General features: G+C 44.0%; 1 protein-coding gene and 2 pseudogenes across 1 annotated transcript; 1 reads left to right on the plus strand and 2 right to left on the minus strand.

The window, feature by feature from the left end:
• Positions 1–35,880: 35,880 nt before the first annotated feature.
• Positions 35,881–38,125, plus strand: LOC134761341 (putative uncharacterized protein FLJ46235; annotated as a pseudogene).
• Positions 38,126–38,434: 309 nt separating this feature from the next.
• LOC129059161 (uncharacterized) lies at positions 38,435–40,005 on the minus strand. The gene is made up of 2 exons (XM_054554765.2): positions 39,723–40,005; positions 38,435–39,308 (listed from the first exon to the last, which is right to left on the minus strand). Exons 1-2 carry the CDS (start codon positions 40,003–40,005, stop codon positions 38,485–38,487), a joined length of 1,107 nt encoding a protein of 368 aa, XP_054410740.2. The 3' UTR covers positions 38,435–38,484.
• An 834-nt stretch (positions 40,006–40,839) lies between these two features.
• LOC129059162 (putative uncharacterized protein FLJ44672) lies at positions 40,840–42,136 on the minus strand (annotated as a pseudogene).
• Between the last annotated feature and the right edge of the window lie 18,812 nt (positions 42,137–60,948).

A 60,948-nucleotide genomic window follows, 5' to 3' on the forward strand; every position in this document is an offset into this window, starting at 1 on the left:
TTTCTTTCCTGAATAGTTATCATATATGCTTTATTAATATACCTAAGATCGTTTTACTTTATTTTTTTAACCAAATAGCCAGGCTTAAAGGAGACTAAGAAATTTTAAAAGTTAAAAAATATGAATTAAGCAGGTAGAGCTATGATCAAGATGTAAAATTCATTAAACTCACTGGTATTTATTATCTTTTTGATAGCTCTAGGATAATATGTTTTTATCTGCACTCAGAAACACATACTGCATTCATTTTTATTAGTTTTAATATATGGATAGACTGCAGTAAATATTGATTATTACTAGAAATCTGTGGCTTGCTTGCTTTCTCCAAAGGATCTGGAAACTAATAGATTTCTCACATGCATTTAAAAAAAATTGCTGAACAAGAATTAACTTTAACTTTTGTGTCTGCTTGTGGGCTAAACAACAATTATTGCACATTTTTATTTCTGGAATTCATAATTTCTCATCTTTTATTTGTTCTTATGCTTAAAACCTGACCCCTGTTTTATTACAGAAACTATCTCTTGGGCGTCATCAATGATTTCATATAATCTACCTTTACCCCATGTTCATGCTGTGGGATCTTTCTACTTGGCCAGAATTTCCATTAGAAATCTGATAATTAACAGGCATTGGCATTCTAAGGAATAAAGAAAGATGACTCTCCTTCTTGAAGAGTACATCTGTTATTAGTGGTAGTGGTAATGTTCCTTAATTTTACTTCTGTTGGGTTACTAACAATGTCTACATAGATTAGAGATCTCAAAGTCAAGATGTCCAAAATCAAAGACCTCTTCTCCAATTATTTTTCTTCCTTCTTTCCTCATTGTATTGATTAATAGCACCGTTCCTTGCATTCGTGGGCAAAAGTACAATGAAAATAGAGACATCCTGTTCTGCAGATGGAGAATGGTGTCAGAACAAGATGAAGTTCCTAAGATACAGACACCATAATATAATATTGTAAAGGTCACAAAATCCTAAGTAGAAAAACAGAAGAGAAAAGGGTAGACAGAAAGAGAAAGAAAGTTCTGATTGAAGGGCATGGTGATACATATACACTTATGAAGAATAACTTTTAAATTCCAAATATGGTAAAAATCAAACACATCCATACAACAATCATGCGGGAAGAATACTTGTAGAATGTTGCTATTCTATCCTTTTTGCAGATCTCATTGCAGATGAAGGAATTATTGTCCAAAGTGTTTTGTTTTCCTGTCATTTATGAGGAGACTTTTAGCTATAATGCTGAGTTTTATACACTATGCTGCAGAGCATTTCTTTAGCAAGAACTAGAATTAGAGTGAGAGGAGGAAAGAAGTAAAATGAAAACATTAAATAAAAGTAATATGCAGAGGCAGAGAAGCTTTGGGATTCTTGGAAAATAATATAAAGAAATTCATGAAATAACATTTACAAATGATGAGATAGAAGGAGAGGAAAAGTTAGGGTATTGTTTTTGTATGTCTTAATGTGAAAGACAGTCTTAACCTGAAGGAAACACTTCAGTGCTGAAAAGCACAACCAATTATCATTTTTTGAAAGCAATTTCCACCTGAAAGGGATGGAAATTAGAAAGTGAAGAGATGAAGAAGAGTCTGCCTTGGGAATATTGTCTCGGAATGCATGTATTTAACCTCTAGTTTAGTAAATCTGACAGTGAACCACCATCTGGTGACCACAGTGATGAAAAATATTCCTATTGATTAAGAACAATGTGTGAACTTTAGAAAAGAGCATTCATATTTTATAGAGATCTATGTATACATAGATTATATAATCTATGCATTATATAATCATTTTCTAGTCAAAAAGACAATGGCCTTGCTTTAAGAGGACCCAGCTAATATTTCAAATATATGTGATATTTTGTGATAATATGCAAGAACATTCATTGTAAAACATTTTAATAATTTGAAGAGAAAATCCTAAAGGCTGTAATGTTATTATATAACTCATAATACACATTCATAACATAAATTAAATATTGGTCAAAGCTATATAAGCAGATACAGATACGTCGTTTTTGAAATAAACATATTTATATGTTTATTTATAAATATACATATAAACATATTTATATTCTTGAACTTCCTCAATCTGTTTTGAAGATATATCTGGATTTAAAAAAATGAAATAAAATTATTCCCATAAATTATCCAAGTCAGAATCAGAGCACACAAGGGCACTCCAGCTATGAAAGTTTGATAGATTTTATACTGAAGAAGTATAAAATGTAATTGAGTACACTTTCTTTTTTCTTTCAGCAGAAAGCATATTTATAGCACTTAAACTACTCTTATCTAACCTTAAGGATCTTATAAATAAGAAATTATTCAGAGGGAAAATTTATATTTACCCTTAGAATATGCAAGAACTATGGGTTACTCAATGTAAAATTAATGAGAAGCTCACAATGTATCACAGACATGAAATATGTCTACAGTGCATATATGGCAGTGATTATGAATCCTGGCTGCAAGGTACAACAGATTCTGCAAGGTTTTAATTTTTTTATTTTATTTTTTGCTACATTATATTTGTCCATATTTGTGGGGTATATGTGAAATGTTATTACATGCATAGAATGTGTGATGATCAAGTCAGTGTAGTTAGGGTATCCTTTACCCCGGTATTATCCTGTCTAAGTGTTGGGTACATTTCAAGTTCTAGTTTAAAAAAATCAAGAACTATTCCAGACTTACTACCTTGTCATCTCCAGGAAAGTGACCTGGAAGTCTTTATTTTGAAAGTATTTTATTATTGATTGTCATGTTTGGTCAGTATTGAGAAACCATGGATATATGCAGTTTTTCTTAATAATCATAGAAATTTGGAGCTGATAGGGATCTAAGATTCATCTAGTCCAATCTGCACATCAGGATCTAAATCGGATACATTTTGCTGTGGTTTTGATTAGTGTATATAATAAAATCAATACATATGTATTTATATGAATAAGAGCTAACTTTTACATAGGTATCTATTCCTGTGTATGTATTTGTGCTCTCACATACACAGGCACACATACACACTACTCCTTCACTGGAAAACTTCACTATGGTAGGTGACAGAGAGGGAACAAATGTGAACGTGAGATTTATTGTGCTTAAATAATTTGCAGTCTGAAAAACATTTACAACCCTAATCACAGTTCAAGGCAATACTACAGATAAAGTGCTGTTGTAGTGCAAAAGAAAAAAATATTAATTCCCACTAATATAGAAAGGATTATATTTATCTGATGTTATCTTTCAAGAAGGAAAAGGCATTTGAATCTGGAAAAGATGAGACAGGAAACAAAAAATATTGAGGGAGCAGAATGTGCCAAGTCACAGGAAGAAAATATTAGTGCTTTATTCAGCAAACATATGCAATGAACGTCATTTGTAGAAATGAAAATTTATCAACTTATTACTTATGATTATCTCTGATTAGCTTATTAATCAACTTATTTCCCATTCATTTTTTTCCTTCATTCAACAACTGTGGAATGCTAAAGATGGATTTGTCCTTGTCATAAAGGATATCTATGTATAAAAAAGAAAGAAGGCTTTGGGAGCTGAGGTGGGAGGATCATTTGAAGCCAGGCATTCCAGGCCAGCCTGAGCAACAGAGTGAAATCTCATAATCTTCAAAAACATAAAAATTAGCTGGGAGTGGGGTGTGCCACTGCACATCAACCTGAGTGACAGAGCGAGATTCTGTCCCTAAAACAATAAAATTAAAATTAAAAAATTAAAAATAAATAAAATTTTAAAAAAGCAACAAAGAGCTGGCCATGTGCAAATGGAATTTGATTTACTGTTAAATATTTTGTTACCTAATTTAAAAAAAACTACATTGTATTCCTAAGATAATTCCCATTATTTGGGATATTTTACATTCAAAATTATGGAAATATTTTTAAAGCCATTTTCCAGACAGTCAATGGTAATAACATGAATTTGAGTTAACAGCATGAGTTTTAAAAAGATTATAGTATCTTTGACTTCATTCATAGAAATTTGTAGCACTTTCTGTAAGTTTGATAATTGTCCTCTCCAGTGTTTATTTTTAAACTTAGTGCTTGTTGATATGAAAAAAATAATTCTGCTAATATCACTGGATATTAAACTACTCAAATAGAATCATGGAGCTGGAAATGGGTCATTAGTTCATTTTTTTGGGGGGGAGCGGATGAGAATATATCTTATTCTGAAATTTTGTCTCAGATATACTAGGTGGCTTATATTTGTTGTGTTTTTGTTCTATTATGAAATGTCTATTCATTCTTCAGTTCATACTGCATTAATCTCAAGGAGTAAGTCCTTTCTGTGTCAATTGCTTCCTCAAAAACCTGAAATAGTATCTGATGCCCAGAGATTCAAGCCACAATAGCACATAGGGAATGCTTTCAGTCGTTGGTCTTGTAATAAACTACACTGTTCTTGCTCGTACGCATGATCCAGCTCCCCATATTTGTGCCTCTTTCTGCTGTACTTTTCCCATTTTATAGCGCTCTATCATTGATAGGTATTCAGCTGCTGTTTCTTTTTTTTCTTTTTCTTTTTCTTTTTTTTTGAGATGGAGTCTGGCTCTGCCGCCCAGGCTGGAGTGCGGTGGCGCGATCTCGGCTCACTGCATGCTCCGCCTCCCTGATTCATGCCATTCTCCTGCCTCAGCCTCCCGAATAAGTGGGACTACAGGCGCCCGCCACCACGTTCAGCTAATTTTTTGTATTTTCAGTAGAGACAGGGTTTCACCGTGTTAGCCAGGAAGGTCTCGATCTCCTGACCTCGTGATCCACCCGCCTCGGCCTCCCAAAGTGCTGGGATTACAGGCGTGAGCCACAGCGCCCGGCCTCAACTGCTGTTTCTTTCAAAGGTGAGCATGAATGTGCTTTCTCTAAAATTTTGCCTGTCTCAACTCACCAGAATCTCTTCCTGTTCTAATACAAATGGTTCTTTTTCCATTTCTCCTATGAATCTTTGCTATTTATCTTCATCCACACACATAAAAATATACACATATATATTTTCCTCATTGGAGTAGAGTGTATATTCTCCTTACTGAGGGTAGAATTCTCATTTCAGTTATTCTGTTTTACACATCACCTAAAAGAGAGAGTTGCACACATAATTGTACCTTACTGTGTACTTATCAAAGTATTTTTCCCTAATTAAGAATCCCTCAATTTAAACTGTATGCTGGTTATCTTTGCTGGGAAGAGTAAGGAAAAGGGATAGAGTTCTATGCTCTCAATCTGTTTCCTCCATGTGAAATTTCAAACTGAGGACAGTAATAATGTATAGATTACATAGTATATTCTAGGACACTTTTTGTTATCAATTTTAGTGATTCTTCAGTAAATATTGTCATTAATCGCATGTTACCTGAATTCCTTGAATGCAGTTATGGTTTCTAAATCTCGTATCCTGTTTCTTTTTTAAGTAGAAGAAGTGGACCTACCTTCTATGTGTGTGGCATGAACTTTGAGGTTTGTAGCAACGCAAACCCCAACTCCATGAAAGCTGGAATTTCTTAGAAAAATTACAGCTAGTGATGCATGAAGTTCTAATATCTCAACACAGATCCCACATGTTCTTTTCTTTCATTAATCATTATCTTGTGTGAACTTGGGAAACATGGGATAACATAATTTATCCCCCCTCTGACATCCATCCTTATTTTCTTACCATGAAAATGAAGAGATTGGGTAGGTGATTTCTTAGGCATCTTTCATCTCTGAAATTCTAAAAGTCTAATTTTGTTTTTAAGTAACTGCATTGGCGTTAACATTATTATCTACAGAAACTCAGTGACTTCAATTTCAGAGCATCGTTTGCAATTTTTCTCTTCACATTTGGCAATAATTATTTTTCTTTTTTTATTTCAGATGCATAAAATTGATTTAATTCAAATCTTGTTTTTAACATGTATTCACCTTTGGACAATGCATGCTTTCTTAAATTTAATTCAGCTGGAACCTGACAGATGACTTCGGCCTGCTGGCGTGCTCTTTCTGTTTTACCGTTCCATGCGTGCTCCATCCCCCATAGCCATCATCTTGATTTTGTGTTTATCGATCCATTGCTTTTTTATAATTTTCCTGGATATACACATGTATCTAAAAAAATAACGTTTACATTTGCTTATTTTGAAATTTATTAGAAAATATTATTCTGCATGTAAACTTTAGAGTCATTTTTTTGCCCAATATTTTGTTCCTCATATTTAATCATATTATTACAGATAGCTGTAATTGTTATTGTTTAACACTTCACTGTGGGAAAATGAAACAGTCTATCTATTCTCCTGTCCATGGCTTATGGTTCCTTCTTGATATTATGATCAGTGCTGGTTTGAATATTTTTGTGTCTTCTAGTGTGTATGTAATCAACTATATAATCCTGGAAAATAATAAAATGTTTTAAACTGATCATTTTTCTCATACATCAACTTCATTTTGGCTTTGCTCAGAATGAATTTCTTAGAAAAAATAGTTACAGTTATTAAGAAAACATTCAAAAATATGCTGATATTTTTTCTAAATTAGAATTTTTTTTTGTATATGAAGATATTTCCCTTGAGTTTTTGTTATCATCTGTTTTATTCCTTTGCTTTATTAATGTTTCAAACGAGTCTTTTTTTTGGTTTTGGTTTTGTATTAGGAAATCTTACTAAGTTCATTAGAGTTTAATCACTTTTTAGATATTTTCAGAATCATTAACAAGATATCATTGCATTTTTCATGGATTATTTGACAATCATCTAAGTTAACAAGGTCATTTGATGATTGTTGAGACATTTATATGTAGGAGGTATTCCTCTTTACATCTTTGTAGAATTAAAAACCTTATTGTCTTTCTTTCTTTTTTTTTTTTTAACATAGCACTTAACTAAAGTTAAGTAGTATAATGCCTAAGAACTAGCAATCTGATATCAACTATCTAATGGAATGAGGCAGGAAATAATTTAAAATTAAACATGAGGAGCAAAAAAGAAAAGGAGCAATTTAAAATAAAGAATTAAGACAAGCAGATTCATCAATTATCACTTGGGTACAGTGGAGGAACTGACCTGAGGGCTATTCAATTTAAAACGTTCCATAGGTACTATTGGATCCCTGAAGCAAAATATAATAAGGAGTTGGTGTCCCAATTAAAGTATTGGAAATGTCAGCAAGCTGAAGGGGATGGCTTCATATGGTTTGAGAGACAAGTATGCTGGTAAGGCAGTTCTGGCATGAATTACTTGGAAATATTTCAGGAATAATCAGACTGTTTCTCTTAATTTCTAACTTTTGCTGTCTCTTTATTTCCCTAAAGGGATTTACTTGTCCAGTGCCAAAAAGCACTTATTATGAATTGACAGTGGACCAGATCATGGTGAAATTGTACAGAAACTTAAATATCTGAAATTCCAAAGGTAAATCTGGCTAGTGAGCCCTTGGGCAATTTAAACAATGATTGTAGTTTAAAGAGAGAGGAAATCAGCATTATTTCATGTCTTGAAAATGTCTTCTTTCTGAAAAAAATGTATCTTAATGAATTTGAACATTTTCTATATTTGAACTTGGATATAGTACTTCTATAATCAAATGAATAAGTCACCAGTTTCCTAATTGTACCTTTATGAAAAAATTAAAGCAACTCAAATTAAAATAATCATTCTAAATTAAGTCATTTATAATAAATTTAACTCATACGTCACAAAATTTCATTTATATATATAAATGTTTAGAAAGCATGACCCCTAATTAATCACGAGGACATGTCCCAGCTGATTACTTGGGGACTGTATCACCTTGGAGAATTTACTTGCCTGTGCCTCAGTTGTCTTTCCTTATGCATGGGTAATACCTGTACTCACTTCAAGGAAGTTTTATGAGATTTAATATGTCAAAATATTTCAAGACTTTAGAATACTATCTGGCACATAAAGACACAGGAGTTATATCTCATCATAAGCATAAATTTGTGATTTTGATAACAGTCATGTATTAGAGCTTTTATCATTTAAAATCTTTTATGATTCATTTTTAATTTAAAGCTGCAAATATTGAACAGAAATAATTAACCAGGAGGAAAAAATCAACTAACAAAAAATACTCTGTCATATTTCACAGTAAATTGACAGTACAGACATTCTCTTCAAGTAAGATAAAGGGAAACTTTCATGCACGTCCGTGTGAAGAGACGACCAAACAGACTTTGTGTGAGCAACATGGCTGTTTATTCCACCTGGGTGCAGGCGGGCTGAGTCTGGAAAGAGAGTCAGTGAAGGGAGATAAAGGTGGGGCCGTTTTATAAGATTTGGGTAGGTAAAGGAAAATTACAGTCAAAGGGGGTTTGTTCTCTTGTGGGCAGGAGTGGGGGCTGCAAGGTGCTCAGTGGGGGGTGCTTTTTGAGCCAGGATGAGCCAGGAAACGGACTTTCACAAGGTAATGTCATCACTTAAGGCAAGGACCGGCCATTTACACTTCTTTTGTGGTGGAATGTCATCAGTTAAAGTGGGGCAGGGCATATTCACTTCTTTTGTGATTCTTCAGTTACCTCAGGCCATCTGGGCGTATATGTGCACGTCACAGGGGATGCGATGGCTTCTCTTGGGCTCAGAGGCTTGACAGAAACAACCTTTGCTCTCACAACTTTTATTGTATTTCTTTCTGAAAGGAGCAAATAAAGTAGAGCAAGAAAACTGCACTAAAATTTGAAGCAATTAGAAAGGAGATTAAATCATCATTTTGGCAGCTAATACCATTAGTGACTTAGAAACTCAAAATCAAAAAATTAAGGAAGTTAATAATACATATTATTAGTGCTGATACAAAATATTTATAAAATTAGATATTTTATGTATGTTCTTTTCTTAAATGACATAATATTTAAAAAGCTTAAAGCTAAATAATTTACATTAGTCACTTTGAAGTAACTCAAGAAACAAATTTCTCTATACATCCATTCATCCATCTATGTGATTTTGATGTTCTCCATGTAAAAAATAAATAAATATAAGATAATCTGAATAAGTTAAAAGCATGACAACATTTCAGATGAGAAAATTATGTATTTTAAAAGATGTCAACACTAAAGGGTGTTTGCATATGTATGTGTATGTTTGTATATGTAAATAAAGAATCTAAGATATTTCCTGGGATTTTGGGGAACCACAGATAGTGATCTTGCAATTAGCAATTGCAAAAATAAATGTGTGTGACCTATACTGAAAAGGTTGCAAAGAAGTGTAATCAGTTGAAATTTCCATACAACATAATCAAGGATTATGTTCTATTGCAACATAATGAAGCATATAAGAAACTAAAATATGCTATTAGATGCTTACAATGTTATATAAATGGGAAAAATATGAATACCTTTTGAATCAACATTTCTTAAATATGAAAAAGAGTTAATTCTGGGTCTGTTTTTAAAGATCATACTACTTTTGGTCATACCTTGAGCAACTTCCCCTATCCAAATTCCAAAACCATGGCATTGATAGATAAGTTATAAAAAGTGATAAGCAAGATATGTCACAGAAGACAAACAGAAAAAGTAAGATGAGCCTTGCCAAAGCCCTCGGCCTACTGGGTCCTGGGGTTTTGAAGCAGTCAACATTATGTGACTGGGAATTTGGCTCACATAAAGTTCTAAATTGTTCTTCGTTAGTTGGAGGAATGAAGTAAGGTTTATGATTTGAACCGAGGGATTGGTATAGCGATCTTTCACATGTGACTGGAGACATAAATAAGAAAGCTATTAATTGGGGATGCAGCTAATAGAAGATGGGAAAATACTGGCCCAAGCTTGTAGTTAAGTGCTATGGTAAATGGATGGGTATTTGGATTTTTCAATATTTCCCTAATATTACCCAATATTTCCCAGTGTTAGCTAATGCAGGGACACCAAACTGCTAATATGAGACCTGGTTTTGCATTCTGAACTTGGGTAGCTAGGTAGAATTCATTGTGTAACTACTACACTAAGGGACCATGGAGACAAGTGGTCATAAATTAGAAAAAGAGTGACAAAGGGGGGGATTATTTAAAATGTTTCTATAAAGTATCATTTCATAACAAGAAGACAGCTAATATGATGAAAGCCAAATGCATACATAATCAGAAAATTAAATAAAATATCTTAACAACCTGAAAAGTATTTTAAAATGTTTATAGTCCCAAAGTGATAAATGAAGAATAAACATCTTTTATGAAAGGAATTTATAGAATATAAGCAAATGACAGAAAACAAGAATAGGTAGATAGAAGAAATTCAATTAGAAAAAGTATATATTGAAATATTCCATAGTAAGTAAAATAATAAAATTATCTGAATACAAAAATAAAACCAATAGTAGAGAAAGAATATTTGAAGGAATAGTAGCTGAGAGTTTTGTTTTGTTTTGTTTTCTAACATTTGAGGAAATAACTAAGTCCTCACATTCAATGTTAAATGAAATTTAGTGTCCACTTGGGCACAGTGGTGTGAAATGCAGATAATCAAAAATTAAGAGCTTTTCAAGGCTCTGAGGAAAGAAAGATTACCCATAAACAGATGAAAATAGATTGCAACGGATTTCTCAGCAGTAAAATGATCTCAGAGTATATAGTATATACATAGAACTGAAGGAAAATACTCACATATAATGTCTTCTCTACTAACATATTTCAGAATTATACCAAAAATAAAGATATTTTCACAGCAGCTTTAGGGGACTAAACCAATAAAGACCTTTCCTGAAAGACCTGTTCAATATTTTGACTTAACGAAGAGGATATTGAAGCCATGAATGGCATGGTAACCAAGAAACAGAGGTATCTATAAAAATTGATGAAAAAAGGTCAGGCACGGTGGCGGCTCACACCTGTCATCCCAGCACTTTGGGAGGCCGAGGCAGGCGGATCACGAGGTCAGGCAATCGAGACCAACCTGGCCAACACAGTGAAATCCCGTCTCTACTAAAAATACAAAAATTAGCCGGGTGTGGTGGCGGGCGCCTGTAGTCCCAGCTACTCGGGAGGAAGAGGCAGGAGAATCGCTGGAACCTAGGAGGCGGAGGTTGCGGTGAGCCGAGATCTCACCACTGCACTCCAGCCTGGGTGACAGAGTGAGACTCCGTCTCAAAAAAAATAATAATAATAATAATTAATAAAAAGATATTGGTAAATATAGTTATGCTTTGACAAAGTATTAACTATTTTTTGTGATAAAAAGATGAAACTAAAACTCAAGATAAAATTGTAATCTGGGTCTTCAATTTAGTAGCAGGGTAAACTTTGCTAAGTCTTTGTCAAGAGGTGAGCCTAAACACTGCATAGTGATGTAGGAACCAAGAAACAGGAGGAGAGAATAAACAAAGAGGGGGAGGAAAAGTGTAAAAAGAAAACCTAAAATCAGTTTATAAAAGTATTTGCAATTCCCAAGAAATATAATCAGTTAAACTCAACTATTAAGAATCCGACTAGCAGATTGATTTGTCTGCAAGCAATGACTGAAGAAGTCAGATCACACACTCCCAGACGCTCGAAGCAGCACATTTGTCATTACTCAGAACTCCTGGGAAGCGCTGAAGGCACTGATGAAGTGCCACTCCCTAGACCCTGACATGTAATTTTACGGGTTTATTTTTATAGGTGAGTATAACTCCAGATTTCCTCTACACTCCTTTCTGGAACTTGTTTGGGATCCACAGAGGAGGAAACCCTATTTGCATAGAAGTAGGCTAATTATAGCATACATTTGAAAGGCAGTTAAATATACAGTTTTAAACTAGGCAAATTACATCTGGGGCTATAAACAGTATCAACACCACCAACAACAACAGTAAAATGCTCTAGTTGTGCTCCAGCATAGGATTACTACTAATCATGAACATTTTTAGTAACTTAAAATTATGAATTTTCATATATTAGAACACAGGTGATTCTAACAGTAAGAACTTAAACAGTCTTTTAATTTAAAAAATCATTTGTACATGTTAAATACATATATTGTAAAAAGTTAAGGATCTATTCAAGTTATTTCATTCTGGTTCAAATATAACACATATAAGTGCATATAATGATTATTTGAGTTCACTCTCCCCTAATTAGATGAATAGAGAAAGCCACATGCCTATGTTAGTTCTGAACGTCTCAGAGATGGCTCAATTTGTGATTTTTAAGCTAATCTATCTTCATTGGCCTCCAAATAAAATCAAGGGGATAAATAGAATTTCTAAAAATGTATTGGTATTAGTGGAGGCCTAATAATATGGAGTCAAGTGAAGAGTAAAGGGATGGACATTTGCAAAGACACCCTGAGAGCATCTGTTGCCCCAGATTTCTAAATCATGTAAGCCTAAAGCAGTATAATTTAGTTTATCTTAATTTGGTTGTGGTGGTGGGGTAATGCAGTTAACTGAGTTACAGTGCAGTTAAATTATAAGATTGCTAGTTCAACATACATTACTTTATTCAAGTGGTAAGAAATCTAAAAATAAAATAATCCATATAGCATAATTTATTTTTAATATAGGCATTTCAATATCATATGAACATAATTTATAAGTACCATTATGAGAAAAACAAATATGAAGTTCACAACCCTAATATCAAAAGCTGAAAACATATATTCTATTTGAACACTAGGATTCCAGGTCAGTTTATATATGAAACGAGTGTTTTTAAAGCCACTTTGTGAGAATGATAATATACTTTTTTGTTACTTCATCCCTTCCATATTCTGGCAGCTTTCCAGATTTTAGCAAAGGACTCTTTGAGATGTTTTGCTTTGTCAAAAACTAAATATATTGACAAAGTCTGGAAGAAAGATAAAACATAATAAAGCCATCCAAGAGAGGTGAGCGTGCATTCAAGAAAAGGTTTATGTTACGCAGAGCAAACTATGTTAAAACGAAATCTATAGAGCTAAAAATCCAATGTTTTTGGATTTCTATTCTAATTTCAATCTAATCTACTAGGAAGATGAAAGATTCAATATTACTCCCCACTTTGTATTATCGCTTCAACTTTAATATGAAAGACTTCACGGAAGTCAGCACTGGAGCTTTATTTTAGTAACCATAGAGGAACCATTCTAGGAAATTGTGGAGCCAAAATCCCAATTAGACATGTTCTATATGCCCAAAGTTTATACGAGGATTAAAGTTACCTAGAAGAGCAGAAAACATATGTGTGATGGGGATATATACATGATAGAGCCATAGTAAAAACTTACAATGATTATAACTTCTGAAGAAATAATCAGTTTGAACGTGATACAGTATTAAGAGAAATAACTATAAAAAATGACTAGACAAGACTAAAATGCTTCTGTCCCCGATGCATTCTTTTCTGTAAAATTTCAATCATTTTGGGGGGTATAGTTGGTTTTTGGTTACATGGCTACCTAATGCATTCTATAATGTGGGAATATTTCTTCTTCTGCACAAAATCATCTTTTTCATAGTACACAACACTCTTTATTAAACCTTCACTGTGGATAACTCCAAAATTGTCAAAATGCAGCTGTGTACAAGGCCAATAGACGTTCAAAATATTAGAAAAGTTTTCAGCTGTTTGGTTATCAGTGCATTTGACATTTGATTTAACTATTGTAATAGATGATTATGTAATAGATGATTATACTTAACACTTGTATAGAATAGACTTAAAGTGAAAAAAAGGTAAGTTCAAGCTTACTTTCAGGAACATTGAGAAGCTTCAGTTACACTTTGGTAATGTATAATAACCTTATACTTGTAATTTTAATTTTTTGTAGATATATTTTTATAAAATTAAGAATTTTTAATAATTTATAAAACTATCCAATTTTATAGAAAAAATAATAGTGTTTGTGACATTATATCTCCCATAGCAGCATTTTTTTTTTCAAAAGGAACATATTGTTCATTGTAAAGTTTATCTTTGTTTAAGGTTTAAGGTTTTAGATATTTTAGACTTGTTTTGTTTTGTTTTTGAGATGGAGTTTCACTTTTCTCACCCAGGCTACAGTTCAGTAGTGTGGTCTCGGCTTACTGCTACCTCCACTCCCCAGGTTCAAGCAATTCTCCTTCCTCAGCCTCCCAAGTAGCTGGTATGACAGGTGCCCGCCACCATGCCTGGCTCATTTTTGTATTTTTAGTAGAGATGGGGTTTCGCTACTTTGGCAAGGCTGTAGACTGTTTTGTTTTTTTGTTCATTTTCTTTTTTTTTTAACAGATGACTTCAGTCAAAAGTTGAGATAGCTGATTTTTTTTTTTTCCAATCTTCAGTTTTCCTACACAAAGAATCCATCCTACTTCTGGGTCCTTCTGATAAGTTCAAATACCTTCTGGGCTTTCTCCTAAGAGCAGATAATCATCTCTCAACTGCTTTGTCAGATTGCAATCTAATTGATAAATTAACATTCACTTTTACTCAGCATGATATATTATCTTCCCAGAAAAAATTATATTTCCATTGTGCCAATTCTCCTTAATTATGTACTTCCTGCTATTAAACATTTGTAAATGCTATTGGATGGACTCTAGATATAAGTGAAGCAACAGGAATCTTACATCTGACAAATAGGAAATCTTCCCACATTATATGCTTTGGTAATGGGAAATCCTGTCTATATTTTCTTGCCTCCTATACATGTGCAAGTCAGTAGACTTAAAAATAGTTTTTCACTCTTAAAGATCTATAAAAATAGTCTTTCATTATTCATTCAGATTCTATAATCTTTAAGAAATCATAGGACAAAAATGTCATATACAAGGTGTCATTTAAAGAAAGACTTTAACAGACTGGTCATTTAATAGGATACTACAACTACACAGATTGTTACTAAAATTGTTCAAGAAAGTTATTCACATGTCTTAAAATATGTCACCTTGAGAATATTTTAATACATTCAAGTGTACTACACAGCTTTTCTGGTTTATGAGAATATAAACACATGCTTGATGAAAATACTAACTCTATATGGCATAGAGATGGAAGAGAAGAATGAATTTAAGATGATATATTTTCCAAGTATATATGGGATTTTATACTATTGGTTTTATTTATTTAAAAATGGTGAAGAGAATCTAGATTTTAGAACAGAAGTAATAATTTTATTCCTAATCATGCAAGGCATATTAAAAAAATTAACAAATGTGTAAGCACTAATTAACAGAGCATTTGATCCTTTCTTAACATTTCCAGAGCCAGGTAGCTTTTGTCCTATGTGTGGTATAATAAAATCCATTATGAGACAATCTTTAGCATAATGCATTCGGTATGTCACTGCTATACTCACCTTTCCTAAGAACATCTCAGTTACCTCCAGTAGCCCTAAATAAAGCAACCTAAAGTCCTACTTGCACACTGTGACATTAAGGCCCACCAAGCCCCGACTCTAGAGTACTTTTCTCACCTTAACTCTCAATATTTCTCAGAAACACATAGTGATTTCCTTGTGTACAATTATATCTCACATGGGAATTCACCTTTGCTTATATTTGCATGGCATTTTCTTGTCTCTTGTCAGTTTTACATCAGATCTTTCTGTCTAAAAACATTTTGTACACATGGGTCTCAATCCACATCCTATTCAGCTTTTCAGACCCAGATACAAATGCCTGTATGTAGCTCCCTTAATGCATTTAGACAGGACTTTTTTCTTCTCTGCTTTACATTTACTATAGCTTAATAGATGTTTACTAGAATATGCCTTAAGATCTAGGTATTTTTATGGATATCTTTCTCCTAATATAATTAAGAACTGTGGCAGTATTGTCTTGGAAATTATACCATATATCAAGTAAATATTTCAGAAAGGAAGGCAGAGGAAAACCTAAAGTCAGGCAATTACATGACCACTTAAACCTGCTTTATAAATGTTGAGAAGTATCCGTGGCACATAGTATTAGGAAGCATCCAGCACAGGAGGATGATGTAGGCTGGGAGGCTAGACCCATCTCATCTTTTCATGTCTTTCTGATTGCTTTTTATTCACTGGAAGCTGATTAGATTGTGCCCATCAGATTAAGGGTGGATCTGCCTTCCCCAGGCCACTGACTCAAATGTTAATCTCTTTTGGTCAACACCCACACAGCCACACCCAGGATTAATACTTTGTATCCCTCAATCTATTCAAGTTGACACTCAGTATTAACCACCACAGTGAGCATTTGATAAATTTTAGCTATTTTCTTATATTGTAATTAAAACCAATTTAGACACATCTTCAGAAACAAACAGCCCTGTGATTCTGTTTCCTTTTAAGTACATTCAAAGCTCTGTCTGTAAGATGAAACAATACATTTCAGATGTTTATGCACTTTTGCTTTAGCTAAATCATTGTCTAGCGTAGAAGTAAAAATTCTCAAATGACAAGGTCTCATAGTTTTCATTTTTCAAGTTTTTTCCCCAGTTTGTGGATAGAAGAAATTTTTTTTAACCAAGATGTTGACATCCCACGTTTTTGGTAAAGACTTGACCCCTGTTTCCAGGTGGTCCTTAAAACAGTGCCACACTTCTTACATATTCCTGCACATCATCTATAAGAGGGATATGTAGCCTAGAAATAGACGAAACAACAGGTTTCCACAAGGGTACAGACTTTGAGTCAAAGGACACCATGAAAAAGGGTGTCCTGAATTTATTCTTAGAGACTAATTTCCTTGCCACTCTTGAATTTTGCTTATAGCACCAGAATTTTATTACCACCATTTTCTTTTTCTGAAATATGTCAAATATTTGAAAACATAGAAGTAGATGATAGGTGTGATATATTTCAGTGATTTAAAAATAGTAAATTTTCTAAGCCCTTGAGAAAATTCCTTTTTGTTTTCTTTGGAAAATGTTGAATATGAATCTCACTGAAGTAAAAAACAATTGATTTATGTGCATTGTATTAGTCTGTTCTCACACTACTAATAAAGACATCCCCAAGACTGGGTAATTTATAAAGGAAAGAGGTTTAATTGACTTACAGTTCTGCATGTCTGGGAAAGCCTTAGGAAACTTACAATCATGGCAGACCTGGGGATGAACATGTTCTTCTTCACAGTGTGCCAGGAAGGTGAAAATTGAGAGCCAAGTGAAGGGGGACGCCCATTATAAAACCATCAGATCTCCTGAGTACTTACTCACTATCACAAGAATAGCATGGGGGAAACCACCCCCATGACTGAATTACCTCCTATTTTGTCCCTCCCACCATACATGGGGATTATGGGAACTACAATTCAAGATGATATTTGGGTGGGAGCACAGCCAAACTATATCATGGGTCAAAACAAAGATGAACTGGATATTATTTATAAGTGCTCCCTCAACCCAATTTGTATTTTTCTTAGGACATTTATTCAACTTCATGAATGTAATACTATGCCAAGTGGTTGTTATGCACTGTGATTATTGGACACAAATATTCTTAGGGCTATTACAGACAACTATTGTGATTAAGTTATTGATAAATTTCACATGAGACCATAACAATGTTGCATCAAAAATATTAGAAGACTATTCATGATATCCAGGAATATGGAATTTAATTCTTTGACCATCTTTAATTGGCTTAGAATAGTTTCCTTGGAGAATATTTAATAGAGATTACTCATGAGAGAAAACAGAAGAAAATAGGAATGGAATCTGTTGGGCACAGCTGAAAGTGCAGTGTAAGGGATCTCCTTGTGTACTAGTCACAGGGTTTTTTGGGTAGGGAATCTACACAGCGGCTGACAGCCATTGCCTGAGATGTTCTCAGATGAAACATCTTTACAGGCATGACTGTGCATAGAAAGTTGCACCAGCTGTAGAAATTTCACACCATCTGACTGAACATAGCCTTATCCCTCAGAGTGTAAATAAACTAACTCAAGATTACTAGCAAATCTGGACCATCCAGATGGCTCCAGCAGACATTTAATTGATAAGACAAAGAAACAACTATTATTTAGGGTATTTTAATTTTATTTTGTGCCATGTTTTCATATATGTGTTTATTGAATGAGTGGAGTTGCTACAAGTAAAATCATGAAACTTAGTTTTTCCTCATGCCACTGTCTTTGAAACATAAAATAGTAGATCTCCCTTTTCTGCTTGGACAATATTTGTGGCAGACCTTGTGGCAAGTGTGCTTATTTTAGATATTGAGGTCTAATTTGGGGGCATTAAAATATTCACTGTTATTTAAAGGAAAATGTGAGTTTTTCATTCAGTTCAATGCTTCTCTCCCTACCCTAACTTTATCATGATCCAGTTTCAGAAACCTACATAAAGAAGGGGCACATGGTCACTTTCTTTTGTCTTTTCTTTCCAACTCTTTAATAATAATTGTCCTTTAATATTTCTCCTGTACTCAAATTCAGAGAGGAGTTTCCCTAAAAGTAAAAGCCAAGTCAAAAGTGACTAGTGTATCTGACATCTGGCATTGGTGTCTTAGCTGGGATAGATGCCCAAATATGTCTGTCTCCCAATGGACTATTCTGTGGGTTGTTCTGAAACTCCCCCACGTGGGAAGCTCTCACTGCAATATTTTGTGAAAAGGTCAATGTACCTTCTGTATTCTCTTCTCACTTCCTGCTTCTGGTGTTACACCACAAAAAGACTCCTGATGGAGTCTATACACTCATCCCGTCAGTGTAACCTTCAAGATAATTCATGTCTCTTTGTTTACCAGGGTCCTCTTGGACCCTGAAAAGAGCTAACACACTTGTTCCTTACCCTTCTTATTAGTGCTTCTTGCTTCCTGTCTCTAATTCTCTGCCATTTTCATCTTTCTCCTCAGCTTTACTTTTAAAAGTGTCGATGTCACAGTCACATACCAAATTCGCTACATGCAGATCTCTAGGTGGTTGATCGAATTGATTTGAAGAAGTTTGAGGTGTAAGGGAGAAATATTTAACATTCTGATGATTACTTCCAATAAATACTCTCTATACATGTTTCTGTATTTGTAGATAAGCTTTAGGTAGATGATGGGATAAAATCTGAAGAACCAACTTTGGGTCAATCCCTCAGCAAGTCCTGAATAAATTATCAAGATATTTATCACCAATTGTTCCCATTTCTGTGCCTCAGTTCAAATTGAAATGACAGGGGACATATCTTTTAATATCCTATCACATATATTTCATGTATACGCTGTCTACATGGCAAATGAATCTTCTGTTTGCTTTCTTGTTTTTTGTTTGTTTGTTTAATATCATCTAATCCTTTATGCAGGCATTTAAGCATTGAACTGAATTCCCTTCCTGTGCCTCAGGAAAAAATTTAGGCACCTATTGGAGCTGAATTATCTTATACTATAAATCTCTCAGTCCTTTTTGAGCAGAACGATAATCAGGTGAAGTACTTACTGAACCATTCAGATACAAAAATATTTATCTTGGTTGATAAGAAATTTAAAAACAAAATGTACTGTAGCAGAATATATTACAAAGAGGAAAAAGAGAGAGATTTTATATAAGGCTTCTCTAAGATGTAGTAGAAGAACTCCCTCTTTTTTTGTTTATATAATTGAGATTTGAAAAATGTCCACAGTGCAAGCTGATAGCTTTCAACTAGTTCTCAATTATGAAGGATGTTTTTAAATTCTGAATTTCTGTAGGACTCTAAACAGAGAGAAACTGGAGAGCCAAGGGACCTGAAGTCAAAGTTCAAAAGTGTGGCCAAAATTAAGAAATATTACAAGTATATTAAAATTAAGCAGATTATCAAATTCTAAGTGTAGAAATAAGGTTAGGTCTGTTTGAGTAAACACATGTTTACTTAAATTATTTTATATATACCAAATATTTATAGATGGAGGCTAAATTCCAAGAAAGCCACTCTTCAAATTTGAAGATGTTGCCATCATACAAAAGATTTTACATAATCTTTAAACAAAAGCATATAGTCATACATAAAAAAGCTTTCTTTCTTTTTTTTTTTTAAGGTGGAGTTTCACTCTTGTTACCCAGGCTGGAGTGCAATGGCACAATCTCGGCTCACCACAACCTCCACCTCCCGGGTTCAAGGGATTCTCCTGCCTCAGCCTCCCAAGTAGCTGGGATTACAGGCATGCACCACTACACCTGGCTTATTTTGTATTTTTAGTAGAGATGGGGTTTCTCCATGTTGGTCAGGCTGGTCTTGAACTCCCGATCTCAGGTGATTCACCCACCTTGGCCTCCCAAAGTGCTGGGATTACAGGCATGAGCCAATGCACCCAGCCAAAAACACACTCTTTAAGGCTAAAATCATTTTACTCCATATTGTGTTGCATATATTAAACTTAGTAGCTTTAACAAAACACGTAAGAATTTTAAATATTAACCAAAAAAATTCTTAAAAAATCAATTTATGTCATCCCCACATCACTGTGACTTATCTGTATAATCAATTCATTTAATTCTATTACATTTATTTTTTATTAGAATGTTGCTATTGTATTCTGAAGGGTCAAACGATACAGTTATATAGTATAGCACCACCAGAAAAATATTTTATAGCAAGAAGAAACATTGAGAAAATATAGAAAATAGTTCAGTTGATTGGACATGAACAAATATCTTTTAAATACGGATATACTGGTGACCAGAGTCTCTAAGAAAATTTTAAATTTCTAAGAAATTTTTAAGAAATTTTAAATTTCTAAGAAAATTTTAAATCTATTAATGAATTATATATATATATATACACACACATATATATGCTAATGAAAAAATATGAGAAATAAATCATGGTCAACATTTCAAAATTTATAATTTTTAGGATACCACAATTTTCTGGATTTTTAATGTAGCATTTTATTTAGTCAGGAAAATTTACTGAATGTTTTTGTGCAAGGCCCTGGGGGATGCAAAATAGGGTAATTTGAAGTCATTGGCCTTCAAAGAGATAAATTGTTAAACAAAGAAGATAAGGTACATGGTGCCTGATTGACAAGGATGGCGATTCAGAGTTAGGAGGCAGAAAATGCCACAAGAAACATGATGCTTTCCCAATACTTTGCATTTACCTAATAAGTTTTATCATATGAAATGAGTGGCGGGGATCATAATTTTATGACTGTGCACTCTGACTTTGTGCCCTTGGACAAATTATATATCTTGAGTCCTCATTTATTTTTTCTTCACAATAAGATAGTAGTTCCTAATGCATGAAATTGCTGTCAGAATTAAGCTATATCTTTTTTTAAAATTTTTTAAATTAATTTTTTAGATGGATTTTCACTCTTGTTACCCAGGCTGGAGTGCATTGGCATGATCATGGGTCACTGTAACCTTCACCTCCCAGGTTCAAGTGATTCTCCTTCCTCAGCCTTCTGAGTAGCTGGGATTACAGGTGCCCACCACCATGCCCGGCTAATTTTGTATTTTTAGCAGAGATGGGATTTCACCTTGTTGGCCAGTCTGGTCTCGAACTCCAGACCTCAAGAGATCCGCCCACCTCAGCCTCTCAAAGTGCCGATTACAGGCGTGAACCACTACACCCGGCCCTATATCTTTAACTTGGACAGTGCTAGACATACAATCAACTGTCAATTAATAATAGTAACTTAATATAAATTATTAGAAAATTTTATTGTTACTCCCACTTGACATGTGAAATGCTGCCTACCCTTAAGCAGCTTGTATCTGGCAGAGTTACCTAAGAAAAGCATGTCTATATGGCTCACTCCATGGCTTTCTTAGGAAGATTCCTTTAAATGTCATGCAGTTTTCCATTTTCTCCTTCATCCCTTAACATTAAACCTTCCAGATGTTTCTTTTCCATTCTAAAAGCATGTACAGAAGAACAGAGAATAAATTGCATAATCTGGTTAGCACCTAAGTGGCAGAATCCTAATTCTGGTCCCTGTTGACAAAGCCAGTGTATCTTTTCCTACACGAAAAGAAGGAAACTTAAGAGGGAGCAATGACTTTGGGCTGGAGGGAAATGATCAGAATTTAAGCTGGATACTAAAGGGTACTATGCTCGTTAGAGATCGCATTGATCTGCATGTGACACATTTCAGCTAAACATGGGGGATTCGCTGAAATTTTTCCTCTTATAAAAAGTGCTCACAGCCAGATAGTGCCTGGCTTTGGTTCACCAGCTTGAGGATGCTGGGGCTAAATTTCCTTTCTCTATTCTTCATACTGTCAGATGGATGTTGAAGCTCCAGCCATTACATTATTTAGACAGCAGGGGAGAAAAAGGAAATGGGAAGTTTGACACATGTATTAGTAGAGCAAATTTGCCCTCCTATGCCCAGCACATTTCCAGTTTTCTGTCATTTTTCAGAAATGTGTCATATGATCATCCCTTCCTATAAGAGACTCCGGAAAGAAGTTTTACCTTTTAAGGTTCATGACAGTGAATCTGATGAGACTGGTAAAATGATGGGAATGTATACCGAGTGAACCACAAATTATGTGCCCCAAAGATGGGCTTACTTGCATGGCCAGAGATGGGAGAAAGAAATTACAAGCAACCAAAGGTTCAGAGATTTTGGAGACTGATGAATAATCTAGTCAGAATCAGAAAGCAGTGGTTCTTAGGGGTCAATCAGGCCGGGCAAGGTGGCTCATGCCTGTAATCCCAGCATGCTGGGAGACCGAGGTGGCCAGATCACGAGGTCAGGAGATCAAGTCCATCCTGGCCAACATGGTGAAACTCCGTCTCTACTAAAACTACAAAAATTAGCTGGGTGTGGTGTCAGGTGCCTGTAATCCCAGCTACTCAGGAGGCTGAGGCAGGAGGATTGCTTGAACCCAGGAGGCAGAGGCTGCAGTGAACCGAGATTGTGCCACTGCACTCTAACCTGGTGACAGAACAAGAATCTATCTCAAAATAAATAAATAGATAAATAAATAAATACAGTCAACCAAAGGAGTGGGGAAACATTTATTTAAAAACAGGAAAAAGTCTCATGAGAGATACAAATGAAGACAGTGTTTTAGAAATTACAGAGATTATGGTTACAACTCTGAGAAAGATAGAGTGTAGGAGGAAAAGAGAGAAAATGTGAAGATAATCCTTGAGAATAGCTTCACTGAGAAAGCAGTAATAAGACCAAGGAAAGGTGCGGCCAGAGAAGCAAGACAAGGTGGAGAGTGAGTAGCGTCATAGAAGCCCATGCAGCGAAGGAAAGCAGGGTCACTATTTGGAGACTTCAACTATCCTACACTTGCATTAAGAAAAATGAAATGAAAAACCCACTGCTTTTAAAATTTCTTCCATGACTTCAGAGAGAAATTCTTGTAGACTCTCTGGGAAATGTCATGACTCAAGGCTTGAGCTAATTGATGGAAGAGGATAGCAGCTGGAATAAAATACAAATTATTTTAGAAGTTTTGCTGTCAAAGAGAAGGGAATTCAGTGAGGTTGGGAGTTACAGAAGATAACAAACATAAGAAAAGTTATTTTATGTAGTTTTTGTGTTTTGTTGTTAATGAGGAAATATTAGCATGTGTGTCAGAAAAATGCTAGCGGAAATTTAGAGATTAAAATGGAAAAAAATAGGAGGGAAAATACTTGGCTTTTTAAGTGGATGTTTTATTTATTTTTGATTGTTCAAAGTCTGATAATGTACAGACTTACATGCTTGCCAAATATAGTTCATTTGTTTAAGTAAGAGGGAATAACATTTATTAAACTGTTGAATGTTTACTATATTCCAGCAAAGTTACACATGTTATCTCATTTGGTGATTGAAAAATTCCTAAGAATATCTGCTTCAAAATGTTGGCATGAGAATGCAATTATCAACATGTAAAATGCTTAAAATAGGTCCTAGCATGTTATAAGCAGTACTACTATAGTTATAATTAATAGCAATTGTAGAAACAATATTTTACACTGCTTTCTTTTATAGAAAACTGGAGTTCAAGTAATTTAATAAATGGATCTGCATTAATGAAAGAAAGTAAATTAGAAATTACTTTGAAAGAAACTAAATTAGAATTCTGTCTCAGGTGTGTCTGACTCCAAACCCCACTGAGTTTCAGGAGGAACAGATTCTGTTAAACATCTTAAGGAGAGTGTCACAGTCATAGGCCTAGTTCAGGGACAGAGACAGTCTTCTACAGACTTAGTAGAGGAGTTGAGTTTATCAAAAGCAATGAATAATTCAAAACCCAATTCTTAGATAATGTTATGGTTATTAAAAGAGAATACAAGGTAGGAACAAAATGTCAGCAGCAAAATGGGTAACCAGGATGAGCACAAGTTGGAGTCATTAGTAGTCAGGGTATTGCCTAATATTGGTGAGGTGCTTCTTAAATTTCTTCTGCTAAAATGTTAGATTTTTTTTCTGGAGGCTAGAACTATCCTACACTTGCATATGGGAGGCAAGCAAATTTAACTTTTAGAAAGAATGGCATGCAAATGCTAAGAATCAGGTAAGGCATTTAATACTAAAAACTCAGTTATTAAATCAAGTTAAATAGAATAATCCTAAATTCTTTAAATGTTTATGTAGTGCAGTTTGCAATATACTGAATCACTGATCCTTGGATCTTAGGGCACTATATCAATTTATATATATATAATCAATCAATCCAGATATGGTCAATTTTTCATAAAAAAGTAATTGTTATTAACCACAGAAATAAGCACTCAAATAGAAACCACATGTAGTTACTGTATTCTCAATTTTGGAGACTTTAATGACTTTGAAATATTAATTTATGTATTTATTTATCCTTCACTTCACAAACATTTATTATAAAGTACCGTTCAGAAGCCAGTATGTTTGGAAATAAATAATGAGCTGGCTCTCACCTGTAATCCCAGCACTTTGGGAGGCCGAGGCAGGCAAATCACGAGGTCAGGAGATCGAGACCATCCTGGCTAACATGATGAAACCCCATCTCTACGAAAAATATAAACAATTACCCAGGCGTGGTGGTGGGCGCCTGTAGTCCCAGCTACTCAGGAGGCTGAAGCAGGAGAATGGCGTGAACCTGAGAGGGAGAGCTGGCAGTGAGCCGAGATCGTGCCACTGCACTCCAGCCTGGGCAACAGAGTGAGACTCCATCTCTAATAATAATAATAATAATAATAATAATAATAATAATGAGCTGTATACCTGTAAGAAAGATGGAGTATTCCAGAGTGAAAAAGCCATGCACTTCAGAATTAGGAATTATATACCATCACATAACATATAAATTACAAAACTAATACAAGAAGGATTTGCAAATGAAGTAATGTATTCTTTCACACTGAATATAAGATTTGTATATATAATTATATAAATAATTACATCCAATTAGAAAGGTTAAAAAAGGCAAATATAACAGTTATTTTAAAATCCCAGGGACTGTGTATATATGTGTTTATTAAAGAAGCTGTCAAAATTAACCTTTTATAATTGTAACTGAATGCAAGTCCAGCTGCTCACTGCTCGAGGGCCAGAATACAAGAAGCAAAGTGTAGTGAAAGGAAAGCAACTTCATTCAAATGCTAGCAGTTGGGAAATGGTCAGGTTCTTGCCTCCAAAAGACCATTTCAAATGTTAGTCTTGGGAGAAGGGGTTTAAAAGGGAGAGACTTGGTATGGAAACCAGCAGGAGAAACACAGGGTGCAGGTCTGAATATCTTGTTCCAAAGGCTATCTTGAGTCACCGTCCACCTGGAGTGCTGGCTGGACCATCTCGGTTGTGGCTGGGTTGTAGATTATCTGTCCTGAGGCAATCTCCTTGTTGGGGAGAATTCCGCAGCTGGGCCTCCTTGCCTGGCTTATTATAAAATTAGACCCTGGAATTTCTTAACAAGCATGCCGTTAGATAAGTGTGTATGGTGCAAGCGACTGTCTGCTGGGAAACAGGGAAGCAGAGTTTCGAAGTACATTTCAAGGCTTTATCTCAAGGCTAAGAAAAAATGTTTCTACAATCTGTTTCAAGGTTACATCTTAAGACTTGAGAGGAAGAAAAGGAAAAAAAAAAAGGTTTAAAATGAGTTTCAAAGTTAAAATACTTGTTTACAAAATTAAATAAAATGCATTCACATGGGAACATCATCATCGATATATGCACAAACACATATGCACATAAATTTTCACTGCTATTGATGTTTACTATCTACTCATTTAGTATAAACGCTTGCTTCAAGAAAGACTAAGTGTTAAAAATCATAACTTTATCTGAGAGATGAATGAGTTAAGGCTAATTAAGTACTTCATTAAAGAAAGAGAACATACTAAAGTATTAATTATATTTAAAGCCTCAAACAATATACTTAAATTATGTGCTGAGCAGTTTTTTTTAAATGAGTAAGTTACAAGGCTTGTTTAGAGTAAAAAATAAGAGTGTTTTATCTATCGAAATCAAATTTTGCTAAGGCAGTTTCTAAAAATGATGAGCCAAGAGGCTGTTAAATATTTTAGCAAATGTTATATTTATGAAACAATAACAATGCCAATTTATATTCTTTTCTGTGCTTAAGTACTAGATATAATGTCATGTAGGTCAGATGAAGGATATTTATATTTAAAGTGTTCTGACATCTCACTGGTTCTCAGTATAGATAGAAAGATGTTAACTAATTCTAGACTTTTAAAATTAATTCAGGGATAACCAACCATACAACAACTATTGAGTTTATAATTTCCAATTCAGCAGAGAAAAAAAATGATAAACCTAATAATTGGAAATTGACTAAATGTCTTCATAAAGACAGAGATTTGTGGAATTCAATTTTTTAAAAAGTTCAACTATATAGTTGCTTTTTATAAGGAGTATAACTAAAATGTAAGGACATGAAACTCAGCTGCCCACCTGAGCTGCTCATTCCCAGCACATGGCCAGTGAGGACATAGCGAGTGACGAGGAACACATGGTCATCCACGAGGAGGGGGTGATGATGTCATTGCTGATGACGGCTTTAGCACCACTGACACTGATCTCAAGTTCAAGGAGTGGGTGACCGGCTGAGAGTGGGGACAGCTCTGGGGAGGAGCCAGAGGGCAACAAGGGCTTTGGTGGGAAGGTATTTGCACCTGTCATTTTTTCCTTCTTTACTCCTGCCGCCCCTTGCTGGATCCTGAGCCCCCAGGGTCCCCCGATCCAACTGCAGTTTTTGGCAAAGTCTATGGTCCCACCCCGTCCTCCTCCTACACATACTCGGATGCTTCCTCCTCAACCTTGGCACCCACCTCCTTCTTACTCGGCCCAGGAGCCTTCAAGCCCAGGAGTCTGGTCAGGGCAGCAGAGCGGGCCCCCTACAGCCCCTATCCCTGGGGATGGGGGCCCAGGGACGCCTTCCAAGGCGACCTGTTTCCTCCCAATGGATCCTGCCACATTCTGGTGCGAGAGACCTGAAAGTGTGGGCGACCTGGAGCTACCAGGCCCCTCAGTCATTGCGGTCCCTCCCAACACTAAGGCTTTCCTAGGCAGGAGCTGGGCTGAGCCACCCGGGGGGCAGAGCCTGAATAGGAGAAACTGACTGGGCTTTGGGGGTCAGGGCAGAGGGAACACCACGGACATGGATCCCACACTGGAGGACCCCACCATGCCCAAATGCAAAATGAGAAGATGCTCCAGCTGCAGCCCAAAGCCCAACACCCCCAAGTGTGCCATGTGTGATGGGGACAGCTTCCCCTTTGTCTGCACAGGTGGAGAAGCTGAGGACGGGCTGAGGGAACCGGAGACCGAGAAGGCGCTGTCCTCTTCACTGCACACGCCCTGGACCAGTGCTGGCACTGATCATGCAGCTCTTCCAGGCCCACTGCTTCTTCCTGTCCACTAGGCCACAGCCGCCCTCCAGGCCCACTATGCACACATCTTCCCCTCCAAGGTTTGTTCTGCCCCTGCCCTGACTCCCAGCCCTGCGGGGGTCCTGACCCCACCTCACCTGGCTCAGACTCTGACGCTGCCCTGGCTGCCCCACCACTGTCTCTGCCCGAGAGTCACGTGAGGCTGACAGTAGGGGCAGGGGCAGCAGTGGTGCCAGTTGGGGGGCGGTCCAGTGGGAGGAGCCTCAGCCTCGCAGGCTGCTCTGTGGGATTGATGACTGCATGATCTTCTGGGCACCTCACGGATCTTCAACTGCAGATGAAATGGATGCTGGTGGTGGGTGCAGGGCCACTGGGAGCTGCTGCATGGGTCCCAGAGGCTGGACTGGGGCAGGTGCCAACTGAAGCTGCTGGGGCAGCATGGGCAGGATGTTCTGCACACAAACCTTGGAGAAGAAGATGTGTGCATAGCGGGTCCACTGCTGCTGCCCCTGCCCTGACTCCCAGCCCTGCCTGACCCCATCTCACCCTGCTCAGGCTCTGGCGCAACCCTGGCTGCCCTGCCACTGCCTCTGCCCCAGAGTTGGGGCCTCGACAGCCTGGCTGGAAGGGGACACCCCAGCCCTGCCTCAACACCTGGGTCCCTCCATAACTACCACAGGCAGGTGGGTGACCCCAAAGAAGATCCCAGGACTCACAGTACCCCCTGAGAACATGGACAGTATGTGGGGGTAGCAACGGAGGGCAGGATGGTTATCTTCTGCCGGGTAAAGCCATTTAATCCTTTCAGTTTGGGTGGGACGGAATAAGGCCTGCTTCTTTTTTTTTTTTTTTTTTTTTTTTTGGAGACATAGTCTTGCTCTGTCGCCCAGGCGGGAGTGCAGTGGTGCAATCTTGGCTCACGGCAACCTCTTCCTGCCAGGTTCATGCCATTCTCCTGCCTCAGCCTTCCGGGTAGCTGGGATTACAGGTGCACGCTACCACATCCGGCTAATTTTTGTATTTTTAGTACAGACAGGGCTTCACCATCTTGGCCAGGCTGATTTTGATCTCCTGACATCGTGATCCGCCTGCCTCCACCTCCCAAAGTGCTGGGATTACAGGCGTGAGCCACCATGCCTGGCCAAGGCCTGCTCCTCTTATATATACCCCCTACCCCTGCAGCTGTGCCAGGGGAAAGCTGGGCAGTTTCCCTCCTCCGAGCCCCTGTACATACCATGAAGCGTGGGACCTTCAGAGCTTTTCACTTTTCGGAAAATAGCTCCTGCTGGGGCTACAAGATGGAGTGTGAAGAGGGCCTTGGGCCACAGGGAGGCGCCTGTGGAATAGGGGGAGTTCATGCATCCCTTCTTTCCCCAGAGGGGCTGGACTCAGGTGAGTATGGGGGTGGGGGCTCCTGCACTTCGACACAGGCAGCGGCAGGGTTTTCTCCCCATTCCCTCTGCACTCTCAACTTGAGTTGTACTTTTTAAGAAAGTGATTCACCCTGCCTTTGCCCCCTTCCCCAGAACAGAACACGTTGATCATGGGCGATATTTCTTATTGTGCCAAAAAGTTGCCATGACCGTCATTAAACCTGCTTAACACCAAATAATAAGGAAAATAAAATAAAAAATTCGGGCTTGGTGCAGAAACTCACTCCAAATAAATTACCTATCAAAATATTTATATAATGGTGGAAAATTCCAAAATTCCATATTTTGGGATTTATACACAAAAGATAAAAAAATTAGAGGCCAAGAGGCTGCCGGAAGGGAAAAATGGGGCCTGGAAAGGCCGTTGTGAGGAATGAGCTGGGCCTAAAGAGGCCACTGGCAGGCGGGAGCTGGGCCTGCCGAAGTGGCCGAAAAGCAGGAGCTCGGGAATGGGGAGGCCACAGTGAGGCGAGAGCTAGCTGGGCATGGAAAATCTGCCGTTAGGCCAAGACCGGGCCCGTGCAGGCCTTTGGGAGGCAGGAGGCCGGGCCTGCAAAGGCCAACTGGAGGTCAAGTTCTGGGCCTGAAGAGGCCGCCGAAAGTCAAAACCAGGGCCTGGGAAGTCCGCCGAGAGCCATGAGCTGGGCTGGGCCGAAAGAGGCCACTGGGAGGCAGGAGGAGCTGGGCCTGGAGAGACTGACTTGAGAAAGTTTTTTTTTCTTTTTAAAAAATTTTTATTTTATAGTGGCAAGAAAATTAGCATGAGGTCTACCCTCAACAAAAGTTTAAATGTAAAATACAGTATTGTTCACTATACGAACAATGTTGGGTAGCAGATGCCTAGAAATTTTTCAATTTGCATAACTGAGATTTTATAACCATTGATCAGCAACTTACCATTTCCCCTTTACCCTGGCCCTTGAAAACCACCGTTTATTCTTTTTTTTCGACTAATTGATATTTATAGCATGCTTCATTCATACAACTGCAGAATATACATTTTTTTTTCTTTTTATTATTATTATTATACTTTAGGCTCTATAGTACATGTGCGCAACGTGCAGGTAAGTTACATATGTATACATGTGCCATGCTGGTGCGCTGCACCCACCAACTCGTCATCTAGCATTAGGTATATCTCCCAATGCTATCCCACCCCCCTCCCCCGACCCCACAACAGTCCCCAAAGTGTGATGTTCCCCTTCCTGGGTCCATGTGTTCTCATTGTTCAATTCCCACCTATGAGTGAGAATATGCGGTGTTTGGTTTTTGTTCTTGTGATAGTTTACTGAGAACGATGATTTCCAATTTCATCCATGTCCCTACAAAGGACGTGAACTCATCATTTTTTATGGCTGCATAGTATTCCATGGTGTATATGTGCCACATTTTCTTAATCCAGTCTATCATTGTTGGACATTTGGGTTGGTTCCAAGTCTTTGCTATTGTGAATAATGCCGCAATAAACATACGTGTGCATGCGTCTTTATAGCAGCATGATTTATAGTCCTTTGGGTATATACCCAGTAATGGGACGGCTGGGTCAAATGGTATTTCTAGTTCTAGATCCCTGAGGAATTGCCACAATGACTTCCACAAGGGTTGAACTAGTTTACAGACCCACCAACAGTGTAAAAGTGTTCCTATTTCTCCACATCCTCTCCAGCACCTGTTGTTTCCTGACTTTTTAATGATTGCCATTCTAACTGGTGTGAGATGGTATCTCATTGTGGTTTTGATTTGCATTTCTCTGATGGCCAGTGATGGTGAGCATTTTTTCATGTGTTTTTTGGCTGCATAAATGTCTTCTTTTCAGAAGTGTCTGTTCATGTCCTTCGCCCACTTTTTGATGGGGTTGTTTTTTTCTTGTAAATTTGTTGGAGTTCATTGTAGATTCTGGATATTAGCCCTTTGTCAGATGAGTAGGTTGCAAAAATTTTCTCCCATTTTGTAGGTTGCCTGTTCACTCTGATGGTAGTTTCCTTTGCTGTGCAGAAGCTCTTTAGTTTAATTAGATCCCATTTGTCAATTTTGGCTTTTGTTGCCGTTGCTTTTGGTGTTTTTGACATAAAGTCCTTGCCCATGCCTATGTCCTGAATGGTATTGCCTAGGTTTTCTTCTAGGATTTTTATGGTTTTCGGTCTAACATTTAAGTCTTTAATCCATCTTGAATTGATTTTTGTATAAGGTGTAAGGAAGGGATCCAGTTTCAGCTTTCTACATATGGCTAGCCAGTTTTCCCAGCACCACTTATTAAATAGGGAATCCTTTCCCCATTTCTTGTTTTTGTCAGGTTTGTCAAAGATCAGATAGTTGTAGATATGTGGCATTATTTCTGAGGGCTCTGTTCTGTTCCATTGATCTATATCTCTGTTTTGGTACCAGTACCATGCTGTTTTGGTTACTGTAGTCTTGTAGTATAGTTTGAAGTCAGGTAGCGTGATGCCTCCAGCTTTGTTCTTTTGGCTTAGGATTGACTTGGCGATGCGGGCTCTTTTTTGGTTCCATATGAACTTTAAAGTAGTTTTTTCCAATTCTGTGAAGAAAGTCATTGGTACCTTGATGGGGATGGCATTGAATCTGTAAATTACCTTGAGAAGGATGGCCATTTTCATGATATTGATTCTTCCTACCCATGAGCATGGAATGTTCTTCCATTTGTTTGTATCCTCTTTTATTTCCTTGAGCAGTGGTTTGTAGTTCTCCTTGAAGAGGTCCTTCACATCCCTTGTAAGTTGGATTCCTAGGTATTTTATTCTCTTTGAAGCAATTGTGAATGGGAGTTCACTCATGATTTGGCTCTCTGTTTGTCTGTTATTGATGTATAAGAATGGTTGTGATTTTTCTACATTGATTTTGTATCCTGAGACATTGCTGAAGTTGCTTATCAGCTTAAGGAGATTTTGGGCTGAGACAATGGGGTTTTCTAGATATATTATCATGTCATCTGCAAACAGGGACAATTTGACTTCCTCTTTTCCTAATTGAATACCCTTGATTTCCTTCTCTTGCCTAATTGCCCTGGCAAGCACTTCCAACACTATGTTGAATAGAAGTGGTGAGAGAGGGCATCCCTGTCTTGTGCCAGTTTTCAAAGGGAATGCTTCCAGTTTTTGCCCATTCAGTATGATATTGGCTGTGGGTTTGTCATAAATAGCTTTTATTATTTTGAGATACGACCCATCAATACCTAATTTATTGAGAGTTTTTAGCATGAAGGGTTGTTGAATTTTGTCAAAGGCCTTTTCTGCATCTATTGAGATAATCATGTGGTTTTTGACTTTGGTTCTGTTTATATGCTGCATTACATTTATTGATTTGCGTATATTGAACCAGCCTTGCATCCCAGGGATGAAGCCCACTTGATCATGGTGGATAAGCTTTTTGATGTGCTGCTGGATTCTGTTTGCCAGTATTTTATTGAGGATTTTTGTATCAATGTTCATCAAGGATATTGGTCTAAAATTCTCTTTTTTTGTTGTGCCTCTGCCAGGCTTTTGTATCAGGATGATGCTGGCCTCATAAAATGAGTTAGGGGAAGAGTCTTGCTCTTTAGCCGAGGCCGGAGTGCAGTGGTGCTATCTCGGCTCACAGCAAGTTCCGCCTCCCGGGTTCACGCCATTCTCCTGCCTCAGCCTCCCTAGTAGCTGGGACTACAGGCACCCGCTACCGCGCCCGGCTAATTTTTTGTATTTTTAGTAGAAATGGGGTTTCACCGTTTTAGCCAGGATGGTCTCGATCTCCTGACCTCATGATCCGCCCACCTCAACCTCCCAAAGTGCTGGGATTACAGGCATGAGCCACCACGCCCGGCCTTGACTTGAGGAAGTTTTGCACCTGGAGAGGCTGCCAAGAGGATGGAGCTGGGCCCGGGGAGGCTGCCTTGCAGCTCTTCCAGGCCCAATTCCAGGCCAACTTGAGGATGACTTGGGCTTGCAGAGGCTGCCGGGAGGCCGGAGCTGGCCCTGGAGAGACCGACTCAAGGGCAGTCTGGGCCTGCAGAGGCCACCAGGAGGAAGAGCTGGGCCTGGAGAGGCCAACTGGAGGAAGTCCAGTGCCTGGAGCGGATGCAAAGGAGCAAACGCTAGGCCGCGAAATGCCGCCATGACGTCCCAGCTTGGCCTCCGGGAGGCAGGAGCTGGGCCTGCGGAGGCCGCCCTGAGGTGGGAGCCTGGCCCGAGGAGGCCACGGTGCCAGGCAACAGGTGGGCCTGGAGGGCCCACTGTGAGGTAGAGGCCGGGCCTCTAGAGGCCAACGGGAGGCAGGAGCTGGCACCGGAGGGGCCCTCATTGAGGACGCGTTGCGCCTGGAGAGGCCGCCAGGAGGCCGGAGCTGGGCCTGGAGAGGCCGACTTCAGGACAATTTGGGCCTGCAGAGGCCACTGGGAGGCCCAAGCTGGGCCTAGAGGAGCCCACCGACCGGACGCCGTTTGGGGCCTGGAGACGCTTTCGGAGGGCAGGAGCTGAGCCTGGCGAGGCCACCGTGAGGCCTGAGCTGGGCCTGGGGAGCTTGGCTTCTGCAAGTTGTGGGCCTACCAGGGCCACTGGGAGCTAGGCGGGAGCTGAGTCCAAAGAGGTTGTTGGGAGGCCGGAGTCGGGCCTGGAGATGCAGCAGGGAGGAAGAACTGGGCCCAGAGAGAATGCCGGGAGGCTGCAAGTGGGTCTGGAGAGGCCGACTTGAGGAGGCCCAGCCTCTGCCTCCCTCATGGCGGCCTCTGCAGGCCCAGCTGTTCCTCCTGGCTGTGTCTCCCAGCCCAGCTCCTGACTCCCAGCAAGCAAGCTCTTTTTGCTCAGCTCCTGCTGGCATTTGTAGGCCCCGAAGTTTCTGCAGCCAAGCTCTTCAGGCCCACGTCCTGCCTCCTGGTGGCCTGTACAGGCCCAGCTTTGGCTGGAGAAGAGCCTCTGCAGGCCCCGCTGTTGCCTCCCAGGGGAATCTCCAGACCCAGCTGTCGTCCCACGGCGGCCTCCCGGGACCAAGTCCCTGCCTGCCTCCTGGCAGCCCACGTGCAGCCCAGCTCCTCCCTCACGGTGGCCTGTTCAGGCCCAACTCATGCCTCTGGCACCCTGCCCAGAGGCGTGAGCCCCTGCCTCACACTGGCCTCTCTCACGCTGAGAGGTCCTCCATCACGCTGGCCTGTTGAGGCCCAGCTCATGACTCCGGTGGCCTCTCCAGACCCAGCCCCTGCCTCGCTGAGGCCATCCGGAGGCCAAGCTCATGCGTCATGGCGGCCTCTCCCGGCCTGGCATTTGCTCCCTTGCATGCACTCCAGACCCTGCACTTCCTCCAGTCGGCCTCTCCAGGCCCAGCTCTTCCTCTCAGCGGACTCTACAGGCCCAAGTCATCCTCAAGTTGGCCACCCCAGGCCTGCAGACACCACCGGGAGGCAGGACAGGCCGACTTGACGACAGTCTGGGCCTGCAGAGGCCGCCGGGAGGAAGAGCTGGGCCTGGAGAGGCCGACTGGAGGAAGTGCAGGGCTTGGAGCGCATGCAAAGGAGCAAACGCCAGGCCGGGAGAGGCCGCCGTGACGCATGAGCTTGGCCTCCGGAGGGCCTCCGCGAGGCAGGAGCTGGGCCTGCGGAGGCCGCCCCGAGGCGGGAGCCTGGCCGGAGGAGGCCACGGCGAGGCAAGAGGTGGGCCTGGAGGGCCCACTGTTGAGGTAGAGGCTGGGCATCTAGAAGCCACCAGCCAACAGGCAGGGGCTGGGCCTGGAGAGGCCACCAGAGTCATGAGCTGGGCCTCAAAAAGCTACCGTGAGGGAGCACCTCTCTCAGCGTGACAGAGGTCCTCTGAGAGAGGTCCTCTGAGAGGGATCCTCTGAGAGAGGTCCTCTGAGAGGGGTCCTCTCTCACGCTGCGAGAGGTCCTCTGAGAGGGGTCCTCTCTCACGCTGCGAGAGGTCCTCTCTCACGCTGAGGTCCTCTTTCACACTGAGAAGTCCCAGCGTGAGAGAGGACCTCTCTCAGCGTGAGAGAGGCCAGTGTGAGGCAGGGGCTCAAGCCTCTGAGCAGGGTGCCAGAGGCACGAGTTGGGCCTCAACAGGCCAGCGTGAGAGAAGCCCTCTGAGAGGGGTCCTCTCTCACGCTGAGAGGTCCTCTTAGAGGGGTTCTCTCTCACGCTGAGAGAGGTCCTCTGAGAGGGGTCCTCTCTCACGCTGAGAGAGGTCCTCTGAGAGGGGTCCTCTCTCACGCTGACAGAGGTCCCTTCTCACGCAGAAAGAGGTCCTCTCTCACACTGAGAGGTCCTCTAACATGTCCTCTCTCACGCTGAGAGAGGCCAGTGTGTGGTAGGGGCTCACGCCTCTGGGCAGGGTGCCAGAGGCATGAATTGGGCCTCAACAGGCCAGCATGAGGGAGGAACTCTCTCAGTGTGAGGGAGTTCCTCTGAGAGGGATCCTCTTTCAGCGTGAGAGAGGTCCTCTGAGGGGGTCCTCTCTCACGCTGAGAGGGGTCCTCTCACAGGTCCTCTCTCACACTGAGAGAGGTCCTCTCACAGGTCCTCTCTCACGCTGACGTCCTCTCTCACACTGAGAGAAGTCCTAGCGTGAGAGAGGACCTCTCTCAGCGTGAGAGAGGCCAGTGTGAGGCAGGGGCTCATGCCTCTGGGCAGGGTGCCAAAGGCATGAGTTGGGCCTCAACAGGCCACCATGAGGGAGGAGCTGGGCCGCTCGCAGGCTGCCGGGAGGCAGGCAGGGAGTTGGCCCCGGGAGGCCGCCGTGGGTCGAGAGCCGGGCCTGGAGAGGCCCCTGGGAGGCAAGAGCAGGGCCTGCAGAGGCTGTTCTCCAGCCAGAGCTGGGCCAGTTCAGGCACCGGGAGGCAGGAGGTGGGCATGAAGAGCTTGGCTGGAGAAAGTTCGGGGCCTACAAAGGCCAGCGGGAGCTGGGCAGGAGCTGAGCCAAAAGAGCTTGCTTGCTGGGAGGCCAGAGCTGGGCCTGGAGAGGCCGACTTCAGGATGACCTGGGCCTGCAGAGGTTGCCGGGAGGCCCAAGCTGGGCCAGGAGGAGTCCACCGACCGGACGCCGTTTGGGGCCTGGAGACGCTGTCGGGGGGCAGGAGCTGAGCCTGGAGAGGCCACCGTGAGGCCTGAGCTGGGCCTGGGGAGCTTGGCTTCAGCAAGTTGTGGGCCTACCAGGGCCGCTGGGAGCTGGGCGGGAGCTGAGTCCAAAGAGGTTGTTGAGAGGCAGGAGTAGGGCCTGGAGATGCAGCAGGGAGGAAGAACTGGGCCCAGAGAGGATGCCGGGAGGCTGCAAGTGGGTCTGGAGAGGCCGACTTGAGGAGGCCCAGCCTCTGCCTCCCTCATGGCGGTCTCTGCAGGCCCAGCTGTTCCTCCAGGCTGCGTCTCCCAGCCCAGCTCCTGACTCCCAGCAAGCAAGCTCTTTTGGCTCAGCTCCTGCTGGCGTTTGTAGGCCCCGAAGTTTCTGCAGCCAAGCTCTTCAGGCCCACGTCCTGCCTCCCAGTGGCCTGTACAGGCCCAGCTCTGGCTAGAGAAGAGCCTCTGCAGGCCCCGCTGTTGCCTCCCAGGGGCCTCTCCAGACCAGCTGTCGCCCCACGGCGGCCTCCCGGGACCAAGTCCCTGCCTGCCTCCTGGCAGCCCGCGTGCAGCCCAGCTCCTCCCTCACGGTGGCCTGTTCAGGCCCAACTCATGCCTCTGGCACCCTGCCCAGAGGCGTGAGCCCCTGCCTCACACTGGCCTCTCTCACGCTGAGAGAAGTCCTCCATCACGCTGGCCTGTTGAGGCCCAGCTCATGACTCTGGTGGCCTCTCTAGGTCCAGCCCCTGCCTCGCGGAGGCCCTCCGGAGGCCAAGCTCATGCGTCACAGCGGCCTCTCCCGGCCTGGCATTTGCTCCCTTGCATGCGCTCCAGACCCTGCACTTCCTCCAGTCGGCCTCTCCAGGCCCAGCTCTTCCTCCCAGCCACCTCTACAGGCCCAAGTCGTCCTCAAGTTGGCCACCCCGGGCCTGCAGAGGCCACCGAGAGGCAGGACAGGCCGACTTGATGACAGTCTGGGACTGCAGAGGCGGCCGGGAGGCAGGACAGGCCGACTTGACGACAGTCTGGGCCTGCAGAGGCCGCCGGGAGGAAGAGATGGGCCTGGAGAGGCCGACTGGAGGAAGTGCAGGGCCTGGAGCGCATGCAAAGGAGCAAACGCCAGGCCGGGAGAGGCCGCCGTGACGCATGAGCTTGGCCTCCGGAGGGCCTCCGTGAGGCAGGAGCTGGGCCTGCGGTGGCCATCCCGAGGCGGGAGCCTGGCCCGAGGAGGCCATGGCGAGGTAAGAGGTGGGCCTGGAGGGCCCACTGTTGAGGTAGAGGCTGGGCCTCTAGAATCCGCCAGCCAACAGGCAGGGACTGGGCCTGGAGAGGCCACCAGAGTCATGAGCTGGGCCTCAACAAGCTACCGTCAGGGAGGACCTCTCTCAGCGTGAGAGAGGTCCTCTGAGAGGGGTACTCTCTCACGCTGAGAGAGGTCCTCTGAGAGGGGTCCTCTCTCATGCTGAGAGATGTCCTCTGACAGGTCCTCTCTCATGCTGAGGTCCTCTCTCACACTGAGAACTCCTAGCGTGAGAGAGGACCTCTCTCAGCGTGAGAGAGGCCAGTGTGAGGGAGGGGCTCACGCAGGGTGCCATAGGCATGAGTCTGGGCCTCAACAGGCCAGCGTGAGAGCGGCCCTCTGAGAGGGGTCCTCTCTCACACTGAGAGGTCCTCTTAGAGGGGTCCTCTCTCACGCTGAGAGAGGTCCTCTGAGAGGGGTCCTCTCTCACGCTGAGAGAGGTCCTCTGAGAGGGGTCCTCTCTCACGCTGAGAGGTCCTCTGAGAGGGGTCCTCTCTCACGCTGAGAGAGGTCCCTTCTCACGCTGAAAGAGGTCCTCTCTCACACTGAGAGGTCCTCTAACATGTCCTCTCTCACGCTGAGGTCCTCTCTCATGCTGAGAGAAGTCCTAGCGTGAGAGAGGACCTCAGCGTGAGAGAGGCCAGTGTGTGGCAGGGGCTCACGCCTCTGGGCAGGGTGCCAGAGGCATGAATTGGGCCTCAACAGGCCAGCGTGAGGGAAGACCTCTCTCAGTGTGAGGGAGTTCCTCTGAGAGGGATCCTCTCTCACACTGAGAGAGGTCCTCTCACAGGTCCTCTCTCACGCTGACGTCCTCTCTCACGCTGAGAGAAGTCCTAGCGTGAGAGAGGTCCTCTCTCAGCGTGAGAGAGGCCAGTGTGAGGCAGGGGCTCACGCCTCTGGGCAGGGTGCCAAAGGCATGAGTTGGGCCTCAACAGGCCACCATGAGGGAGGAGCTGGGCTGCTCGCAGGTTGCCGGGAGGCAGGCAGGGAGTTGGCCCCGGGAGGCCGCCGTGGGTTGAGAGCCGGGCCTGGAGAGGCCCCTGGGAAGCAAGAGTGGGGCCTGCAGAGACTGTTCTCCAGCCAGAGCTGGGCCAGTTCAGGCACCGGGAGGCAGGAGGTGGGCATGAAGAGCTTGGCTGGAGAAAGTTCGGGGCCTACAAAGGCCAGCGGGAGCTGGGCAGGAGCTGAGCCAAAAGAGCTTGCTTGCTGGGAGGCCGGAGCTGGGCTTGGAGAGGCCGACTTCAGGATGACTTGGGCCTGCAGAGGTTGCTATGAGGCCCAAGCTGGGCCAGGAGGAGTCCACCAACCGGACGCCATTTGGAGCCTGGAGACACCATCGGAGGGCAGGAGCTGAGCCTGGAGAGGCCACCGTGAGGCCTGAGCTGGGCCTGGGGAGCTTGGCTTCAGCAAGTTGTGGGCCTACCAGGGCCGCCGGGAGCTGGGCGGGAGCTGAGTCCAAAGAGGTTGTTGGGAGGCCGGAGTCGGGCCTGGAGACGCAGCCGGGAGGAAGAACTGGGCCCAGAGAGGATGCCGGGAGGCTGCAAGTGGGTCTGGAGAGGCCGACTTGAGGAGGCCCAGACTCTGCCTCCCTCATGGCGGCCTCTGCAGGCCCAGCTGTTCCTCCAGGCTGCATCTCCCAACCCAGCTCCTGACTCCCAGCAACCAAGCTCTTTTTGCTCAGCTCCTGCTGGCGTTTGTAGGCCCCGAAGTTTCTGCAGCCAAGCTCTTCAGGCCCACGTCCTGCCTCCCAGTGGCCTGTACAGGCCCAGCTCTGGCTGGAGAAGAGCCTCTGCAGGCCCCGCTGTTGCCTCCCAGGGGCCTCTCCAGACCCAGCTGTCACCCCACGGCGGCCTCCCGGGACCAAGTCCCTGCCTGCCTCCTGGCAGCCCGCGTGCAGCCCAGCTCCTCCCTCACGGTGGCCTGTTCAGGCCCAACTCATGCCTCTGGCACCCTGCCCAGAGGCGTGAGCCCCTGCCTCACACTGGCCTCTCTCACGCTGAGAGGTCCTCCATCACGCTGGCCTGTTGAGGCCCAGCTCATGACTCCAGTGGCCTCTCCAGGCCCAGCTCCTGCCTCGCGGCGGCCCTCCGGAGGCCAAGCTCATGCGTCACGGCGGCCTCTCTCGGCCTGGCATTTGCTCCCTTGCATGCACTCCAGACCCTGCACTTCCTCCAGTCGGCCTCTAGAGGCCCAGCTCTTCCTCCCAGTGGCCTCTAGAGGCCCAAGTCGTCCTCAAGTTGGCCACCCCAGGCCTGCAGAGGCCGCTGGGAGGCAGGGCAGGCCGACTTGATGACAGTCTGGGCCTGCAGAGGCCGCCGGGAGGAAGAGCTGGGCCTGGAGAGGCCGACTGGAGGAAGTGCAGGGCCTGGAGCACATGCAAAGGAGCAAACGCCAGGCCGGGAGAGGCCGCCGTGACGTATGAGCTTGGCCTCCGGAGGGCCTCCGTGAGGCAGGAGCTGGGCCTGCGGAGGCCGTCCCGAGGCGGGAGCCTGGCCCGAGGAGGCCACGGCGAGGTAAGAGGTGGGCCTGGAGGGCCCACTGTTGAGGTAGAGGCTGGGCCTCTAGAAGCCGCCAGCCAACAGGCAGGGGCTGGGCCTGGAGAGGCCACCAGAGTCATGAGCTGGGCCTCAACAAGCTACCGTGAGGGAGGACCTCTCTCAGTGTGAGAGAGGTCCTCTGAGAGGGGTCCTCTCTCACGCTGAGAGAGGTCCTCTGACAGATCCTCTCTCACGCTGAGGTCCTCTCTCACACTGAGAAGTCCTAGCGTGGGAGAGGACCTCTCTCAGCGTGAGAGAGGCCAGTGTGAGGCAGGGGCTCAGGCCTCTGGGCAGGGTGCCAGAGGCATGAGTTGGGCCTCAACAGGCCAGCGTGAGAGAAGCCCTCTGAGAGGGGTCCTCTCTCACGCTGAGAGGTCCTCTTAGAGGGGTCCTCTCTCACCCTGAGAGAGGTCCTCTGAGAGGGGTCCTCTCTCACGCTGAGAGAGGTCCTCTGAGAGGGGTCCTCTCTCACGCTGAGAGAGGTCCCTTCTCACGCTGAAAGAGGTCCTCTCTCACGCTGAGAGGTCCTCTAACATGTCCTCTCTCATGCTGAGAGAGGCCAATGTGAGGCGGGTGCTCACGCCTCTGGGCAGGGTGCCAGAGGCATGAATTGGGCCTCAACTGGCCAGCGTGAGGGAGGACCTCTCTCAGCGTGAGAGAGATCCTCTGAGAGGGGTCCTCTCTTAGCGTGAGAGAGGTTCTCTGAGAGGGTCCTCTCTCAGTGTGAGAGAGGTCCTCTCACAGGACCTCTCTCACGCTGAGACAGGTCCTCTCACAGGTCCTCTCTCATGCTGAGGTCCTCTCTCACGCTGAGAGAAGTCCTAGCGTGAGAGAGGCCAGTGTGAGGCAGGGGCTCACGCCTCTGGGCAGAGTGCCAAAGGCATGAGTTGGGCCTCAACAGGCCACCATGAGGGAGGAGCTGGGCCGCTCGCAGGCTGCCGGGAGGCAGGCAGGGAGTTGGCCCCGGGAGGCCGCCGTGGGTCGAGAGCCGGGCCTGGAGAGGCCCCTGGGAGGCAAGAGCGGGGCCTGCAGAGGCTGTTCTTCAGCCAGAACTGGGCCAGTTCAGGCACCGGGAGGCAGGAGGTGGGCGTGAAGTGCTTTGTTGGAGAAAGTTCGGGGCCTACAAAGGCCAGCGGGAGCTGGGCAGGAGCTGAGCCAAAAGAGCTTCCTTGCTGGGAGGCCGGAGCTGGGCCTGGAGAGGCCGACTTCAGGATGATCTGGGCCTGCAGAAGTTGCCGGGAGGCCCAAGCTGGGCCAGAAGGAGCCCACCGGCCGGACGCCGTTTGGAGCCTGGAGACGCCGTCGGAGGGCAGGAGCTGAGCCTGGAGAGGCCACCATGAGGCCTGAGCTGGGCCTGGGGAGCTTGGCTTCAGGAAGTTGTGGGCCTACCAGGGCCACCGGGAGCTGGGCGGGAGCTGAGTCCAAAGAGTTGTTGGGAGGCCGGAGTCGGGCCTGGAGACGCAGCCGGGAGGAAGAACTGGGCACAGAGAGGACGCCGGGAGGCTGCAAGTGGGTCTGGAGAGGCCAACTTGAGGAGGTTCTGGGCCCGCAGAGGCCGCCGGAAGGGAAAAACTGGGCCTGGAAAGGCCATTGTGAGGAATGAGCCCCATGGGCCTGAAGAGGCCACTGGCAGGCGGGAGCTGGGCCTGCTGAAGCGGCTGAGAGGCAGGAGCTTTGGACTGGGGAGGCCGCAGTGAGGCGAGGGCTAGCTGGGCGTGGATAGTCTGCTGTGAGGCAGAGGCTGGGCCTGTGCAGGCCTTCGGGAGGCAGGAGGCCGGGCCTGGAGAGGCCGACTGGAGGTCAAATTCGGGCCTGCAGAGGCCGCCAAAAGTCAAAAGCGGGGCCTGGGAAGGCTGCCAGGAGGCATGAGCTGGGCTGGGCTGAAAGAGGCCACTGGGAGGCAGGAGGAGCTGGGTCTGGAGAGGCTGACTCGAGGAACTTTTGCACCCGGAGAGGCCGCCGAGAGGCTGGAGCTGGGCCTGTGGAGGCCGACTTGAGGACGACCTGGGCCTGCAGAGGTCAACGGGAGGCAGGAGCTGACCCTGGACAGGCCAACTTGACAACAGTCTGGGCCTGCAGCGGCCACCGGGAGGAAGAGCTGGGCCTGGAGAGGCCCACTTGAGGAACTTCTGGGTCTGGAGATGCTGCCAAAAGGCAAAAGCTGGGCCAGAATGGCCACTGTGAGGCATAAGTTTGCCCTAGAGAGGCCATTGAGGTAGGAGTGGGGCCTGTAGAGGCTGCTGAAAGGCAGGAGCTTGGCCTAGGGGGTTGCGGTGAGGCACATGCTGGGCTGGGAAAGTGTGCTGTGAGGCAGAGGTTGAGCCGTAGATGCTGACGGAAGGCACGAGTTGGGCCTGGAATGGCAGACTTGAGAAAGTTCTCGGTCTAGAGAAGGTGCTGGGATGCAGGAGCTGGGCCTGGAGAGGCCACCAAGGCATGAGCTGTGCCTAAAGAGGCCAATGTTAGGCAGGAGCTGTGCCTGGAGAGGCCGACTTGAGGAAGTTTCGGGCACGGACAGCCTGTCGAGGGGCAGGAGCTGGGCCTGGAGAGGCCACGGTGAGGTATGAGCTGGGCCTAATGAGATTAGTGTGAAGCAGGATCTGGGCCTGTTGAGGCTGCTGGGAGGCAGGTAGGACCTTGTTTGGGGAAGGCTTCTGTGAGGCAAAAGCTGGGCCTGGAGAGGCCATTGTCACGCAGGAGCTGGGCCTGTCCAGGCCATTGGGAGGCAGAAGGTGGGCCTGGAAAGCTTGACTTGAGGCAGTTTTGGGCCTACAAAGGCCACTAGGAGCTGGGCAGGAGCTGAGCCAAAAGAGGTTGTTCTGAGGCAGGAGTTGGACCTCCAGACACAGTCAGAAGAAAGAGCACGGCCTGTAGAGGCCACCTGGGGGCAGCAGCTGGGCCTGGAGATGCCAACGAAAGGCAGGAGCTGGGCCTTGAGAGGCCGACTTGTGGACATTTTGGCCCTGGATTTTGTGGCCTGGACTTGAGGACATTTGGGCCTCCTGCAAAGAGGCAGGAGCTGGGACTAAAGAGGCTGTTGTAAGGCAGGAGCTGGGCCTGTACAGGCTGCCCGGAGTCAGAAGATGGGCCTCAAGAGGCCACTGTACAACAGGAGCTGGGTCTTGGAAGGTGGCCGTGAGGCAAAAGCTGGCCCTTGGGAGGCCAATGAGTGGCAGGAGCTGGGTCTGGTGAGGTCGACTTGAGAAAGTTCAGGGCCTGGAGAGAAGCCTGGGAGGCAGGAACTGGGTCTAAAGAGGCCATTGTAACGATGGAGCTGTGCCTGTGGAGGCTGTTGTGAGGCAGTAGCCTCATCTGCGGAGACTGCCGTGAGGTAGGGTATGGGCCTAAATAGGCCATTGTGAGTCATGAGCTTGGTCTGTAGAGGCTGACTGGAGAAAGTTCTGGGCCCGAAGAGGCTGCCGGGAGGTAGGAGCTGCGCCAAAAGATTTAAGCACATTACATTTATTAGGCACTTTATTTCCATTATTACACTGTAATATATAATAAAATAATTATAGAACTCACCATAATGTAGAATCAGTGGGCGTGTTAAGCTTGTTTTCCCGAAACTAGATGGTCCCACCTGAGCGTGATGGGAGAAAGTGACAGATCAATAGGTATTAGATTCTCATAAGGACAGCGCAACCTAGATCCCTCACATGCACGGCTCACAACAGGGTGCGTTCTCCTATGAGAATCTAATGCTGCTGCTGATCTGAGAAGGTGGAGCTCAGGCGGGAATGTGAGCAAAGGGGAGTGGCTGTAAATACAGACCAAGCTTCCCTCACTCCCTCACTTGACACCACTCACCTCCTGCTGTGTGGCTCCTTACGGCTCCATGGCTCAGGGGTTGGGGACCCCTGCTCAAGTGCATCCAAAACGACCCTTCCCACACCAGTCTTCATAGTGGTCAAGTGCAGCAACCACTTAGCTCCCAAGGCATGTGCCTCAGCTGGCATTTTGTCACAATCAACAGTAAGTGGTAGCTTGAGTCATTGTGAGGTCACTTCCTGGAAATCACCAGCATCCCATTTCCCACTGGCAAAGAGCTCAGCACTGCCCCCTGGGAAACCAAACCTATGTCCAAATCCCATCTGTGTGGGTTTATCTCCTGGGACCCTTCCTAGCATATTAGTCAGAGTCCAATCAGGAAGCATAAACCACTCAAAAGTTTAAAGTGGTAAAATTTAATACAGAGAATTATTCATTATAACAGGTGAACAGCATAATGAGAGATTGGCTAGCACAAAGTAAAGAGAACTCTAGAGAATATAGGACTAGCCCAGGCCAGGCATGGTGGCTCATGCCTGAAATTCCAGCAATTTCAGAAGCTAATACAGGAGGATTGCTTAAGGCCAGGAGCTAGAGACTGCTCTGGACAACACAGTGAGACCCTGTCTCTATCCAAAAAAAGAAAAAAAATTAGCTGGGAGTGGTGGTGCACACTTGTAGTCCCAGCTACTCAGAATGCTGAAGTTTGAGCCTGGTAGGTCAAGGCTGCAGTGAGGCATGATTATGCCACTACAGTCCAGCCTGGTGACAGAGCAAGACCCTGTCTCAAAGAACAAAACAACAACAACCATTTACAGACAGAAAAGAAATAGAGCTAATAAGCTAAGGAAAGATGTTGAAATGTGACAAGTAAAGTAATATGAGGTCTTTTATCTATTTAAAATAATCAAACAAAAAATGACTTACTAAATTATAATACCCCGTGCTGGCAAAGGTGCAGTGAAATGGGCACTTTCTTATACTATAAGAGGTGTTTAAATTGTGTATAAGCCTTCCAGGGTAAAGCTTGTCAATTTTTAAAAATAATAGAGACAGGGTCTCACCATACTGCCATACTGCCTCCTCCAACTCTTGGCCTCAAGCAATCCTCCTGTCTTAGCCTCCCAAAGTGCTAAGATTATGGCTGGGAGGCACCCAAAACCTTGTCAATTTACATCAAGGGTAATGAGAATGTCCATTCACCGTGACTCACAGTAATCTTACTTCTGGGGAGACAATTCAATCTAAACAAAAGGTCATCTGTACAAACACAGTAAAAATCTGGGAGTAACTGAAGACAGAGTTGGTAAGTGAAATAAGAAACAGTTATAAGAAATTAAACTATGGTATTAATAGGTATCTGGTAAAAGGTCAGTTGATGTTAGCTGCTACTTTTTTGTCGTTTTGAGACAGGGTCTCACTCTGTCACCCAGGCTGGAGTGCAGAGGCCTGATCATGACTCACTGCAGTCTCAGCCTCCCTGGGCTCAAGTGATCCTCCCACCTCAGCCTACCAAGGAGCTGGGACTACAGGAACATGCCACCACACTAGGCTAATTCATGTATTTTTCTGTAGGGATGGCGACTCCCTTTGTTTCCAAGGCCTATCGCAAACTCTTGGCCTCAAGCCATCCTCCTGCCTCAGCCTCCCAAAGTGTTGCGATTACCAGTGTGAGCCACCACATCTGGCCAGCTGCTACTTTTATATTATTATTATTCCACTCAATTAAAAATTATTATTTTCAAGGCTATGCAACAGTATGTATCCTACAGCATAATTGTAAAAACATATACAGTCGTCCCTCAGTATACAGAATTAGTTCCAGCCCCCCATCTCTGCATATACCAAAATCCATGCTTACTCACGTTTCACTGTCACCCCTCTGGAATCCACGTATAGGAAAATTCCGAATATTAGCTGGGCATAGTGGCAAGCACCTATAGTCTCAGCCACGTGGGAGGTTGAGATGGGAGGATCGCTTCAGCCTGGAAGGTTGAGGCTGCAGTCAGCTGTGATAGCACTACTACACTCCAGCCTTGGACAACAGAGGGAGACTCTGTCTCAGAAAAAAAACAAAATAAAACAGGTTAGAAATTGTAATGAGGTCTGTTGGGCAAAATTCCATATAAGCAAAGTATAAATTAATAAAGCAAATGGTGATAAATTAGTACGATTGACTTTCTGGAGTTTCTGACAATAAAAGTAAGAAAAATGCAAAACACAAAGACAGAGGGTAAAAAGAGAAATTAGGAAAGCATTCTACATGTTTAACAGGAAGACACTGGCCATGTTCGTGCAGCAGCAGTATGTCATGATATGACATACCTTGGAGAGAAGTTAACAGATGAGGAAGTTGATAAAAATCATCAGAGAAGCAAAATACTGGTAGCGACACTCAAGTAAACAACGAAATTTCCATAACTTATGTCAGCAAAATGGGAATATTGTACGGTGTGTGTTGAAGTTCGTATACAACATTGTTTATCTGCCTTTTGTTTGTTTGTAAGGAATGTATATACTAAAAGTTCTTCTTGCTGTCAAAAGAATATGTGTGAATAAGCCATTTTAACTTATTCTTCTGTTTTTCTTTTATCTTCCTGCCATCATCCCACAGCCTTACTTTAGAAATTTGTTTTTTAGAACATTGAACAAGTGCTCCTTGTAGTGGCACACACCTCTAGGATGGGAGGCAGGGGTGGAAGGGTCACTTGAGGCCATGAGTTTGACACCAGCCTGGCCAACAAACTGAGACCCCGCGTCTACAAAACAATTTAAAAATTAGCCAAGTAACGTCACGTATACCTACAGTCCCAGCTACTCAGGAGGCTCAGGTAGGAGGATCCTTAGCCCAGGAGTTCAAGGCTGCAGCGAGCTGTGATAGCACTACTGTACTCAAGCCTGGGTGACAGGGTGAGACCCCATCTCCTAAAATAAAAATCAAAGAAAAAAAATAGTTCAAGTAGCAAGTAGTATGTGGCTTACTCTGAATATTTCTAAACTAGAAATTCTCAATCTTTTGGGATCTAACATCCCTTTACATTTTTTAACTTTATTGAAGATCTCTAAGACTATTTCTTTCTGTAGACAATTATATTAAAACTAGAAAATAAGACACAAGTTCTTAAATATTATTCATCACATATTAAAGCCATTACATGTTGATATAATACAAGATTTTAAAAATATTTAATATTCATTACATATTAATAATAAAACCATTACATGTTGATATAATACTTTTTTTTTCTTTGAGACAAAGTCTTGTTCTTTTGCCCAGGCTGGAGTGAAGTGGTGCAATCTCAGCTCATTGCAACCTCCGCCCCGCAGCTTCAAGCGATTCTCCTACCTCAGCCTCCCAAGTAGCTGGGATTACAGGGGCCCACTACCATGTCCAGCTAATTATTGTATTTTCTTAGTAGAGAAGGAGTTTCGCCATGTTGGCAAGGCTGGTCTTGAACTCTTGACCTCAGGTGATCCACCCGCCTGGGTCACCCTAAGTGCTGGGATTACAGGTGTGAGCCACCGCACCCACCCCGATTAATATATGTTTTAAAACACTGATTAGTCAGGCAACAACACCGTGCAGGGGTCTCCTCATTCCCAGTGACGCAGACCCCACTGCACAGCTGAGGTGTTGCAAGGGCTGCAGAGCCAAAAGGCTCTGACTTGAGATTTCATTATTTTACTTGTATTTTTATTTGTATTGTGAGACAGGTCCTGCTCTGTCACCCAGACTGGAGTGCAGCTGTGCACTTACAGCTCACTGCAGCCTCGACCTCCTGGGCTCAAGCCATCTTCCTGCCTCAGCTCCCCAGTAGCTGGTAGTACAGTTGAGTGCCACCATGCCTGGTTAGTTTTTAAATTTTTTCGCAGAGTGAGGGGTCTTGCTATGTTGCCCAAGCTGGCCTCAAACTCCTGACCTCAAGAGATCTGCCCACTTCAGCCTCCTGAGTAGCTGAAACTACAAGTACACATCACCACGCCTAGCTATATTTATTTAATTTTGAAAAATATTTTTGTAAAGAGCAGATCTTGCTGTGTTGTCCAGGCTGGTCTTGAACACCTGCCCTTAAAAGATACTCCCACCTCTGCTTACCAAACAGCTGGGACTACAGACATGAGCCACCGCAGTGAGCCTGAAGAGATTTCTTTAATCTAGCATCCCATACTTGGTAGGATTGGGAAAGGCAGTAGTGTTTTTAAAAATTACTTAATAATTTCAGTAACAATCAAACTCAACCTTGACCCCTGCCTTCTCTCACACCCCATATCCAGTCTGTCAGGAAATCCTGTTGACTGTCTTCGACATGTACTAAAGATCCCCACCCAGCAACTCCCTGGCTTCCTCCCCTACTTCTCCCCTCTGACCATCTCTCAACACCACCATGACCCTGGTCAGGACCACCATCATCTCCCACCTGGATGTTGCCAAAGCTTGGGCCCCATGCTTCTACCCACATCTTCCCATAGTCTTTCTCAACTCAGCAGCCAGAGAATGCTTTTAAATCAGGAGACAGAGCATGTCGTCGCTCTGCTCAGAACCCTATCACAGTTCCCATCTGAGTCAGAGTAAAAGCCAAAGCCCCAGCAATAACCTCCCAGGGCTTATGTGATTTGTACTGATCCCCACCCAGCAACTCCCTGGCCCCCTCCCCTAATTCTCTCCCTCTCTCTGTCTGCTCCATGGGCCTCCTTCCAGAGCCTCAGACACACCTCAGACACTTTATTCTATTGTTTCTGCCTACAGTCCTCTTCCCTCAGCACCTTGACCAGCTCCTTCCCCTCCTTCAAGTCTTTACTCAATTTTCACTTAGGAGGCCACCCCTGACCATTCTATTTAACATTGCCATCTGTCCCCATGCCCACCATGCTCATTTCTTCTTTCTTTACTTTCTTCTTTTTTTCAAGATCTCACTGTCACCAAGGCTGGAGTGCAGTGGCACAATCACAGCTCACTGCAACCTCAAATTTCCAGGCTCAAGCGATCCTCCCACCTCAGCCTCCCCAGTAGCTGGGACTCCAGGTTCATGCCATCATGCTTCCCTAAATTTTTTAGTATTTTATTTTATTTTATTTTGAGACAGAGTTTCACTCTTCTTGCCCAGGTTGTAGTGTAATGGTGTGATCCCGGCTCACTACAACCTCCACCTCCCAGATTCAAGTGATTCTCCTGCCTCAGCCTTCCAAGTAGCTGGGATTACAGGTGCGTGCCACCACGCCCAGCTAATTTTTGTATTTTTAGTAGACCCGGGGTTTTGCAATGTTGGGCAGGCTGGTCGCAAACTCCTGACCTCAGGTAATCTGCCCACTTCGGTCTCCCGAAGTGCTGGAATTACAGGTGTGAGCCACCACACCTGGCCAATTTTTTCATTTTTTGTAGAGACAAGGTCTTACTATGTTGCCCAGACTGGTCTTGAACTCCTGGCCTCATGTGATCCTCCTGCCTAAATTCCTAAAGTGCTGGGATTACCGGCATGAGCCATCATGCCTGGCTTCATGTTCATTTCTTCTTGCCGCTGCAACATAGTTTGCAGTTTCCTACATTTAGTGGCTTAAAACACCACAAAACTACCATCTTATGGTTCTAGGGGCCAGAAACTCAAACTAGGTCTATTAAGGCTAAAGTCAAGGTGTCAGCAGGGCTGCATTCCTTCTGGAGACTCTAAAGTGTTCCCTTGGCTTTTCCAGCTTCTAGAAGCCACCCCCATTCCTTGGATCATGGCCCCTGACTCCATCTTCAAAGCCAGAAGTGAAGCATCTTCAAATCTCCCTCTCTTACCTCTGCTTTCATCACCACATCTCCTGCTCCAATTCTGAATCTTCTACTCTCTTTCTTTTATAAAGACCCTTGTGATTGCTGGGCATGATGGCTCCCACTCAGAATCCCAACACTTTGGGAGGTCAAGGCAGGAGGAACACTTGAGGCCCGAAGTTTGAAACTAGCATGAACAACATAGTGAGACCCCCACCTCTAGAAAAAAAATAAAAATAAATATTAGCCCGACATGGTGGTATGCGCCTGTAGTCCCAGCTACTTGAGAGGCTGAAGTGAGACAATCGATTTAGCCCAGGAGTTTGAGATCAGCCTGGACGACATAACTAAATCGCATCTCTACAAGGAAGAGGTGGGAGGATCACTTGAGCCCAGGAATTTGCGGCCAGCCTGGGCAACAAAAGAAGACCCCATCTGGCCAACACGGCCAACCTGGCCACCATGGTGAAACTCCGACTCTACAAAAATGAGCTGGGCATGGGTGACATGCATGTGTAGTCCTACCTACTTGGGAGGTTGAGATGGGAGGATCGCTTGATCTCAGAAGGCCAAAGCTATAGTGAGCTATGATCACATAACTGCACTCCAGCCTGGATGACACAGGGAGATTCTGTCTCAAAAAAAAAAAAAAAAAGAAAAGAAATATATATTTCATCTCTGTCCCTGGTTCCTGGCACAGAGCTTCTAAAGCTCTTAGAAAGACCTCAGTGATAGATGTGACAGGAACATCTTTTGTTTTAATATTTGGTCTTGGTCCCAGGTTTCTAACACAAGAGCCTCTAAGAACTTTGGGATCTCCAGCATGGTAAGAATGCATTTGGGGATGTTGTTGAGATGACTGGGTGACTGCAAGCTCCTACATTTCTTCAAGAGGAGGACTGATTACCATGCAACCACATGGTAAGAGGCTTGGAACTTTCAGCCTCATGCACTGAACTCCAGGAGGAAGAGGGGCTGGAGACTGACTTAATCACCAATAGCCAAAGATTTAATCAATCATGCTTGCATAATAAAGCCTCCATAAACACCCTGAACGGGGTTTGCAGAGCTTTCAGAGTTGCTGGACACAGGAGATGCTGGGAGGGTCGCATGTTCAACAGAGGGCATGGGAGCTCTGTGCTCCTCCGAACTTAACTTGCCCTGGGTATCTTTCTTTTTTTTGAGACAGGATCAGGCTCTTTTGTCCAAGCTAGAGTGCAGTGGCACAATCTCAGCTTACTGTAACCTAAGCCTCCCCAGTCCCCAGCTGAAGGCATCCTCTCATCTCAGCTTCCCTAGAAGTTGGAACTCTAGGTGCACAACACCACACCGGTTATTATTATTATTTTTTAATTTTTTATAGAGACAGGTTTTCACCATGTTGCCCAGGCTGGTCTCAAACTCCTGAGTTTAAGCGATCCTCCCACCTTGTCCTCCCAAAGTGCTGAGATTACAGGCATGAACCACTGCACCCAGCATGCACGTCTCTTTCATTGACTGTTTCTGAGATGTATCCTTCACAATGAACCAGTAATAGGAAATGAACTGGCCAGATGTGGTGGCTCACATCTGTAATCCCAGCACTTTCAGAGGCTGAGGTGGGAGGATCACTTGAGACCAGGAATTTGTGGCCAGCCTGGCCAACACAACAAGACCCCATCTATACAAAAAATAAAAGACACTAGCCAGATGTGGTGTTGCAGGCATGTAGTCTCAGCTACTAGGGAGGCTGAGATGGGAGAACCACTGGAGCCAACAATCAAGGCTGCAATGAGCTATGACTGCACCACTGCACACCAGCCTGGGCAACAAAATAAGACCCTCTCTCTCAGAAAAAATGAAAATAAACTGTTTTTCTGAGTTCCATAAACTGTTCTAGCAAATTATTAAACCCAAGAAAACAGTTATGGGAACCCCCGATTTGTAACAGGTTGGTCAAAAGTACAGGTGACAACTTAGGACTTGCCATTGGCATCTGAAGTCAGGATGGTCTCGTGGGACTGAGGCCCTAACTTGTAGGGTCTGTGCTAACTCCAGGTAGTGTCAGAATAAAGTCATGGGACACCCAGTTAATATCCAGAGCACTGAAGAATTTGGTGTAGAAACTCCATACATACATTCAGTCAGAAGTGTGTGAGTAGAGACAAACATGGGCTTTTCTGTCACCTGTCTACCGCTTAACTGCATAGGAGAGGCAATACGTGGTGCTCATGAACAAAGCAAACATTAAAGTCAGACCAGACCCAACATTTGACTCAGTCTTAATATCCAGGTGAGCTTGGGCAAATCATTCATTATTCCCAAGGCTTCATCACTCCATTCATCAAATAGGGATAACTGTGGCACCCACCTGTGATTCTGTGAGAATTAACGAAATATTATGCTTGGGGTTATTGTGATCATTATACCCATTCCAAACTATTTGACAAGGACAGTGATGGATGATGACATCAAAAAATCAGAAACTGCAATGAGGTCTCTCAGGAAAAATTCCATACAAGCAAATTACTGTCTCTACAAAGCATTCCTGCCACACTTAATTCACCATTCCCTGAACAAAATATGCCATCTTCACTGTTCAGGTCTGTACAGTGCTGGTTTCCCTTCCTGGGCAGTTTGCTCCATCCCATCCCAGCCCATTCCCCATCCCGCCACCTCCCCCTTCCCTCCCCACTCTCATACAACTCTTCCTCATCTTTCAGGACTTGGCTTCAATGTCACCTTAACTGGAAGCTTCTCTCACTCTCCAGAAGAGCTTCCCATTGCACTTGATGCATGCACTATCATTTGATCATTTTTGAGTTACAGTCCAAATCTTTTTGTACCTGAATAACATGTTGCCCAGTCAGTCTCTCTTCCTGGATTCAGAAGTCGTTCATGGCAGATCCAGCTGGAAGTGACAAAAAGACATCTTTTGACATAAAGGGATGACACAGACAGACATAAGTTCTTAAACGTCTTAAATGTTATGTGGAAATTAAACAGAATTCAAAGATTTGTGGGGAACACTTAGGAGGGAAAGTTACTGGGAACGTCATAAAGGGTTAATTTGTATTTTATTTTATTTTATTTTTTGAGACAGTCTCATTCCGTCACCTAGGCTGGAGTGCAGTGGTGCAATCAGGCTCACTGCAGCCTTGACCACCTTGGCTCAAGTAATCTCACTTAATTTTTATTTGGTTTAAGAAAGTCTTGGTTGAGGGTGGTGGCTTATGCCTGTAATCTCAGCACTTTGGGAGGCTGAGAGAGGTCTATTACTTGAGGCCAGGAGTTTGAGATCAGCCTGGGCAATATATTAAGACCCTGCCTCTACCAAAAAACAGAGTGAACGTGTGGAAGACAATTTTTCCACAGACTGGGAGTGAGGGAATAATTTCAGGATGATTCAAGTGCATTACATATATTGTGCACTTTATTTCTATTATTACTACATAGTAATATATAATGAAATGATTCTACAACTCACTATAACGTAGACTCAGTGGGATCTCTGAGCTTGTTTTCCTGCAACTAGACTGTCCATCTGGGGTGATGGGAGACAGTAACAGAATATCAGGCATTAGATTCTCATAAGGCGTACACAACCTAGATCCCTCGCATGCACACTTCACAACAGAGTTTGTGCTCCTATGAGAATCTAATGCTGCTGCTGATCTGACAGGACATGGAGCTCAGGTGGTCATGCAAGCGATGGGAGGGGCTAGAAATACAGATGAAGTTTCCCTTCACTCACCTGCTGCTCACCTCCAGCTCTGTGGCCCTGTGGTTGGAGACCGCTGCTCAAGTGCATTCGAAAGGATCCATCCCATGCCATTCTTCAGAGTCATCTTTACTGCTGCAGTGGTCAACCTGTAGCACCCCTAAGCTCACAGGACATATGCTTCAACTGGCATTTCACAATCAACAGTATATGGTAGCTTGAGTCATTGTGAAGTCACTTCCTGGAAATCACCAGCATCCCATATCCCATTAGCAAGGAGCTCAGCACTGCTCCTTGGATAACCAAACCTACTCCCAAATCCCATCTGTGTGCGTCTATCTCCTGGTACCCTTCCTAGCATCGACTCTGTATTTGTAGGAGTCCAATCAGGAGACACAAACCATTCAAAAGTTTAAACTAGAATGAGCAAGGTGGCTCACACCTGTAATCCCAGCACTTTAGGAGGCCAAGGTGGGTGGACTGCTTTGAGCTCAGGAGTTTGAGAACAGTCCGGGAAAAATGGCGAAACCTCGTCTCTACAAAAAACACAAAAATCAGCTGGGTGTGGTGGCATTTACCTGTAATCCCAGCTACTCGGGAGGCTGAGGCAGGAGAATTGCTTGAGCCTGGCAGGTGGAGGCTGCAGTGAGCAGAGGTTGTGCCACTGTACTCCAGCCTGGGTGACAGTGCGAGACCCGGTATCAAAAAGAAAAAATGTATATATATGTAAATTTAATATAAAAAGTATTAATTTTGGCCAGGCACAATGGCTCATGCCTGTAATCCCAGCACTTTGGGAGGCCAAGGCAGACAGATCACCTGAGGTCAGGAGTTCGAGACCAGCCTGACCAGCATGGAGCAACCCCATCTCTACTAAAAATACAAAATTAGCTGGGCATGGTGGCACATGCCTGTAATCCCAACTACTTGGGAGGCCGAGGCAGGAGAATCGCTTGAACCAGGCAGGTGGAGGTTGCGCTGAGCCAAGATAGCGCCATTGCACTCCAGCCTGGGCAACAAGAGTGAAACTCCATCTTGAAGAAAAGAAAAGGTATTAATTTTTACAGAGGATCAGCACAATGAGGGACACACTAGCACAAAGTAAAGACAACTCTAGAGAATACAGAACTATCAGAGGCCAGGCATTGTGGCTCATGCCTGTAATCCCAGCAATTTGGGAAGCCTAGGCAGGAGGATCACTTGAGGCCAGGAGTTGGAGACCAATCAGCACAAAATAGTGAGACTCTGTGTCTACCAAAAAAAGAAACATTAGCCAGGTGTGGTGGTGGTGCACACCCGTAGTTCCAGCTACTTGGGAGTCTGGGGTGGGAGAACCCCTTAAGCCTGGGAAGTCTGCACTACAATGAGCCAAGATTGTGCCACTGCACTCCAGCCTGGGTGACAGAGTGAGACTCTGTCTCAGAAAGAAAAAAGAAAAGAAAGTGTTAATCCCCCTGTGAGAATCTCCTCTTCTCCTGCCCTCTCTGGAACCTCACTTGTCAGTTCTTCCTCCCACTTTCCTGTATCTTTAACCTATCCCCCACTTTTAGCTCCTTCCCATCATCATTTAAATTACTCAAACTTCTTCTGTTTAAAAAACCTCTCCCTAAACTCAGTGAGAGGTCTCCTGCACACCCACTGAGCCATCTGCTCTCCCTGGTGCCTTCTCTACAGCAGCCTGAACCATGTCTCTAATCCATGAATCTCATCATGTTACTCCCCCATTTACATCACTTCTCCTTGCCTCAGGGATTAAGTCCAAACTCCTTAACAGCCCCTGCTCTGCCCTGCCTTGCAAGGCAGCCTCACTGCTTGCCCCTCTCCATTTCATCTGCTATGGAGTCCAACTGAGCCTCATCTGCCCCTTCAATGCAAACTCTTTCTCCTCTGGGAGTCTCTGAAGTGGGTGATATCCTCTGCTTATAATATGTTTCCCCTTAAACCTCTACTCTCTTCCTAGCTAGCTTTGACTCCTCTGTCACTTGTCCGCTTTGGCATCACCTCCTCATGGAAGACTTCTTTGACTCCCCAGATTCTCAGGAGCATGGCAGGTGAGGTGCTCCTCCCAAGAAAGGATGGAGATTAGGGAGTGTGTGTTATTCATGCTTAATTCACCAGTGCTTAGCTGAGTACCTGGCATAAAATAGTTACTGTGGTGGCCAAAGTAATAACCCCCACCCCCACCAATTGCTCATGTCCTATGTTACACAGCACAATTACATAGAAAGGTGGAATTAAGAGTGCAGATAAAATTAATGTTGCTCATCAGCTGACCTTAAAACAAGATTATCCTGGAGTATCTAGGAGAGCCCATGTAATTACACGCATTCTTTAAAACTGGAAGAGGGAGGCAGAAGGTTAAGAACCAGACACGGTGGGCACAATGGCTCATGCCTGTAATACCAATACTTTGGGAGGCCAGGTCAGGAAAATCCCTTGAGTGTAGGAGTTCAAGGTCAGCCGTGGCAACATACTGAGGCCCCATCTCTACAAAAAAATAAAAACGAAATTCACTGAGTGTCACGATGCTTGCCTGTAGTCCCAGCTACTGGGAAGGCTGACATGGTAGGACTGCTTGAGCCTGGGAGTTTGAGGCTACAATGAGCCATGATTGGACCACTGAACTCCATCCTGAGTGACAGGGCAAGGTCCTGTTTTGAAAGAAAAAAAGGACATTGGAATCAGGGTCCTCTCCATCCTGAGGTGCCTACAAGGCATCTCTCTCTGCAAACGAGTAAACATCACCCTCCAACTCCTTACAGAGTGGAGCAGCAGGAAAACTCCTTCACCTCATTTCTGTGCTGCTTGGGAGGCCTGGACAGCCCAATAACAAGCTCCTTGCTGATGAAGCAATCAGGAAATGGCTCGAGTTGAGCTAAGGAGAATTTGGATCCTTCTTTTGGTTCTCAATAGGCAGGGTAGGGGCCAGGCATGGTGGTTCATACCTGTAATCTTTGCACTGTGGGAGGCCAAGGTGAGAGGATTGCTTGAGGCCAGGAGCTCAAGACCAGCCTGGGCAACATAGCAAGACCTGGGTGGCATACACCTGTGGTCCCTACTACTTGGTAGGATGAGGAGGGAGGATCAATCACTTGATCCCAGGAGTTTCAGGCTGCAGTGAGCCATGATCACACTACTGCACTTCAGCCTGGGTGACAGAGCCAGACCACGTCACGAAAAGTTAGAAAGAAAAAAACAAGAGAGAGGGAGAGAGACTATACACAGGCACCACCACATTTGGCTAATTTTTAAATATTCTGTAGAGACAAGGTCTTGCTAGGTTGCCCAGGCTAGTCTAAAACTCCTGGCATCAGGTTGGGCATGGTGGCTCATGCTTGTAATCCCAGCACTTTGGGAGCCTGAGGCAGGCAAATCACCTGAAGTCTGGAGTTCAAGACCAGCCTGGCCAACATGGTGAAACTCTGACTCTATCAAAAATACAGAAATTAGCTGGGCAGTAGTGGCGTGTACCTGTAGTCTCAGCTACTCGGGAGGCTGAGGCAGGAGAATCACTTGAACCTGGGAGGCGGAGGTTGCAGTGGACCCCATCATTGCACTCCACCCTGGGTGACAGAGCGAGACTCTGTCAAAAACAACAACAACAACAACAAAAACTCCTGGCATCAAGACATCTTCCTGTCAGCCTCCCAATGCCCTGGGATTATACTGTTTCCTATAATTGAAGACACTTGTTCTCATACTGCTTTAAGGTATAAAAGAAAAAAAAACAACACAGATAATGGCAAATGTTGGTGAAGGCCGGGCATGGTGGCAGCCTGTAATTCCAGAACTTAGGGAGGCTGAGGTGGGCAGATCACTTGAGACCAGGAGTATGAGATCAGCCTGGGCAACATGGTAAAATCCCATCACTACAGAAAAAAATATAAAAATTAGCCAGGCATGGTGGCATACACCTGCAATTTTCAGCTACTCAGGAGGCTGAGATGAGAGAATCACTTGTGCCTGGGAGGTCAAGGCTGCAGTGAACTGTGATGGCATCATTGCACTGCAGCCTGAGAGACAGAGCAAACCCCTATCTAGAAAAAAAAAAAAAAATGTCAGTGAAGATGTGGAGGAATTGGAACCCACATATATTACTGGTGGGAACATAAAATCGTGTAACCATTTTGTTTGGGTATTTCTTTTCTTGTCATTTTAATTGGATTTTTAAAAAATCAACACAGGGTTTCACTATCTTGCCCAGGCTGGTCTTGAATTCATGGGCTCAAGCCATCCTCCTAGCTAAGCCTCCTGAGTAGCTGGGATTACAGGTGTGAGCCATTGCACCCAACTGGTGTAGCCACTTTAGAAAACAGTCTGGCAGTTTCTCAAAAGGCTAAATGTACAGTCATCCTATAATGCAACAATTTCACTCCTAGGCATATATCCCAGAAAAATAAAAATATATGTCCACACAAAAACTGGTACAACAATCTTCATAGCAGCATTATTCATAATGACCAATACATGGAATACATGGAAACAACCCAAATATCCACCAACTGATGAACAGATAAACAAAATGCAGTGTGTCTCTACCATGGAATACTGCCATAGAAGGAATGAAATATGGATACACACTATGACATACAGGAACTTTGAAAACACCGTGCTAAGACGGAAAAAAAGCCACAAAAGATCACATATTGTACAATTCTATTTGTCCAGATTAGGCAAATCTATAGTGACAAAAAAATTAATCAATGGTTGCCTAAGGCTGGGGGCAAAGGTAGGTGGGGAAAGTAGGAGGTAGTGGCTAAGGGGTATGGATTTCTCTACAGGGTAATGAAAGCTTCTAAAAGTGACTGTGGTGATCGATGCACAGCTCTGTGAATATTCTAAAACCTACTGAATTGCAGATTTCAATAAATAAAGTGAATGGTATGTGAATCATATTTTAATAAAGCTATTATTTAAAATAATGATAATAGGGGGCTGGGCACAGGTGGTCATGCCTGCCTGTAATCCCAGCACTTTGGGAGGCTGAGGCAGGAGGATCACTTGAGGTCAGGAGTTTTGAGCCCAGTCTGAGCAACCTGGCAAGATCCCGTCTCTATGATAAAAAACGAAAACATTAGCTGGACATGGTGGCACATGTCTGTAGTCCCAGCTACTTGGGAGACTGAAGTGAGAAAACTGCTTGAGCCCAGGAGTTTGAGGCTACAGTGAACCATGATCATGTCACTGTACTGTAGCCTGAGCAACAGAGCAAGACCCTGTCTCTGAAAAGGAAAGAAAACAAATGCAAGTTTTTATCACTTTGTGAGTGTAGCCAAGTTGGAGGAGAAATAGACAATAGTAAAAGAGCACTGAATAACGAGGGTGAGTGGCTGGTTAGGCTCAGTTGCTAGCTAAATGGCTTCTAAAAAATTCATTAATAAAGTTACAGCTCTGGGGACAGTCATGTAGTCAAAGAATAAATGCTAAATTCATTACAAATGCCCATGGTCCTTCTTTACACGCCTTCTAGTGAAAAATTCCTAAGTGCCTAAATAGCAAGTCTGCAATGATAGCAGCTGTTTATTAAAGACTACAAAAAAGAAATGGAGGCCAGGCGTGGTTGCTCACATCTGTACTCCTTGCATTTTGGGAGGCTGAGGCAGGCAGATTGCCTGAGGTCAGGAGCTCCAGAGGAGCCTGGCCAACATGGTGAAACCCCATCACTACTAAAAATACAAAAATTAGCTGGGTGTGGTGGCGGGCGCCTGTAATCCCAGCTACTCGGGAGGCTGAGGCAGGAGAATTGCTTGAACCCAGAAAGTGAAGGTTGCAGTGAGCCAAAATCGTACCATTGCACTCCAGCCTGGGTGACAAGAGAAAGACTCTATCTTAAGAAAAAAAAAGAAAAAAAAGAAATGGCATCTTCTTCAAGAATTACATTGTGTTTCATGATAAGCTCTAATTTTGCATTTGTTCAAGTATTGATGAGATTTAGCCAATATGACACCCAACTTGGATAAAATGCAAACAACACAATTTCATTTTCTCATTAACAAAACTAATTAGGTAGTCTAATATCAACTCTGATCTTATTAAAAACTGATCAGATTTTAAAAATTATGGAATTATGGAGCCAATAAGATGTTACAACCTGTTCCAAGGGGAATTCCAAAATCCACACATATCTGAGACCATCAAGTATGATGAAATATATTTGATTACTATATTGAAAAATAAACTGATTACAAAGCCGACAATTGGACAGGGGTCTCCTCATCCACAGCCACACAAACCCGATCATGCAGCTATGTGGTTACAAGGCCTACATAGCCTAGAAGGGACTGGTCTGACTTGAGATTTCATGTGTATTTGTATTTTGAGACAGGGTCCCACTCTGTCACCCAGGATGGAGTGCAGTTGTATAATCATAGCTCACTGCAACCTTGACCAACTGGGCTCAAGAGATGCTCCTGCCTCAGCTGCCCCCATACCTGGGAATACAGGCAAGTACCACCATGTCAGGCATTTTTTTTCATTTTTGTAGAGAGAGAAGTCTTTCTATGTTGCCCAAGCTGGCCTCAAACTCCTAGAATCAAGAGATCTGCCCATCTCAGCCACATGAGTAACTGGGGCCATAGGTACATACCATCATGTCTGGCTATATTTATTTTTTTAAATTTATTATTTTTTGTTTTTTTAGAGAGGAGGTCTTGCTATGTTGCCCAGGCTGCTCTCAAACTCATGGCCTTAAAACATACTCCCATCTCTGCCTCTCAAACTGTTGGAACTATAGGTGTGAGCCACTGCACCTGGCCCGACTTGAGATTTCTTTTATCTAGCATCCTTTACTTGGTAGGATTGGGAAAGGCAGTAGTGTTTTTTAAAATTACTTAATAATTCAATTAGAATCAAACCCAACCTTGACCACTGCCTTCTCTCACAGCTCACATCCAGTCCATCAGGAAATCCTACTGACTGACTTCAACATGTATCCATGCTCTGACCATCTCTCACCACCACCGTGAACCCGGGCAGGATCACTATCATCTCCCACCGGGATGTTGCCACAGCTTGGCCCCCACGCTTCTACCCAAATCTTCCCATAGTCTTTCTCAACTTGGCAGCCAGGTCGTGCTTTTAAATCAGGAGACAGACCATGTCGCCTCTCTGCTCAGAAGCCCTCGGTGGTTCCCATTTTAGTCAGAGTAAAAGCCAAAGCCCCAGCAATAGCATCCCAGGGCTTACACGATCTGTACCAATCCCAGCCCAGTAACTCCCTGGCCTCCTTGCTGACTTTGCTCCCTCTATCTCTTTGCTTCACTGGCCTCCTTCCAGAGCCTCAGACACACCAGAGAGTTTCCTCCTTTATCCAACAGGATAAAGACCCTGTTGACTCAGCCTACAATGCTCTTCCCTCAGCACCTTGGCCAGCTCCATCACCTGCTTCAAACTTTTGCTCAATATTCACTTATGAGGCCAATCCTGACCACTCTACTTAACATTGTCATCTGTCCCCATTCCCACCATGCTCATTTCTTTCTTTCTTTTTGAAACAAGGTCTTGCTTTATTGCCCAGGCTGGAGTACACTGGTGCAATCACAGCTCACAGCAACTTCAACCTCCCAGGCTTAAACAATCCTCCCGCCTCAGCCTCCCTAGGAACTGAGACTACAGCTGCATGCCAGAACACCTGGCTTGTTTTTTTCTTTTTTTTTTTGAGATGGAGTTTCGGTCGCCCAGGCTGAAGTGTAAGGGTGCGATGTCGGCTCACTGCAAGGTCTGCCTTTTGGGTTCAAGTGATTCTCTGCCTCAGCCTCCTGAGTAGCTGGGATTACAGGCACCCACCACCACACCTGGCTA

The sequence above is a fragment of the Pongo abelii genome, chromosome 3 (assembly GCF_028885655.2).
Source record: "Pongo abelii isolate AG06213 chromosome 3, NHGRI_mPonAbe1-v2.0_pri, whole genome shotgun sequence".
Lineage (NCBI taxonomy): Eukaryota > Metazoa > Chordata > Mammalia > Primates > Hominidae > Pongo > Pongo abelii.

Excerpts from the sequence above, each read along its gene's own strand:
- LOC129059161 (XM_054554765.2), bottom strand. The coding sequence starts at position 40,005 with ATGACTCTGGTGGCCTCTCCAGGCCCAGCCCCTGCCTGTTGGCTGGCG. Across the intron at positions 39,309-39,722 it reads CCTCCAGTCGGCCTCTCCAG|GCCACCGTGAGGGAGGAGCT; the intron begins GCCCAGCTCTTC and ends GGGCCTGAACAG.